The sequence below is a fragment of the Clarias gariepinus genome, chromosome 9 (genome assembly GCF_024256425.1).
Source record: "Clarias gariepinus isolate MV-2021 ecotype Netherlands chromosome 9, CGAR_prim_01v2, whole genome shotgun sequence".
Taxonomy (NCBI): Eukaryota; Metazoa; Chordata; class Actinopteri; order Siluriformes; family Clariidae; genus Clarias; species Clarias gariepinus.
Genome location: NC_071108.1, coordinates 34,494,883 through 34,566,669, shown reverse-complemented (window position 1 = coordinate 34,566,669; position 71,787 = coordinate 34,494,883). Strand labels below are relative to the sequence as shown.

Below are 71,787 nucleotides of genomic sequence, written 5' to 3'. Positions count from 1 at the left end.
AAGAAATCAGGATATCATGTTGGAGTCGAGACTAATGCTATCAATCGATCTGCTGGATTTTGGAACTATTGGCTAGCATATTTTATCTGGCGTGCTCCTATTTTATCAGTTATGAACCTTGTGAACTGAAAGCTAATGACGTCTCTGTCTCTGTCTTGCTCAGCTAAATTAATAAGCCCTGGAGTTTAAACATCCTTTACATAATGAATACTTCATTCTAGGACCAGAACAAAGGCACATGTTTTAGCAGTACAGTAGGTGTCACTAATGAACCGTGTGTTAAATGTGGCTTTGTAATGTACCTTTACCCAAATCAATCAAAAAGAGTTTCAACACTTGACTTCTTTCCACAATTTGATGAAATCATAAGATATAAAGACTGCACTTCATGACTGTGAGAAGGTCTTATATGTTATATAAGTTAATCTATAATTTGATATTTAATTTTAAACCACATGCTACATTATTTAAACAAACATATTTATTTTTTCTGTGTTTCACCCATAGAACACAGTAGTTCCAAGCTGAAATTATTTAATGTCAAATTTACTATTTTGGGTTATTAAGGTTTTAGATTTGACGACCAAAGCAGACTAATAACTCTTAGAATTTTATAGTAGCGCAGTATTTAAACAGAGTTTGAGGAGAGGTTTAGAATCTATACACACTCTGTATAGTTCAATAGCGTTTAAAAAGGTTGCACAATGTAACATGCAAAATGTAAACTAAATACATTTTAATACGTTTTAATGTTAGTGGTTTTATATTGATATATATTTAGCAATTTTTTCTTTGGGATTAATAAAGTTCTTTGAATCTTCAATCTTAAAATACAGTATAAGTAAGTTCTTGTGTTGATTTAAATGTTTTTACTGTAAGTTTCTAACTTTCACAACATGTAGATACAAACACCCATTTGGTTTAAATAGTTTAATGTGATAATACAGTATAATGGTAATGCATGTTTATTAAATTTACCCGTTTTTCATTTTATATTTATGCAAGAAAGCAGACTAATAATTTTTCTTCTTTAGAGGGTGATAATATCACTAGTAAATGTAACTCTTTGTAGTGATTTATGTACAGTACGACCCTTAAGTCTTGTTCACACTCATATTTGACTTTCTACCTGGATACTGCAGTGTCACAGAAATAACTGATCTGATTGGATGATTTTACACAGAGGCACTGAACACTGACACTGAAGCATCTGTCACATCTATTACTTTCCTGAGGTAGTGTTCAGGCGACTGTAGTGTATTACTGGTGGTTAACTCGTGCTCTCTCCTGTTGCTTTAAAGATGAAGCTACTTTTAATATTTTTCACACTATCATGCATTAAGGACGCCGGCGCTCAGAGTGAGTTTTGTTGAATTCTTCTGTTGGTTATAAATTTGACAAAAAATGTATAACATATTTATAAAACATTTGGTGATCTGTGACTGTAACTAGAATACAGATTCTGTATTATGGAATACCGTACATGTTAAAACTAGCAGATACCACGTAATAATGAAAACAAGGTTTTCATTTGCATCTTATAGCTTTTTTCCAAATCACTACTATAGTTGTAATAATGTTTATTTAATTTTGGGTATTATTATCTTTATTATAACTGTGATATTTTAAGTAGATATTCTTAAAATTTATACTTTTGTATTTTTTATTTGCCTAATTTTATTTGTAAATTTGCATTATGTTGCACTTCATAAAATGTGATTTCGTAACATTTATTTAGTTTTTGTTGTTATTGTTGTTGTATGATATGATGCTTAATGCTCAATTTATTACACTGACAGCTTGTTGCTGCTGAGTTTTAGAAACAAAAAAAACTCCATGTTTTTTTTTTTGTTTGTTTGTTTTTCCCCACAGTTAAGCTTGTAGACTTAGGTATGGCTGGATGCAGTGACTCAGATGAAGAGTTTGTGGTGGAACATGATGATGAGGAAGTATTACACACCGATTTTAAAAAACAAGGTCTGGTGATGAAGTTACCTACATTTTTAGACCCTATAAAATGGCCTGCTGCTTATGACCTCAGTGTCTCACTGGAAGAGCTCTGCAAACACGACATTGATCAAGCAGTGAAAGCCTACAAAAGTCCTCCTGAAGCTCTGGGTGAGTAAATAGAGGAGCATCAGTGTTCTTCTCCAAACACACCTGCATTTATTTATCAGCTCAAAATATACTGATTATTTACTTAATGTATCTACCTTTGTTTTATATTGCCTAAGTCAAGTGCAGATGTATTTTCTCTATTTATATTATTTTCTCAAATAGAACATAAATATGAAGTCTAATTTGCATTTTGGGTTTATGTTGTAGAATATAATAAATCCTTTCCTAAAATGTGTCTGCAGGTAGTGTACACTCACAAGCTGCTAAGCTAATATATTCTTCTTTTGTTATTATTATTATTATTATTATTATTATTATTATTATTGTTGTTGTTGTTGTTGTACACAGATATTCCACAAAACTCCATCTATCCCAGAGATAATGTGAGAGTTGGTAGAAAAAGCACACTCATCTGTTATTCAGCACGTTTCTTCCCTCCTCCTGTCCGCATCACCTGGACCAGAAACGGTGTAAATGTGACAGATAAATCCTCACTCAGTCAGTACTACCCGAATGAAGACAACACCTACAACCAGTTCTCCCACCTGCCCTTCACTCCACAGGAGGGAGACGTTTACACCTGCACGGTGGAGCACAAGTCCCTGGAGACACCCGACACCAAGACATGGGGTGAGACCACATAAAAACCTGCCAGAGACAATACATCAAATGTTTAACCCCGTAACAAATAATAAGCAATTTAATGTTACTCACTCACTCATTGTCGTTACTGCTTTATCCTGTATTCACGCTCGCAGAATTTAATGTTACTAAATGCTATTAAATACACATTTTGTTAAACGTACAAGTGACTGATCTAACACTGCCATGTGTGCATGTGTGTGTAGAGGTGGATGTTGAGATTCCCAGTGTGGGTCCGGCTGTGTTCTGTGTAGTGGGTCTGGCTGTAGGACTGCTCGGAGTCGCTACTGGAACTTTCTTCCTCGTCAAAGGAAATTAAAGCTCACATTACTGCTCTGAAGATCTACAATCTCAATAAATCCATAAAGTTCCTTAACTGTATCTAATACATTGCTAAAATGAATGTTGGTGAAAAAGTAACAAACAGAAATAATATTACAAAATGTGTAATAATTGTAATACATTTGCATTTTAAACTGCATTAGCAGGTATTATAGGAGTCATACAGGCCCCTTTATGCATATCAATTTTGTGGCTTTTTTTTTTTATCATACACATGCCATTCACAATGAGATATTCAGTTCATAGGATATAGATGCAAAGTTCACAAGCCAGCCTAAGAGACATAAACTCACCTCTGAATATAATATTTCCCATAATTATGCCCCAGCTAGGACTTGCACACAAGCAGCAAACAACAGACACGTGTTCGTGTGTATTTTGTTTGTCTCAGAGATCATAAATTTATGCTATTACCAAACACCTTAAATAAGGAATCAACATGTGGTTTTGCCCTATTACTGTAGCTTGTACAGTATAAACACCGCACATGCCAGACTTATTAATAAGTGTCATGGTTAAATCTCTCCATACTGAGTGTATCGCGCAAGTTTACCAGCTGTATTGTTAAACCACTTTAATGCTTTCTGCTCACTCTGATACAGTGAGTGTCATGTTTATTTAATTCTTCTGTATCACGTTATTGCTGATATGTTTATAAAGTTTTAGAAATTATATTATTATAGTTTTTGATATTTTATTATTTCCACAGTTAAGCGAGTAGGTAAAGATGTGGGTGGATGCTCTGAATCATTGAGTAGTATTGTAAGATCATGAAGAAGATGAATGTTTCCCCCTGATAGAAAAAAATAAATAAATAATGATAGTGAAGGAGTTGCCTGATTTTGCTGACCCTATAAAATGAGCTGGTCTCTATAAGCTCAGATTGAAAGTTTCTGAAGCTCTGGATAAGTAATAAAATGAGCATCAATATGCAGATCCCCAACGTCCTACCACCTTCTCACATTATTCTGCACATTGTTTTCCCCATAACTGGACATGGTTCTACATTTTACCTTAACCCTTCTGTATTTTATTATAATTTTTATATTCCTATTTTATTCTATTATTTTATTTTTATTACTTTATTATTTGTATATAATGTTTTTTCTTTCCATATTTGTCTATATTTCTAATTTGTAATATATATATAAATATATAAATTTTTATAATAAAACTTAGTCTGTGTATTGACAAATATGTGCCATTTGTTTCCTAATATATTTAAATATATTTACCTTCTTTTGTTTCTCCGTTGTTCTGCCTTAGTGAATCATACACTCCCGTTCAAAAGTTTTAGAACACTTTCTAACTCCATGATGGTTCCTGATTTTTATTTCTTTCTACATTGTAAAGGAATGCTGAAGGCGTCCAAAAAATGCATTAATCTCCTTTGAACAGTTAATGGTGAGATGTTTCTGCTACTTCTGCTCTGTAAAGACTTGATAACGCCTCTAATCTGAGGATTTTTCAGGCTGATAACTCTAAATGAACTTCTCGTCTGTGGCAGAGGTAGGTTTTGGTCTCGCCCTCCTGGGACGGTCTTCATGCATTTTAGGAAGAACGGTCAAAAATTCCCATAAACATTTCCCTAACCTTGTGGAAAGTCTTTACAGAAGAGGTGAAGCGGTTACAGCTGGAAAGGGCCAACATTATATTAAACCCTATAGATTAAGACTTGAATTTTACTCAAGTTCATATGCATGTAAAGGCAGGCGAGCGAATACTTTTTGCTACATAGTGCATTTTGTACAAAGAAAACAGAAATCAACCAGTAATACAATATAAAAAGATATAGCAAAAATGTAAAGAGTGTATTACATTCAGGTTGTACTCTATGGAATAAGATCACTGTCAAAAATATTTTTGCGTAAAAAAAAAAAAGATTTGTGTGTAATTCTGTCTTTTGTCTGAGTTGGATTCCAAAATCCACGGCCATGACAGCTTACAGATACGAGATTTCGTGTGTTTGTTACAATACAACTCTGAAATATATGAATCTGACCGTTTAAAGACACAAATCTCGTTTTTACAACCCCTCTGTTTCATGGACGAATTGCGAAATTACGCCCACGAATTGTGTGTTAAACCACTGTCAAAAATACGTCATCAAGGCCACATGCACAGGCATTACTATCCGAGGGAAGAGGAATCGATTTGTAAAAACAAGTTTTGTGTCTGTAAACGGTCAGAGTCGTATATTTCAAAGTTGTATTGTAACAAACACACAAATTCTCGTATCTGTAAGCTGTCGTGGCCGTAGATTTTGGAATCCAACTCTGACAAAAGACAGAATTACACACAAATCTTTTTTTCTACGCACAAATATTTTTGACAGTGATTTTATTCCATAGTACTCACTATAACACATTACGTCCGCAATGTGGCATTTTTTGTTTGTTTGTTTATTTGCCATGTTGACTATTGTGCTAACACGCTACTGTTTGCACTAAGATCCAGCACCCACTTCAAACACATTCTATTGTATATACAGTATTCATATATTTATTATGTTTTAGTGCAATTATCTTTTATTACGTAAAATTACGTGTTTATTATTACGTTTCCTATTGCTGCTGGTCTCTGAGAGCTACCAAACAAATCCCACTGTATCACTACAATGACAATATAGTCTATTTATCTCAATATCTTTATCTCTATCTGATCTTTTTTATGCTGATGCTGATAATAAATAACATGCAATACAAACTTATCCACATGCAATGCTTAAAGAAATATACAATATTACAAATTGTTAATACTTTCTTTGAACATCACATTTTAAAATGTAAAATTTTCCAGTTTATCAGTTAGAAATTGTACTTTAGCTCAAAGACCCGTACTGGAGCAAGGTTTCCACTCCACATTTAACTAGAAATATTGGTAGACTATATTGAACCTTGGTTAAATGTGAAATGTAAGGTGGTGACTGATGATGCAGTGTCTCTGCAGCGTGTGATTGGTCAGTTTAATAACACTGAGTGAGTGAGTGAGTGAGTGAGTACACAGCACACTGAATTCTCTCAGTCTTTCACAATCAGAGAAGATGGTAAAGCTGTGGATCTGTCTCCTGGTGCAGTTATCCACGCTGGATACAATAGGTATGTTTATTTATTGTTTTAATTCTAAAGTATTTTTGCAATATTATTTGAGAAATATAATAAAATGAATTGTGTGGAATAAACTGGGTTTATTGGGGGAGTGTAAATAAAGACTAATGACTAAGTAGCTCTAATGTGTCTGTATTAATGATGTTTATTTATTTATATGGTATCATTTATAGGTGGATATTACTATGAGCTGAGATCGGAGTGCATTCACAGCTCCAGAGATTTAAGTGATATGGTTTTTTTGCATATTCGAATTTTCAACAAGATTAGGTACGTATGGTTTAACAGTACAGTCGGCAAGTTTCAGGGCTACACTCAGTATGGCATTTATAATGCAGAGAGCTTTAACAATGACACAGCCACCTTGGAAACAGTGCGAGCTGTTTTGAATGACATCTGTAAGTACAATGTACGGAACTTCTACCCAACTACAGATGATCCGTCAGGTAAGCCATAATTTTATTTTTTAAATGACTAATTATAATTATAATTAAAGTTACATGATCTGGAACATTAAATGATATGTATTGACATAGAAAAACATGTAATGTCTGTGGTGCTGTGGTTCTTTCTGCAGTTGAGCCGGAGGTTGAAGTGAAGTCAGTGAAGCAGTCAGATGGATCACATCCTGCTATGTTGATGTGCAGCGCTTACAGCTTTTTTCCAAAGTTCATTAAAGTGACCTGGCTAAGAAATGGGAGAGAAGTTCAGGGAGGTGTGACGTCCACAGAGGAGATGGCTGATGGAGACTGGTACTATCAGGTCCACTCATATCTGGAGTACATGCCTGAATCTGGAGAGGAGATCTCCTGTGTGGTGGAACACGCCAGCTTCAAAAAGCCCATGAGCTTCAAGTGGGGTGAGTCTGATCACATTAAGCTAAACTAAAATAAGAGACATATTTGTGAAACAGGACACAACTGATTCCTTCTATAAATGTTGCTACACCACAGACCCCTCTCCTCCTGCGTCTGATAAGAGTAAGATCGCTATCGGAGCTTCAGGTCTGGTGTTGGGGATCGTGCTCTCAGCTGCTGGGTTCATCTACTACAAGAAGAAATCATCAGGACCTTACTGGGGTGAAGATCTTCCATCAAGATCTTCCAAAAATGTATTATTCAACCATAAAGACATCTAACTTAAGACATGAACTAGTGAGAAACAGGTGCAAATGATGATAGATGATCAGGCCGGTGATTAATATACAGGTAGTCCCCGACTTACGGACAAGTTCTGTTCTGGGAGCATGTTTGTAAGTTGGATTTGTTCTTAAGTCCAACAAAGTGAGTCTTTGACATGAATATACAATGTAAAGCATACCAATCCACTTGAGTAAATCTCTGTGCCCCTCCCCACACTGCCATCTGGTGGCCAAAACCCATAAATGCGTCTAAAGACATTAATCTCCACGTGAAATGTAACAGTGTTCCGCATTTTTAAATCGCAAGGAGAATACCGGGCACCAGTCTTTCACTGCATTGGATTTTGAACTCTGTTATGTTGATAATTTTCTGAAATTTCGATTATTCATCCTCAGGACACCTATTTTCTATCATCATGCTCCCAGACTTATTTTTTTAAACTAGTGTCTTGTAGCCTTCACATGCATATGAATTTGAGTAACATCCAATCCTTATGCTAAAGAATTTTTATATGATGTTAGCCCCACCCCCTTTTCAGCTGTATAACAGCTTCAACTTTAAAAAAGTCTTTCCACAAGATTCATTTTAAATTTGGGAATTTTTGACCATTCTTTCAGAAGCGCATTTGTGAGGTTAAACAATAATGTTGGACGAGAAGGACTGGCCCGCAGTCTCCGAGCCCAACTCCTGAAAAACAACCACACACTAATTCCAACATGACTGCGCACCGGTGCACAAAGCAAGACCCATAAAGACATGGATGAGCAAGTTGAGTGTGGAAGAACATGACTGACTTGCACAGCGTCCTGACCTCAACTCGACAGAACACTATTGAAATGAATAAGGGCAGAGACTGCAAATGTTTGTACAGTAAGTCTGGGGACTACCTGTACTGCTGATGCTGATTCCTGAGTGATTGGAACAGACAAGAGGGAAAATGAGGTTCGGCACTTTGCAGCCTGTTGCAGTAAAAAAAAAAAGTCCCATTTCTTTGATTTAATTTACATCATTTAATTTTATTTCATATGAAGAAATATAGAGAGGGGATTAAGATTTTTTTGCACAGTTTTGTATTTTTAATGCAATTGCGGTTCTGTGTAAATGTCCTTCTTTTTTAACCAGAAAAAAATAAACAAGTTCATTCATAGTCATCAAACTCAAATGCTTTTTTTATTATTATTTCACACTCCGCTAGAATGGGGATACATCAAGATATTTAAATCTTAAACCTAATATTCATTGCATTTTAATTTAACAAACCTGTGATCATTTGAATCTGAAATTTTGCAAGAACTGTGATAAATGCACTATGTACATTATTTGTGTGTGTCTTTATGCGATGCTACCCTGATTAGGGTATAAACATCTTATTAGACACTTCTCTGTCTTGAAACCCAGCTATAAGAAAAGAGTCAGATGAGCACAGTGGCATGGTTTTACATAACGTCACGCTGAAGTGGCTCATTCTTTTTTACTTTTAGACATTTGCCTGGCTGAATGGACACCTTTTTACCATTTTAATTATGATTACACAGCATTTATATATTTGTCTTTCATTTTCATTAAAAGTAATATTTTATTTATTTATTTATTAATTTTAAGTGTATGTCTTTTCTGCAAGCATAAATTGTTTTCTTCTGCTCAATTCTACTGTAGATTACATACAGATTGGATTGTAATAAAGAAATGCATTGCCCGCACTGGACTACACTTTTTAAGTGCTATTTTATGCACTACTGAGACTGAAAGTCATATTGTTAACATAAAATGAATTTGCTTTGATTCATGCTGCGGAGTGTGTGTTATGTGTGTGCGTGCGCGCGCGTAATTTGACACCGCACACACATAATACACACACGCTGCAGCGCAAGAGATAGAAAAACACACACACACAGTGCCTGTGCACATAAACGGAAACATTTATCTGTCATGATTCATTTTTACTTTTTTTAAGGTGAAGTACGGGTTAATTTGTTTTATTTTTACTTTATATTTTGTGTTAATTATTTTTATGTATTTATTTTTTGGGGCTGTGGAACGAATAATTTCAATTTCCTTTATTTATTATGGGAAGATCCGCTTTGGTTTACAAGGGTTTTGGAATATGAGCCTGCTTCCAGAACGAAATATGCTCATAATCCAATGTTCCACTGTATTCATGTAGAATTTAAACACATATCCATTATATAGCAGAGCTTAAAATTGCAAGATGCTGTATACCAAGATGCGGTATAAACGAAACATGTAAATAATATAGTACATGGTACCAATATACAGTAGCACATACAGTAAAATGACACTATACTTACATTATAATAATGCTAACATTCTTATGTAAAATATGCATCACAAAATATAGGTCAACATCTACTGTATATAAAGATGCCATTTTTAAAACAGAGTTAGCTAGTGTGTCGTCTACTCAGTTTAACAAAAAAAAGCGAATTTAAAACAGCAGTGAGTCCATCTCCTTTCACTGTTAGCCACATCAGAAGTCCAGAAGAAACTAGAGAAGGCTTCTAATATTTTTTATTAATTTTACACACAGTATTGAGGAACCTATTGTTCCCAGGCTGTGATAATTATTTTAGCTTTCCTCCCTACAGAAGGGGGAGGAGTTATAAAGTTTGATGGTCTATTACAAAAACAGCCTTTTTCCAACTTAGAAATATTACCAAGTTTAGGAACATTCTATCCGTATCTGATGCAGAAAAGCCTTCATGCATTCATGACTTCCAGACTGGACTATTGTAATGCATTACTAGGTGGTTGTCCTGCATCCTCAATAAACAAGCTTCAGTTAGTCCAAAATGCAGCCGTCAGGGTTCTCACTAGATCCAAAAAATATGATCATATAACCCCAATATTATCATCCCTGCACTGGCTACCTGTTCAGTTTAGAATTAATTTCAAACTAGCATTACTTCCATACAAGGTTCTAAATGGTTTAGCTCCCATATATCTAGCCAGTTTACTGACACATTACAATCCAGCACGCTCCTTAAGATCGCAAAACTCCGGACTTCTGGTAGTTCCCAGAATATCAAAATCTACAAAAAGGGGTAGAGCGTTCTTATATTTAGCTTCTAAGCTAAATACAGTATCTAGGCTAATTCTTTTCTTTCCCCCCTTGTTTTCTTTTTTTTTTAACCAACCCGAGGCATCTGGAGATTGTGCCAGCTCCAGTAGGCAGAGGCCAACCCTGCGAAGATCTTGAGGCATCCAGAGAAGGACCAGATCCAGCTAGATTCTGCTTCATGATGGCTTGGATCTACACATGCTGCTCCTGAGCTCTCAGTGACCCAGACCCCCTCTGTTCTCTGCACCTGCTGACTCATCCCTGTGCTGAACTGGACTCCATGATAACTTGGACAACTTTTGTTATACTGAACTACACTTACAGCAGCCTAACACATGATGTTATATAATTTCTGTTATCCGTTATCACCTAAATGAAGATGGGTTCCCTGTTGAGTCTGATTTCTCTCAAGGTTTCTTCTTATTGCCATCTCATAGAGTTTTTCCTTGCCACCATCACCCTTGGCTTGATCATCAGGGACAAACTCACAATCTTATTATTATCTAAACACATTTTTTTTCTCACTCATACACACTTCCATAAATTTCCGTTACATTTTGTGAAGCTGCTTTGAGACAATGACCACTGTTAAAAGCTCTATATAATTGAACTGAATTGAATGGTTTTTGAAGGAAAGACCACCAGTGGTTTTCTGTGGCGCTACTTGGTGGCCTCAATCAATGGCTGTACATGGTCTAGTAGGACTCCAGTGTGGCATGCAGCAAATGGAACATATTGTTCTCAGAGATTTCTTCAGCATTCTCCTCTCAGACACCTCTATCAAATACTCCAGCTCCACTCCAATGACATAGCCACCTTTCTAATAAGTTAGTATGTTGCCATTAGGTGTCTTTACTCTGCTAACCCAATACACTATGGCACTGAAAATGGAACTGCTAACCGTTGAGTCATAAAACATCTGCAGAATGGTTCTACAGACATTGAAAGACCTGTCTCTTGTAAAAGTATAGGCGGCTCTGACTCTTCCTATACAGAGCATATGTGTTTTTAATCCAGTTTAGTTTATTGTCTATGTGGACACCTAGATACTTATACCCACAATCTCCACCTCAGTACCCATGATGTTGTTTGGATTATTGGGTGTTTTCTGCTTCCCAAAATCCAACACCAGTTCTTTTGTCTTAGTAACATTGAGTTGCAGGTGGTTTTGTCCACACCACTCAACGAAGTTGTCCACCACACAGCCCACAATGGCAGAGTCATTGGACAACATTCTGCAGGGGACAGACGGTGAGATGTGTGTTTGTGTGTGTGGTGTTTGTTCAGCATGTATGAACATGTAGGTTACAAAAAATCTTGTGCCATGAAAATGGAAGAGAAAGAAGATCTAAACATTACCCAGGTGATAACCACAGAGAAAAACTGCTATTTTAAAATCTCTTTTTACAAGCAGCCAAAAATGAAATTTGCACTTGTTTTGGGGTGCACATGTTCAGAAGTTATTGGTGATATGTCACATGATAAGCAGCATGATAAATGAAATAATGTTTCATGTCAGATTTTACTTACTCCAGGTATTGATCATGTAATGATATTCCTCAACCGTGATTACCTCATGGGTAAGTTTGATTAATCAGCATAGACTTTTAAGTCTGGTGTGGTGATTATGGTTTCATTTACTTGTTGCCAGAGTTTCAAAACTAAAGCATTTGTTTGGCGTCATGTTTGGTGTGTACGCTTGGAACATTAGCTACTCACAATGACCCCAAATGTTTGCACAATTACTTTACTTATGCTTAGGATCAGAATGTGTCAAATATATCTTACAGAAGTGCTTTGCTGCAATGCACTACGAAAATAAGAATAATCTACATTTTGTTAATACAAGAAGAGTATCTAGTTATCAGAATCGTGTTGTAAAATCTTTCAATTATGTAATGACATGATACTTGTCTAGAAACAATGCATTTAGCACTTTTGTTGAAATAACAAAACAGTCCCACAACTAACAGATCTATCAGGGATAGTTTTTGGTTAATATGGCTTGATCCACAGTAAATAATAATAATAATAATAATAATAATAATAATAAAAGGGATTTAACTTTAACTTTCTGTGATCTTTGGTATGTAAATTATCTCAGTCAACCTCCATCTAGAGTTGAGAAAGGTTCCATGAAGAGCAGAGCCCTCTGCTCCTGTATCTCCAACATGCACTGCCTGCTGTGTTGGCACATAGCTCTGTGAATGTTCAGCAGAATAGTGAGCTGCGATTCTTAAGGTTGATTGCCATGCAGCTGTCATCATGTGGTGCAGTTCTTGGCAAAAGTTGTCCTTCCAGAACACCAACGTTTAACATCTGGCTATTGCATGTAATATTTCAGAAACTGTTCACATCCAACAGTCTTTGGGGTTAACATGTACTGTAACGATGCAGAGAAAACACATCTAGCAAGCAGTCTTTTTGGAGATGGAAGTGCTTTGTTTATGAGAGAGGACAGAGGAGAATGGCCAGACTGATCCAAATTGACAGGGAGGCCATGGTAACTCAAATCTAACTCAAGCTCGAAAGATAAGAAGACAAAAATATGAAGAAGTATGTGCAGGTGTCCTATTAATGTTTTACAAACACATAGGTGGAGGAAAAATTGGTGTCTCAGTGTGTTATGGCACTGATTTACTGATCAGAACTTCAGCCTAACTTTATCTTTTGACTCAATCAATTTAATTTTGTTTTATTTGTATAGCACTTTTTACAACTGTGATTGTCACAAAGCAGCTTTACACAATCAAAAGGAAATTATGGAAGTTTGTATAATATGTGAATGTGTATAAATTAAAATTTCTAGATCGTCCCTGATTGTCCTTAATGAGCAAGCCGAGGGCTACGGCGACAGTGGCAAGGAAAAAATACCTGAGATGGTAATAGGAAGAAACCTTGAGAGGAACCAGACTTAACAGGGAATCCATCCTCATTTGGATAGCAGGGATTAGTCTGCAGTAATACTGTGTGTTAGGCAGCTGGAAGTTCAGTATAACAGTTGATGTCTAAGTTAAAATGGACTCAGTTAGCTATTGGAGGTAGACTGTAGGAAATTCCAGTCCTGAACTATTAAGTGACTGCAGAACCAAGTCCTCAGAGAAATAGCAGTCTGCATCAGCCGAGACCATGACCATCTTCATGGTAAAGTGGAACCGTCTCCAGTCTACATACGCATTCCAAACAGACCACATGGCATCCATGTGATGAGATCTCCAATTAGAAGCAGGATACCAGGACAAGTCCGACAGGTCCAAAGGAATGAATCTCAGGAATGACATGTGTAGCTAGACAGAGAGAGAGAGGGGTGTGGGGGGGTGGAGGGAGAGAAAGAAAAGAAAGGAGAGAGAGAAGAGGAGAGAGCAGAAGAGAAAAAGAGATAACAGTTAGGTATGGTCACAGTGACAAAATGTATAAGGTTAATGTATATTTAGTGTAGAGTGGAAGCAGGGACTTTGACAGGACTAACTATGGCAGCATAACAAACCATTATAAAAGGGAGAACCAGAAGGAAACACAGACATGGGGGTTCCCTAAAATGTAAAGCAACCAATCACTTCACCGTCAACAAATCTGAGTTGGGGGTATGGCGCTGTTGAGCTCGTAATGAAGTAGGACGTGTTTTGGGAGGCCCTGTAGGATTATTGTTAAAATTGTTATTAAATTGAGCTTTCCTTCTTTAATTTTTACTGTTATTCTTTCTCGTTAACAGTTTTATTTGTATATTCTTCTCTAAAGGTGGTTACAATATCATTGAGGAACGAAATCATGGATATTTTTAAGGTGGAGCTGTGTGCTGTATTGGGGAATGACTTGTCCACAATTAAATCGGAATTACGGGCTTTAAAGACTCAACTGGCTAATTATAAGGTATTGCCTGACTGATTATCTAAACTGGGTCATACATCGGAGTGTATGTATGACCAATCTAATTTACACAAATTCGTTTGAGCTGAAGGATGCAGGGGTGTGTGTTTGTGTGTAGGGTTTAGGGTATGTTTGGGGTGGGTGGGGAGTTTTTCATTTTTCTTTTTATTTGTTCCATATTAGTAATAATAATAAATTTAATTCATTGTTTTTGATGTGTTTATGTATGATAATTGTTCAATAAAAAGACTTTGGAAAAAACAAACAAACCTGAGTGATCAAAGAGAGTGAGGAAGACAGCATCTAAACATACCAGTTCACCATAATACTCTACGTCCATGAGTCCCCCAGATCTGCTCCTTTACCTTAGGCAGCTTTATTTACAAAAAAGGCATTACAATAGTCCAACCTAGGGATGATAAAAGCATTAACTATTTCTTTTGCATCGTTTAGTGAAAATATATTTTTTATCTTGGCAATATTTCTGAGGTGAAAGAATGCTATCCTGGTAATATTATCTACATGAGCTTCAAATGAAAGGCTGGAATCTATAATCACACCGAGGTCTTTTACTGTTGCACTTGATCTAACAGAAAGGCCATCTAATGTTACAGTGTGATCAACAAGCTTGCTTCTAGCTGCATGTGATTTTATGACTAGAACTTCTGTCTTATCAGGATTAAGCAGAAGGAAGTTAATAACATCCATTCTTTTATCTTCTTTACACATCGCTCAACTTAATTTATTTATCTCATCTGGTTTTGCTGAGACGTATAACTTTGTGTCATCAGCATAACAATGAAAACTAATACCATGCGAATTATGTTGCCCAGAGGGATCATGTAAAGAGAAAAAAGCAGTGAGCCTAGAACCGAACCCTGTGAGCATAGCTGCTCCGCTACTATCTTTTCCAGAATCTTAGAGATTAAGGGGAGGTTTGATATCGGCCTGTGATTGGATTGCTGACAGGGGTCAACATCAGGTTTTTTAATTAGTGGTTTAATAACTGCTAATTTAAAAGATTTTGGAACATGGATCTAACGGATCTAATACACAGGTTGATGATTTTGCAGAAGAGATGAGTGAAATTAGTTCATTCTCTTCAAGGGGAGTAAAGTATTCTAGGTTCTGATGTGGTCTGATTAGTTTATCATCTTCATTAATTACATTGTCCGGTTTCAAAGCCTGAATTTTTGCCTAATATTTACAATTTTGTTATTGAAAAAGTTCTCACTACTGTATGTTGTTGTTGTGGAGATTTCTGTAGTGGTATTTTTTCTCGTTAATTGTGCTACAGTATTAAATAAAAATCTAGGGGTATTTTTGTTAGCTTCTGTAAGAGTGGAGAGATACATCGATCTAGCAGCACTAAGAGCTTTTTTATAGTTCAAGACACTGTCCTTCCCCGCTAATTGAAATACTAACAATTTAGTTTGACGTCATTTATGTTCTAATTTTCAATCGGCCTGTTTTGAAGTGTGTGATCATTATACCAGGGAGCGAGTTTTTCCATCTCTAATTATTTTCCTGTTAACTGGAGCTACATTATCTAAGGTATAACATAATGTCGACTCTAAATATTCAGTCGCAGGATCGAGTTCTGTGGGGTCAGACAGAGATCTGATCAAAGTTGATAAGTCCAGGAGATTACTGATAAAACTTTGTGTGGTAGTTGATGTAAATATATGCTTAATGTGGTACGCGGTGTTGTGCATATATTATTACTCTGACACACTTTAATTGAGACAAGATAGTGACCTGAGATAACTCCAGACTGTTGAATTGTGATTATATTTCTTACATGTAATCTAAAGGATAATATTAAATCTAAAGTGTTACCTGCTTTAGGAGTAGGTCCTAATACACACTGATTTACTTTTACTGAGTCCAGTATGGACATAAATGCTGTTCTCAGGGGGTCTTCTAGATTCTAAAAATGAATATGTATGAATGTGAATAGCAGATGTAAGTTTTGTTCTTGCTCTCCTGGGAAGGTCTTTATTAGTTTCATTATGCTGCTTGATGGGGTTTGCAAATGCACTTGACAATTCTGTTTTTGCAAAAACTGTTCCAGAAAAGCTGACCTTCTCTTAAAATATCAACGGACTGTTAGTGTTGTTGTTACTTTATTATCTTGTGTTATTTCATAGTTTTGAAATCTCCAATATTGTTCTAGATTCTAGAAAAAAACACAGGATTAGAAGGTGTGTCCAAGCGTTTGACAGATAACATTTTATTTATTTATTTATTTATTTATTAATTATTTTTACAAAAAAAGAAAAAATTGCAATAAAGCTTGTGTTTTTTTGTTTGTTTGTTTTTTTGTTTTGCTTTTTTTTTTTTTTTTTTACTTCTATCACAAACCAGCAGAGTGCGAGATGGAAAAGGACAGGGCAGGAGTAGGTAACAGGACCATGTAAGCTAATATAAAGTATTTATTAGTATATTAGGACATTGTGCTTACATTATAAAAACTGTAAAAAAGAATTTAACAAAAAAAAAATTACACATGGGGTATGTGACAGGGCGTTTTAGTTCTTATTAATGTGAGACTGTACAGACAGTGTCACACAATGTATTTGGGGAAAAGGAGACCATAAATGTAAAAACAAAGTAGCTTCTCAGATTTTTCTTTCAAGCAACCATATTTTTTAAAACAAGCTAAAAAAAACCTGTTGCACGACCGGTAATATTTTCTAGCGACTTTGTGTCAGAAATCATTGTGTCAACTATGATTTCTATTATTCTAGCTTCAGTCCTTTTAAAGAATCTATGTGTAAAAGCTGAAATTAAGTTGTCAAATTTAATTAACTAATACAGTACATTAAATTGGCAGCTCGGTGGTGTAGTGGTTAGCACTGTCGCCTTGCCCCTCCAGGGTCCGTGTTCGATTCCCAGCCAGGCTCGATTCCCATCTCTGTGTGCATAAAGTTTGCATGTTCTCTCGGTGGTGGGTTAGCTCCGGATACTTCGGTTTCGTCTCACCGTCCAAAGATATGCAGGTTAGGCTAATTTGCGTTCCCAAATAGCCCGTAGTGTGTTAATTCATGCGAGAGTGTGTGCATATGTGTGCCCTGCAATGAATTGGCACCCTGTCCAGAGTGTACCCTGCCTCGTGCCCTAAGCCCTTTTGGGATTTTTGGGACCCTAAATACAGGATAAAGTGGTATAGAAGATGAGTAAATGAGTAAGTAAGAACTTTAAATCGCAATTAGAACTGTACATTTCAGGTTTTTCAGGGGCATTATCTTTGTCCTAGTATAGTTAATATTTTTGCTTTCATTTTGAAGTTTGTGTCCCATTCATGTCACACAACCAGACAATTTGTTGCAGTCACAAAGAAACTATATTGCCTGGCACAATAAGTATTCCATATTATTATTTTAGGCTTTTTATTACAGTTACACAGTTGACATTTAGTTTTTTGAGAAATGCAACTAGAAAAGTGGTTTTATATTCAGCAAGTGTCACCAATAGTTCAGCTTCTCATACTAGACCACAGAGAGAACTGGATTACGGTCAAAATATATTGTGTTTACAATATATAAAAGTATTTGCTTTAATTGAATAAACACACTAATATATTCACTTGCTAAATATATAAAATTAATTATACAGATCTCTGAGTGGGGGAAGCAACGTTGACCTGTTTTATTTATTTCTTTACTCAATTAGTTTATCATGCTTTAGCTGTAATACCTCTGTAACAACCACTTAGAGCTTAAATTCATAGGTGTAAAAGTAAAAAGTTGAGTAATACAGTATGCGGGCCCCAGAACATTGGCAACAGATCCAATGTGTTGGAGGGTGGGGTCTCTATGGATTGTTTTGTCTAGCGCATTCCATAGGTGCTTCGTCAGCTTAGGATCTGGGAAGTTTGGAGCCTGGGTCGGCCTTGTGCTCTTTGCCTGCTGGGCCCAGTGCACAGGCGGCTGTGGTGCACTGGGTGTTCGGGAGGGCAGGGGTTCAGTGGTTAAGGTGGACTATGGTATGGAAGGTCCCAGATTCAAACCCCATCACTACCAATTTGCCAATGTAGGGCCCTTGAACAAGGCCCTTAACCTTTACCTGCTCAGAAGTGTAATGCAATGTTACAGTAGTCACTCCAGATCAGTGGTTCTCAAACTGGGGCCTCAAACTTGGAATAATTTTAAGGGGTCGCGAGAGGAATGAAAAAATTATGTCTTTTTTGTGATTATAATACACACTTTTTAGTATTACAAGTAAATGCTATAAATAAATATTTTCTGATTTCTGATCACAGCAGCGACTGACTCACTAGTTATTGCTACAGCGCACAACTGCACGTGAAAACCGCAACTGCCGAGATGGATAAATTTGTTATTCGCAAATCTAAAAATGTTGAGGAAATTGTGGACAGTTTGTCTGAGTCATCGGAACCATGTATATCGACCAAACATAAGAGCAAGACCCCGTCAGACCAAAGTAGGAAACGTCAGAAATATTAGGAGGAATTCATAAAGTATGTATACTGTCGACAACTTAGATTTTCCTCAATGTGTAATCTGTTCAGAAGTGCTTGCTGATGAAAGTATGAAGCATGAAATGCGAAGGCATTTGAACACGAAACATTGTTTGACGAAATGTTTATTGAAAAGTCTACAGACTTTTTCAACCAAAAAAGGGAAGGAATTACCGGGTCAAAAACAAATGATTGCTCAACAAGCAGAAATTTCTTCTAATGCTCTGAAGGCATCTTATGAGGTGGCATACATGATTCCGCAGAACAAAAAACCACACACAATTGGGGAAACCCTGATAAAGCCTGCTACAGTGGCTATGTGTTGGGCCATTCATGGTGAGAAAATAGCAAATAAACTTATGACTGTCTCGTTGTCGAACGACACAGTCGCTCGCCATGTACATGATATTGCAAATGACATTAAGAGTCAATTGATTGAGAGGATAAATAAAAAAAAAAGAGCACTGCAAGTCTACGGATGTGTCTAATACTGCTCAGTTGCTGGCGTTCAACAAATACAATTTTGACAGAAAACTGCATGAGGATATGCTCTTCTGCTCAGCATTCGAGGGGACTTGTACAGGTAGTGACATTTTCACGAAACTCGACACCAAAATAAAAGAGATGGGACTTTCATGGGAAAATTGTGTTGGTGTACAGTATGTACTGATGGTGCTGGTGCAATGGTCGGTAAAAACAAGGGACTCAAGGCAAAGGTTTTAGAAGTGGCTCCTCACTTGAAGTTCACACACTGCATCATACACCGCGAGTCTCTTGCTAGCAAAGCACTTGATTCTAAACAGTGCTTTGAAATGTGCAATCAAAATCGTAAATCACATTAAATGTCGTCCAGTAAACAGCAGACTATTAACCACACTTTGCAACGAGATGGGTTCACAGCACGAAGCATTGCTGTTTCACACCAAAGTCCGGTGGTTATCACGGGTGAACGCACTCGGACGTCTTTATGAACTGCGTGAAGAAGTGTACTCGTTCTTGAAAGACTTACAATTTGAATTCGCCGCTTGCCTAAAAGATCCAGCTTGGTTGTCAAAACTTGCTTATTTGGCATGTATATTCGAAAAGCTTAACATGGTTAATCTGTCATTACAAGGGCCAAACACAAACATTCTGACAATGAATGACAAAGTCAATGCTTTTATCAAAAAGCTGGAAAAATGGGCTGAGCGAGTTGAACCAGGAAATGTGGTACATACATAAAAAATAAATACCGATCACGTCTTGAAGGTTGAAGATGATATGCGGGTAGCTGTATCCACCATTAGGCCACGAATGAAGCTTTTGTGCTGCCAAAAACAAGTACACCCTTCCCTTTGAAAGGTAAGCCAAAATCATTTTAATGTATAGTAAATGTAGTCAAAATACTGTGAACAGCTTGTTATTGTTTGAGAACCACTGATTTAGATAAGGGTGTCTGCCAAATGCTGTAATGTAAATGGTACATACTGTACATACATACATATACTGTATACTGTATTTGTTAAGCAAAAACAAATTTTATGGCAATCCTACATTTGGCAGAATCACCACTCATCACCCTGAAAAAGTAATTTTAACTGAAGCAATAAACTTGCGGCTTCTCCTAGGTACAGATAATAGAGTAATATTTACATTTACAACAGAGACCATAAAGTTTGGTTCTGTTAGCATTTTAAAACTAGAGCCAATGTTTGGCTTCATGATCATTATGGTTGCCTGGCCTACAAGTTTAGTCATGCTTATCAAGCTCAAACGGTTATGTAAAATTCCTTATTTTTGTTGATAAAGTGGCACCGTTATCAGATATGTTCAAGTGCAGCAGAACAGGAACAGTCTGACGCACAAGTTTACCTTTGAATCACCAAAATAGGGAAAATGTACTCTTTGAAGTGGCTTAGTTTATATTACTTAGTTTATTATCACATGAGTCATATAAGCATTGTACTGTATATCCCCATTTTCTTTAATAAATTAAATGATTATTTCTAAATTGTCTATTGTGTTGCCATACAGTCCCTCACATTGTAATACATGTTATATGAGGAAGTAAAACCATTTAAGGTGGAAATATTTAAAAATAGAGAGAAAAAATAGGAAGTGCCTTAGGAGGCGATATGATAACAATCATCACATATTCCTCAAAAAATTCTCTCCTAAAATACATGTTATTGTAGTTGTCATTAGAATATATTCATCAATTTCCTTTTAAACCATACCCCAAATGTCAAATGCCAGGATAACACCGCAGAGAGATTTACCCATGATGCAGACTTCATGAAAAGAGAACGAGGGCTACTGTGGAAGAATACTTACTGTACAGTCACACCCACAGTTCCAGGAACTGTTACTCACTCTGGAAAAGGTTAAAGTTTCCTTTACCCCGCAAAAGTTAATTATTTTGTTATTCCAGTATTTACACAAAAGTATCCATGTTGTCACAGGTTTACGTCAAATATCTACATTTTGCCATCTAGTGGCCAAATAATATGTAAAACAGTTTAAAAGGAAACAACATACTGCACATACCGTGCTTAGGCTTTCTACAATTTAAAGTTAAAGTTTAATTTTTATGTAAATAAATGTGTTTTCTCTGATATTGAAAATGTTGATAATTTGTTTTCTCTTTTGTGAATCTATTGTGAACTCTTACTGGAGTAATATGCAGAGCTGGCTATAGATAAAAGGTGTTGTTGTTCCATCCATCATAGTGTAACCTAATAAATTTGCTGTATTTAAACATTCTTACTCACTGGGAGAGTTAAAACAAGTCACTGGAATATATTAATAACAAAAAAGCATTTGAACTGTTTTAGTTATTTTACTTACTTACTACTTTTTTTCCTTATTATTTATATTTCTTTACCTTAGCTATATTATTTAACTTTATTTAACTAAAATTTTGTGTTGTGTTTACTTTGTTGCACACATTTCTTTTTAAATCCATAATTTCACACTCCAGTCTTGTGGTGGGAATTTACTGTATTTGGGCTTGCCAAACGGCGTAAAAACGTGATAAGGAGAAGAAGTTGAAGAAGTCTGAAGTAACATGCAAAAGAGAAGTGATGATGTTGTTGTAGAAATGGAGAAGTGAAAAAGTTGTTCATTTACTTTACATATATTAAACCCCAAATTTGTTTCTGTTCTTTTTTGCACATTTGGACACAGTTCAATGGCTTAGTCACTGAGTAAGGAAGGAATATATGCTAGAAATGGCACTAAAACTTCACTGATCATGATTTGCAAAAAAAAAAAAAATATATATATATATATATATATATATATATATATATATAATCACATGATTGTTTTCCAAGTTTCCCATCACTGCTAAATTCCCCTAAAATAAACATAAGTACCCCGTACTGGTAAATATCACAAACGTGAAAGCATATACCTCTTACCTGCTAAACATCATGCACCAGAATTACATTATAAACAACTTACATTATAAACAACTTACATTATAAACAAACAAACAATTGCTTAAAGTTACAACAGATGAAAATATTACCATGGTAAAGCACTTACTGAAGTAAATACATTTTACAATTTTTATAATAATAATAATAATAATAATGAAATGGTAATCAATATTGCAACTAGATAAAGTCATTTATACTACAATTTTGCTGAATTCTAAATTCTAGTTGGTCAGAAGGTGTTTTTGTATAACTGTAACTCTGATAGTACAGTAGCGACAGAATGTGCTGGTTTCAATAACTTACTCACTGTCACTATAATGAGCTCATTCAAATTCAACCTCAAATATTTTATTAAAATTTTGATTACGCAACCATACACAATGAGACATGCAGTGAAATGCTTACACGACTGTTTGTGACCTTGAAGCAATAAAGTAAGGAGGCAAACTGCTAATAGGAAAGAATAAAAAATGTCAAATATAAAATTTACAATTTAGTTACAATAAAATAAAATAAAGTAGAAAGTAGAAATATGTAAAGTATATAAAACGTAAATGTAAAAAAGTAAGAACTGTATAAATAAACTGTATTAAGTATGTGGGATGTGCAGGCAGCAGCAGTAGGGTGTGGTTATGGAGTGTGGAATGGAATGATGAGCAGCAGTGATATTGTCCATCTTAATAGAGTAATAGTAGTCCTTAACAGTGCTCAAGGTACGTTTTGTAGCAGTTTAAACATTGGTGATAAATCTGATAAGAAATGTATAACTCATATGAGATTTTCATATATGGAACTTAAGCTGTATCTGTAAGTTATGAATACAATTTTTTTTATGTATTAGAAGATTAATTTTACCATAGGATTTATATAAACAGTTTGAGAGCAAAATAAAAGATCTACATTTTTTAGCATAAGTTTTGAGCATTACTGTATTTATATTACTGTATGTCACACCTGTGCCACCACGGCCCCGGGGAATAAGATCTGGTTCTCCGCATTACTGAGCAGCCGCTTTGTCTCCCCCTAGTGTGTCTGCGTTGCTATGTCTCCCAGTAATGTCAATGTTTGTCAGTGACGTACCTTTGTTCACTGGTTTTCTTCTGAGGACTGAGCGATGTCTGCAGGGACCGGGTCGGTGCACTTAGATAAGGCGCGTCAATTTCAAGGCTGAGCAGTTTCTCTGTTTTTTGCCACTAGAATTCCCGCCTGCAGACCCGGCCTGAGGAAGTGTCTATTTTTGTTGTTGAGCTTCTTTTGTTTACATCCTTTCACATAAATAAACAAGATTGATAAATTACCCTGTAGTTTGCGTCCGTCTTCTACCTTCAGGGACATGACATATTATAAAATTTTGAGAATTGTTTCTTTGAGTCAGAAAGGTGAAAAAAGCATAGATGCCAAAATATGACATCAGATTGTTTTTTGATATCATTTAATATTCGATGATTATGCAAAATGCTACCTGCCACATTTTTGTGACAATGTTTAAATCTGCAAAATGAGAAAAAAAAAGCCGGCAGTTGCATTCGTACCCATTAAATATGTCATTAAGTGTTAATAATAATGTTGTTTGAGTTATTGTGTTGTGGGTTAATTTCAAAAATAGCAAACTCATGACTTGATTGTGTTTTTGTAAGGTCATGGGAGAAACATGGGGAAAAAAAAGAAGGGGAATCACATCTCTGGTTTCAGTTCTGCTTTCAATCCACTGGTTGGGTAATCTCTGTGTGAATCTTCCTTCGTGCACAAAATGTCAAAATTATTATCTGGAAAATTAGTGCTACATAAAATTGTAGGAATAAAAAAAACACAGCCTCACTTGCTCTCTCAGTTTTTTCTAAGCAGATGTCCGTTACTTATTATATAAAAATCAGTTATGTTATATACAACATTTTTGGGGAGTTGAACAATTTATTGCATTTTGATTGGATGAGAAGCATTTTATGAGTGTGTGTGTGTGTGTGGGGGGGGGGGGTATCCTTAATGAATTTGACAGATGCGTCACTTAAAACACATACTTTCCTTGAATAACTGCAGAAAGATAAAAACAAACTGTACAAATGGAAATCTCTGCAAAAAAGTAAAAGATAGGTTTTCACATGATACCTAATTAATGTCTATATATGATAAAAAATAAGTTGTTTTATTTTAAATAATATATATTTTTTATTATTGTGCATGTTTCTTTGAAAACAAAAACAATTTTAATTGATGATTTAGCACCATTTTTATAAAGAAAGTGGTAGTTTATTTTTATGCACCTTCAAGAACCTGCAACAGTGCAAAAAACACTGTCTGCTGGGCAACTGGACTGCACTATGGCAGTAGCTAGAACGAGCAAGTGCAGGATGGCGCTCATTGTGCTAAACAAATTAAATGCATTTTTTAAATAGCATTTTATTTTACAGTTGAATGTAATAATTATTTTACTTATTTATTATGACATTAAAAATTTAATTCTTTATAAATTATTTATTTAATTAATAATTAAATTTATTATTCTTATTAGTAGTAGTAATAGTAGTAGGGGAAGTAAATATTTTTATTAAAAGTAGTATAAATATTATTATTATTATTATTATTATTATAATAATTATTATTATTATTATTATTTCTTCTTTATGTGAAGATTTTTAAAGGTCTTTTTATTAGAAGTTTAACTTATTATCTTATGACTGCTAGCTTCAGCAATAGCAGCCTTGACCACTCTGATTCAATGCCCCCAGCTTCCACAGGGATGCTGGAAAAGCTTTGCTGGAGGTCAGAGTTAAGGGCCTCATGGACAGTTGCCTCCTCTAGATGTTCCCAAATCACCCACACTACTCATTTGAGCTTACCAGGTCTGTCCAGGGGCTTCTCCTGCCATCTGACCGGATAAGCTTCGCCCGTCTTTTTACCCAAGTGTCCAAGACATACGGCCTCACATCAGATGATACGATTACAAAGTCAATTAATTACCTTCGGCCTAGGGTGCTAAGGGTAAGTACACTTATGAGCATCCATGCTCCATGACTAGCAGAGAAATCCAGTAACAAAACTTGGGTTTAAACCAGGGAGGCTGTTACTCCCAATCACATCCCTCCGAGTATCCGAGTATTGCCCACATGTGCATTGAAGTCATCTAGCAGGACTATGAAATCCCCTACTGGGGCCTGATGCTGGACTTCATTCAGAGTCTCTAAGAAGTCTGAATCATCCACCTTGACCATCAGGCATAGAGAGGTGACCCTCTCGTTCACTGGGGAAAACTCTGGGGAAAACGTGAGTATCCCCACACCCACCTGGCACTCTGTGACACTCTGGGAACTCTACAGATGTTCAGCCTTCTTTAAAACATTTGCACTGTTCAAACATTTTAATGTGGGTAAGAGTCTCATCACTGTACTCTGCTTGAAGTCTTCTGTAAATGTCAATTACTAAAATGTAAATAAACAATAAAGACTAAATTACAGGGCACAAGCACTGTCTGTTACAATAATGTGTATTTATTTTACTGTTTTAGATGGATACTACCATGAGAGGCGATCTTAGTACTTATACAGCTCCAGAGATTTAAAATGTCTGCTCGGTTTATATAGACGCATGAGAGGAATTCCGTTCAGCAAATAAGGATGAGGATGCTGATGATGCTGATGATGATGTTTTAAACAAACAAACAAAGGAATAAATAAATAAACCAAAATAAAAATAAGAAAAACCTTGATTAGGGCAGATGATTAAAATTAAGTTAGTAATACACAATCTCTGATATTTCTTTCCTATAAAACTGCTATTGCAACAATTTGTATCGTAAAAAAGTGCTGTATAAATACACTTGAATTAAATATTTGCACTTAGTGTAAATATAATTCATTTGCACTTGGAATCAATGATATGCTATCATAACTTATAAAATAAGTTCAAAATGAATATTTATGGGCAGCCCCGTTCAATAAAATGTTATTAATAAACAATATAATTTGCATATTATTGTGTTCTTGGGGCAACATGTTATGAAAAATGAAGTGTTATAATGGGAGTAACAATTTACAATTTACAATGTTTTTAAAATAATGTGTAATATTTCATAAAAATGTTGATATATATTTCTTTTCCCTATTGTGTCCTCTCAAACTGCTTGTTATGAACATGATCTACTTCCAGCATAAACTGCTAAGACTATAGTCTTACTAATTAGTTATCAATTTTTTTTCTTAGTATGTTCATAACTGTTTTCAGTCAGCTACAGAAATCCAGAGATTTGTTCCATTTGATACTATAAGGTTAAAGTAATTGCCTTTTGTTTAACCAGTAGTTGGTTATCCTATCACTTAAGACACAGTCGGATCATAACGGATTTGTGTATCTAACTGCCCCCTGATGTCATATTTACATATTTAAGTCATATTTTTTTATATTTCTCCAAACGTTCATTTTATTTTTAAATGAATTCAGTTATTCTTCAAATATTTTAAGGGGTTTTGTCATGGTAAAACCTTCAAACATGTGGTATCTTTGAAAAAACCCAAACCCATCATTTTGCCTGAACAAATGATGCATGGATTTAATATGTTTACTCTAGATCATTGTACTTTAAAACTGTTAAACAGGAGACAACACATGTACTGAACTATTAGATAGCAGGAACTTTAAGTTATTTAATTTTGTTTGTACTGTATCCACAGAAAAGGACAAAATTGTTATACAAGAAATTTCTTTATACATCTCAAATTTCCCTAACACCTACTTACAGAAGAGTAGTTCACAAAAAAGGTAAATAATTTTGAAAAACAGTATGTTATGTATAGTAAAAGAAATTATTACGATAAACAAAATGAACCACACGTTTGGGTTCAGATGGGCCTTGCACAGCTTCAGTGCCCCAGACTGTGTTCGTTGGCTGTTTATTTATTGACATTTACATTTCATTACATTCAGCCGGCATTTACATACTGCAGTTTTGTTTAGCATTTATTTTTTTAAGCTGCACTTACCTTTTGTGTACATTTGTTCAGATTCCTCTCACAAGTCCAAGTGAAGAGAAGAACGAACTTAAAAGCACAAAAAAGTGAACAAAAGAAGAGACAGATAGATGATGTAAATGCAAGTGGGAAAGGAGAGGAAGATGATGGAGATGGACAAGAGGACAGAAAAGAAAATAATGGAATTGGACAAAAGGTATACACAGAAGGTGATGAAGTTTGAGTGTCAGGTTTCAGAAATTTTGTGTAAAGTAAAGATTTTGTGTGTAAGCAGTCGAACAAAACTGTATTGTGATCTGCCTTCTCTTTTTTCATAGAAACAACAGGTCCAGTATACCCTGATGCTCCTCTCACAAAGGGACAGAGTCTGCTCTTACTCATGCCATATGTACTGCACCACAATTTGACAGAAGTAGCTCTTCAGGATCTTCTTACTATGTTCAATGAACATTTCCCTGGCTTGGTGCCAGCAACTTCATATCTTTTCCTTAAAGCATATGGACAATTTGGTCAGTATGTGCCACATTTTTATTGTATCAACTGTGAAAGTTACTTGGGACCTACTGAGACGGCACAATAAAACTGTACTTCTTGTGAAGCTGAATTTGATGCAGAGAAAAACCTAAGGGCTGGATCTTACTTCCTAGTACTTAGTTTATCAAACCAAATAATTGAAATTTTGGAAAAAACAGACGTTTGATTTAATAAAGCGGAATCAATTCCAGGCATTTTTTCTGATATTTTCAATGTGGAGCAGAATATCAAAAGATCAAGCACAGTGGACAAATTGGGCCTGTCAATCTTGTGGAAATGTGATGGAATTCCTGTTTTTAAAAGTAATAATGTTCAGACATGGCCAATCCAGTGTCAAATTATTGGGCTGTGACCAAGTGATCGTCAAAGGAACATATGCATACTATGCTTATGGGTTGGAAACAGCAAGCCAAATATAATAACATTTTTAACTGCTTTTGTGGCACAACTCAAGAAACTACAACATATTGGACTTAACTATGTTGAGGGACTCTGAAAACGTAGAACATACAAGCAAGGTTCATTCACTCCTCTGCTCTTCTGATTCAATTGCCCGGCCCCTCCTGAGAAACACGAAGCAGTTTAATGGAAAATATGGATGTGACTTTTGCCTCCATTATGGTGGTGGCCCATATATTTGGAAAACAACAGAACCACCTTTAAGGACAGAGACAGATAATTTTCGCCATGCTATGCTGACAACACCTGCTCAATCAGTAATGGGTTTAAAAGGACCATCACCTCTGATGAAACTTTAAAACTTTAACATGATCACAGGATTTGTTCCAGAGTACCAGCATAGTGTCTGCCTTGGTGTAACTAAACAGATGACATCTTTGTGGCTGGACAGTAAACACCATGAGGAAGACTGGTATTAGGGCTTAAAGATCAATGACATAGACCAGGGACTCATGGCCATTAACCCACCTTTGGAAGTCACAAGGGCCCAAAGATCAGTGGAAGACCGAAAATTCTGAAAAACATCTGAATGGAGGTCTTTTTTGCTGTTTTACTCTTTGTCTGTCTTGAGTGGTATTTTGACAAAGAAGTACTAAAATCATCTTTTTTTATTAGTGTTTTCAGTGCACACTCTTCTTCATGATGCCCTCAAAGAAAATGTGAATATGGCAGACCGAGCTCTTTGAAAGTTTGTGCGTAACTTTAAGAAACTTTATGGTGCTGCTAATGTTCCTTTCGATGTGCATTTATTAATGCACTTAGCAGCAAGTGTGCGCAACTGGGGACCATGTGGGGGGCAACATGTGGGGGGCAACATCCACATTTCCATTCGAATCATTTAATGGAACATTGCTTAAGTTTTTCAATCGAACAACGCATGTGCTAGATCAAGTAGTTAAGAGATTCCTGAGGTAAAGGGCTCTCTCAGCAAGAGCAGTGAGTACAACGGCCAATGCTGATGAAAACATACAAACATTTTTTGACAAGCTCCAAAGTAGATCTGGCTTAACACAAAAGTCAAAGAAGTTTCAAGATAAAGTAAGAAGCTTTGGCTGCCTGAAGGAAGGTACCACATCTGTGCTGCAGAGATTGGCTATTGAAGACTTTACTGGTGACAAAGTCAATTCAGGTTTCTTTTATGACCGTTTCACTTGTAGCGGAGTTCTTTATCATTCCTGCAAGAACACAACTCTTAAAAAGAGAAACAATTAAGTTCTACAGTTAAATGACGGAACATTATGTCAAATTGTGACCCTGGTGGATTTTGCATGTGAGGATGGGCCATCTTCTGCATCCGGCAACAACAGATTTTGTGCTTTAGTTAAAAAGCTTGCCAAGAGTAAAGAAAAGTTGTGTAGAGATAATCAACTACAAATATCCTCAACATTTATATATGAAGTGTCTCACACCAATAATGTGTTTGCTGTTCCTCCTCAGTCACTCAAATGTAAATGTGTAATAATTAAGTCTAAGGACAAACTGTATGTTATTCCACTTCCAAACAGCATTGAAAGTGACTAAAACTGACTCCTAGGGGAACTACTTCTGTTGCTTTACAGATATCAATGTGAATTGCTGTATTTCACCTGTCTTTCTCACTAAAATTAATAATATGTTAACAGTTTTTGAACAATTATTATGATATTATGTGTTAAAGAGTGTGAGTGAAATTCATTTTTTGGCCATGCAATATAGACAGTGTTTACTTTGCTGTATACTTACGACATTGCAATCCAGTAGCTGAACTTCCTGTCCAGTAGAACATATTTTCCTGTGTTCGTATGGTGTGCTGTTGATATAAAAGTAGTCATGGATTGATATTTATACATTGGACTGACATTGTGTAAATTTCTGCACACATAAATAATACTAAAATATACATAAAGTGCAAATAAACACACTTTTAAAAAAATAAACAAAACTTTTTTGTAAAATATATTTTTAAGGAAATATACCAAAGTACAATTATTTTAAAGTGTTAAAAGTTGTATTGTAATAGAAAATAGGGAAAAGCATTGTGGTAATATACTTTTTATATATTAAAAATTAGTAAACTTTTTGTTAGTAATGCAACCACGGGGGGGCGCAATCCAGTGTCTTCTTGTGCCAGTCCCAAGTCTGGATAAATGCAGAGGGTTGTGTCAGGAAGGGCATCCGACGTAAAACATTTGCCAAATCAATGATGCGAATCAAGAATATAATTCCCATACCGGATCGGTCGTGGCCCGGGTTAACAACGACCGCCACTGGTGCTGTTGACCTACAGGGTGCTGGTGGAAATTGGGCTACTGTTGGTCGAAGAAGAAGAGGAGGAAGGCGTGTTCGTAAGCAGAGAGAGAAGAGGAAAGGCAAGAGTTTAGGAGTGATAGTGGGGACTTTGAATGTTGGGACCATGACAGGGAAGGGAAGAGAGTTAGTTGATACGATGCAGAGAAGAAAGGTGGATATACTGTGTGTACAGGAGACCAGGTGGAAAGGTAGCAAGGCTAGAAGCTTAGGATCAGGGTTCAAATTGTTTTACCATGGTGTGGATAGGAAAAGAAATGGAGTAGGAGTTATACTAAAAGAGGAGTTTGTAAGGAATGTCCTAGAGGTGAAGAGAGTATCAGATAGGGTGATGAGTCTGAAGCTGGAAATTGAAGGGATAATGTTCAATGTTGTTAGTGGTTATGCCCCACAGGTAGGATGTGAGTTAAAAGAGAAGGAGAAATTCTGGAGTATGTTAGATGAAGTGATGCAGAGCATCCCCAGAGGGGAGAGAGTAGTGATTGGTGCAGACTTCAATGGACATGTTGGGGAAGGGAACAGAGATGATGAAAATGTGATGGGCAGGTTTGGTTTTCAGGACAGGAATGTAGAAGGACAGATGGTGGTGGACTTTGCAAAGAGGATGGAAATGGCAGTGGTAAATACTTTCTTCCAGAAGAGTCAGGAACATAGGGTGACATATAAGAGTGGAGGCAGAAGCACTCAGGTCGACTACATCTTGTGTCGACATTGTAACCTGAAAGAGATCAGTGACTGCAAAGTGTTGGTAGGGGAGAGTGTAGCCAGACAACACAGAATGGTGGTGTGCAAAATAACCCTGGTGGTGAGGAAGGCGAAGAGAACAAAGGCAGAGCAGAGGACAAAGTGGTGGAAGCTGAGAAAGGAAGAATGTTGTGAAGTCTTTAGGGAGGAGTTGAAACAGGCTATGGGTGGTCAGGAGGTGCTTTCAGTTGACTGGACAACTACAGCCAATGTGATCAGGGAGACAGGTAGGAGGGTACTTGGTGTATCATCAGGTAAGGGGAAAGTGGACAAGGAGACTTGGTGGTGGAATGAGGAAGTCCAGGAGTGTATACAGGGAAAGAGGCTAGCTAAGAAGAAGTGGGACACTGAGAGGACTGAAGAGAGTAGACAGGAGTACAGGGAGATGCAGAGTAAGGTGAAGGTAGAGGTGGCAAAGGCCAAACAAAGAGCATATGAGGACTTGTATGCTAGGCTAGACAGTAAGGAGGGAGAGGGGGATCTGTACAGGTTGGCAAGGCAGAGAGATAGAGATGGGAAGGATGTGCAGCAGGTTAGAGTGATTAAAGATAGAGATGGAAATGTACTGACAGATGCCAGGAGGGTGATGGGAAGATGGAAGGAGTACTTTAAGGAGTTGATGAATGAGGAAAACGAAAGAGAACAAAGAGTAGAAGAGGTGACTGTTGTGAAACAGGAAGTAGCAAATATTGGTAGAAGTGAGGTGAGAAGGGCGTTGAAGAGGATGAAGAGTGGAAAGGCTGTTGGTCCTGATGACATACCTGTGGAGGTATGGAAGTGCTTAGGAGAGGTGGCAGTAGAGTTTTTGACAAGTTTGTTTAACAAGATCTTGGAGAGTGAGAGGATTCCAGAGGAATGGAGGAGAAGTGTATTGGTGCCAATTTTTAAGAACAAGGGAGATGTGCAAAGCTGTGGCAATTATAGAGGTATAAAGCTAATGAGCCAGACAATGAAGCTGTGGGAAAGAGTAGTGGAAGCTAGGTTAAGGGCAGAGGTGAGCATTTGTGAGCAGCAATATGGTTTTATGCCTAGAAAAAGTACATCAGATGCAGTATTTGCTTTGAGGATGCTGGCGGAGAAGTACAGAGAAGGTAACAGGGAGTTGCATTGTGTCTTTTTAGATTTAGAGAAAGCGTATGACAGGGTGCCAAGAGAGGAGCTGTGGTATTGTATGAGGAAGTCTGGAGTGGCAGAGAAGTATGTTAGAGTGGTGCAGGACATGTATGAGAGCTGTAAGACAGTGGTAAGATGTGCTGTAGGTGTGACAGAAGAGTTTAAGGTGGAGGTGGGTCTGCATCAAGGATCAGCTCTAAGCCCCTTTTTGTTTGCTCTGGTGATGGACAGGATGACAGATGAGGTAAGACAGGAGTCCCCATGGACTATGATGTTTGCAGATGACATTGTGCTCTGTAGCGAGAGCAGGGAACAGGTGGAGGAACATTTGGAGAGGTGGAGGTATGCTCTGGAAAGCAGAGGAATGAAGGTTAGCCGCAGCAAGACGGAATACATGTGTGTAAATGAGAGTGACCCAGGAGGATCGGTGAGGCTACAGGGAGCAGAGGTAAAGAAGGTGCAGGATTTTAAGTACTTGGGGTCAACGGTCCAGAGCAACGGGGAGTGTGGAAAGGAGGTGAAGAGGCGAGTACAGGCAGGTTGGAATGGGTGGAGAAAAGTGTCAGGTGTGTTGTGCGATAAAAGAGTATCAGCGAGAATGAAAGGAAAGGTGTACAGGACAGTGGTGAGACCAGCGATGCTCTACGGCTTAGAGACAGTGGCGCTGAAGAAAAGACAGGAGGCAGAGTTGGAGGTAGCAGAGCTAAAGATGTTGAGGTTCTCTTTGGGAGTGACAAGGATGGATAGGATTAAGAATGAGTTTATCAGAGGGACAACCCACGTTAGATGTTTTGGAGATAAAGTCAGAGAGGCCAGATTGAGGTGGTTTGGGCATGTTCAGAGGAGAGATTGTGAATATATCGGTAGAAGGATGCTGAGGTTGGAACTGCCAGGCAGGAGGTCTAGAGGAAGACCAAAGAGGAGATTTATGGATGCAGTGAGAGAGGACATGAAGTTAGTTGGTGTGAGAGAAGAGGATGCAGAGGATAGGGTTAGATGGAGGCAGATGATTCGCTGTGGCGACCCCTGAAAGGGAACAGCCGAAAGACAAAGAAGAAGAAGAAGTAAACTTTTTGTTAGTATATTTGCCATGTACTGTTGCACCAGGAAATACAATATACTTGAACGGGCAAAAAACGATTTTCAGCGCACAAAAACGAGTTTGAGAGCGCACGCGAGAGATTCAGTGTGCAAAACCGAGTCTAAAGCGCGGGCGCGCGAGATAGTAGTGCACTAAATATAAATACATTTAAATTTAACTGATAAATTTTAACTGATTCTGTACATTTGTACACTGATTATTTAGAGCATATATATATATATATATATATATATATATATATATATATTTTTTTTTTTTTTTTTTTTTTTTTTTTAAATATACCAAAAATACATTGAAAAACAAAGTTTAAATAAGTATACTTTGGAAATTAGACCAACCTTTCACTTAAAGTATATTTTCCACTGTATATATTTTTGGAAAGTGTACTATAACACAATTATTTTGAAGTAAATTTAAAGTTTAATTCCAAAATTTGGTAAAAGCATGATGTTATTATACTTTTTATATATTAATTGATTAATATATCAATTTTTTGTTAGTATACAGTATTTGCAGTGTACTATCAACGATTTTCAATATATTTTTAATACACTACTTTTTTTTTCACAATGGGTGTGCACTACCTGACCAGGTGGCTCACCTCACTCTTGTAGTTTAGTCTCCAACTCTAGGGGTGGACAGACTTCATATGCTGCATGACTAGCCATTCAAAGCACCTCATAATGATTGAAGTAAGTGCAACTAGGTGGAAATCATTAAAACAGGAGGGAGATGTTTTCTTTGGTACTGAGATTCTGGGGACTTTGAAGCATGTGGGGATAGCACATGTGATGTTAAAAATGTCCATAAAGACATCAGTGAATTCCCCTGCACACTCTCTCAGTATGTGGCCAGAAATGTTGTCAGGACCCAGGGCTTTGCAGGTGTTCTCACGCTGTCTGGGGAGAGCATCATCACCTGGTCGCCGGGAGGAAGTGGGCACTTCTGTGCTGTGGTGCTGTTATGCTTTTCAAGGCGAGCAAAGAATGCATTCATCTCATTCAGCTGAGAGATAGAGCTGTCACATGTCTGCGGTGGTGGCTTGTAATCATTGTTGGTCTGTATCCTGTGCCACAGGCTCCGAGTGTCACTGCTGTCGCTGAAGCGATGGACTATCCTCTTAGAGTACTGTCTTTCTGCTTGGTTAATGCTGCGGGTCGGGTTGGGCCTAGCTGCTTTCAGGGCCACCGCGTCTCCAGTTTTAAAGGCAGGATTCTGTACCTTCAGTAGTCTGTAGACCTCGCCTTCCAGGGTTTCTGGTTGGCCCAGACAGTGATTGTCTTTGTAACCATTACATCATCAATGCACTTGTCAATGTAGGCAGTGACAGTTTCTGTATACTCCTGAAGGTTAAAGCAATCCTGGAGTGCCTCAGAAGACCCTTCCGGCCACACTTGTATCTGGTTGTGGACTGGTTTGGCTTATAATATCTATAAATATTTTAAGCATGCATTAGTACGTTATTACCACCAATAAATGAAAGCAAACCTCAGATGAGTTTCTACCTGGATACTGCAGTGTCACAGAAATGACTGATGTGATGATTTTACACATAGAGGCACTGACTCTGATTTATCATTTACATTTTTGAGGTGGTGTGAAGTAGACTGTAGTGGGTTACAGTTAAGCAGTGCTATCTCTTTGAAGGATGAAACTACTTTTAATATTTTTCACACTATCAAGCATTAAGAACATCAGTGCTCAGAGTAAGTTTTATATGTTTTGTGTTAGTTATAAATCTGGCAAGAAATTTACAAAACATACTGTAGGTACATTCACCTTTTATAATACATAAATAAAGTGTAAAGTAAGTGGTAATGTAAGTGAGATGATTATTTTATAACATGTATTGGTGTATATGTATGTATCAAGGCAGACATCGTAACTATAAGAAATAACATAAATCAGATCCACTTTTATTTAATTTAAATAATTAAATGCTAAAATTATATTTTATGCCAAGTGGAACATCTTCAAACTTCATGTTCATTTATTTATTTAAAAATAAATAACAAAAAATAGAAAAAAATAAGTTTTTTTCTTTTGCATCATACAAGCAAATATAAAATATTTTGTAAACTATACACTGTAAAAAAAAATCCACCTAGATAAATGATGAATGAATTAATATTGTATTGTTGGCTCAACTTCTTTTAGTTGTATTTGTTGAGAAAACAGGTAACATTGTGTTCTTGAAACCATTGGAGACACAGACTGAATAAACTAAAAAAATCGAGTTGAGCCAGCAATTTACCTTCCTTGAGATGCAATCACATGATTTTAAAGGACCCCCGCTCCCTCCTCCCGCCAGACTGCCGCTATCAAACTGCACTAAAGAGGTGAAGATGGCCATTTTGTGGACTCTTTATTCTGGGTAAGGTTTTTTCTTTTTTTTTTTTTAATACATTTTGTTTCATATAGTTTAGGTATTTTTGGCAGTTAATGTTATACAGTATACATGTGGCCGGTACATTTCCGTTAATCGTTATACTGAGGCACCCTGACATTACTAAGCTGAGCTTAGCTAATATTAGGCTTCATGATACCGCACTGTACAGGAATTTAGCAAGCTAAACTTTCATAACGGTATCTATCTTTTCCCCACTTTGGCCTGACTTTTGCCCCAGCGGCACTTTTGCAGCAGCATCCTGCTCCACCTCAGCACACATGGCAGCATAACTAAAGTTTGAGAAGTGTTGTTTTAGTACTTTCTGGAGTACTGTTTCAGGAGTAGTGGTGCTTCAGTACTTACATTTAGGCATTTGGCAGATACCCTTATCCAGAGCAACTTACATTTTATATTTTATTATACATCTGAGCAATTGAGGGCCTTGCTCAAGGGCCCACCAGGGACAACTTGGCCGGTTGCAGGATTTAAACCAGGGACCTTCCGAACCGTAACCCATTTCTAGAATTCCAGAAACCATATTTTACACTCTCTGGTGGTATATTGCCTTATTAGAATATTTATTTTTAATTGTAACAAGATATTTTGTAAAATCTATCATTCTTGTCTTTACAAGACTCCCTCTAGATTCTTTAACCAGAGCTCTGCTGTGGAGAATTGGGTCGAGGGGTGACAGCTGGCCTTTTGGAGCTACTGGAGAAGCCTGAACAAGCTGTTGAAGTTGCTGTGGTTGGAGGTGATTGTAGTCCTAGAAGGCGTCGGTAACTATGCAGCAGCTTGAGGAGTGATGTTTGGTCAGGTCTGTGCTCTGAACAATAAATTTAAAAAGGACTGGACATGCACCTATGAAGTCGTCCAAACCATTATTATTGGACTTGGAGAGACAAGTGTTGAGAAGCAAACTCCTGTCGCCAAAGACTCTCTTTTGTGTCCGACACATTGGGGGGAAAGTCTTCAAAAGTCTTCAAATCTTTTAGTAGCTAGTTTTTAAAAATGGTTATGATACTGTAATGTAAAAGAATCAGTAAGAGACTGATAAGCATTTGGAATTATCCAAGTATTTTATTAACCATTAAGCAAAATAAACCCTGTTTTGTCCTGTTTTATGCAGATCACTGTTTTAACTTTGACTAGTTTGGAAGGAATAAAGTTTTTTAAGTAATGTTTGTGCGTTTTAATTTTTAGAGTATTTTTTAGGCCAACTTGTTTTTACAGAAAAAAATCACTTGAATCAAATACAGTACACCAATGGGAGACAACTTACTTTTTTGAAGAGATGAAAAGTCGGGCTAAATCAACGCTAATCTAATGATGGGTTAAAGCTGCATATTGCTTCATATTTAAAAGGTTTTTATACTTCTATGGGTTTTACTTTTTCATTCTCAGGAGTAACTAAATTTTTGGAGTGATGATTTAAATCAAATGGTTATTTACTCAATTCAGTTTTCATACAAAAAAGTTTACTTGTAGATGAGCATTAGCGACTCTGGCAGTTTTTATATGCTTAAACTTATCGAGTACTGAAATGCCACTACTCCTTAACTGTTAAACTGGGGTTTTCCCAAACTTTCGTTAGCTGAGTGCTCATGCGGCCCTGTGTTCTGGGGTGGAACAGGATGCTGCTGCTGGGCTAAACTCAAACCAAAGTGGAAAAAAATATATATAGATATGGTTATGAGTGTTTAGCTCGCTAACACCTGTAGAGTTCAGTAACATGAAGCTTAACATTAGCTAAGCTCACCTCAGGGGTGCCCCAGTATAATGATAAGCGGAAACACACAGGCCTCACATACTGTATATAACGCTGTCTAAAAAAAACCTGTAAGCTAACTGAAACATATTTTATTTAAATAAAGTGCAGTTTGATAGCGTCAGTCCGGCGGGGAGAGGGGGCAGGGGTGTTATAAATCCTGTGATTGCATTTTAGGGAAGATAAATTGCTGCCTCAACTTTTTTCGTTTATTCAATCTGTGTCTTCAATGTTTCAAACACAATGTTTATCTGTTGTCTCAAAAAATACCACTGTAAGACATTGGACCAACAATACAGTATTAATACATATAATATTTATCTATTTGGAGTTTGTACAGTGTGTATTGGCAAGTTTAATACACTGATTATGATTGTAATATTTGTTTAACACTTTTTTGCATGTTATTGGTATAAAGTTTTCGTTTGTTTGTTTTTTTCTGTTACTTTTACAGAAAGCTCTTTTTCATCTTGTTTATTTCCTATTATTTCCACAGTCCAGCATGTAGATTTAAGTTTAAGTGGATGCTCAAGTGGATCAGCTAAAGAGTATGTGGCCGAACTTGATGGAGAAGAAATATTGCACACAGATTTTAAAAGGCAAATTCTGGTGAATAAATTGCCTGATTTTGCAGAACCTTTTGAGAGAACTTGTGCTTATAAACATAGCGTTTTAGAGCAAAAGATCTGCAAACTCAACCTTGATCTAGCAGTGAAAGTCTACAAAAACCCTTCAGAAGCTCTGGGTGAGTAAAAAAAAAACAAAAAAAACAGCACTTATCCAAACACACCTATTTTTATTTATTAAATAAATGCATTTTCAGGAAATTGTGTAATTTGATAAATGATTTATTTTTGTAAGATTTTATTTATTAAATTTATTCAACTTCTGCTTTTGCTTTATTCCGCATTAGTGAATGTGCAAGTGTTTTGTTTTTCCATTCACCTTTATTTTAAAGACATACAGTGCAGTAAAAAAAAAATTTGCCCCTTCCTCATTCTTTGTAATTTTTTGCATAGTTGTCACACTTAAATGATTCAGATCATCAAACTAATTTTAATATTACACAAAGATAACAAGATTGAGAGTCATTAAAATCCTTAAATAGCCGATTCATGCTCGAAAACCCTCCAGTGTCGCTGAAATCAATTGAAAAAATCAGTACCTTTTGAAGTGGGTCAAAATTCCTCCACAGCGATGTGAAAGACTCATTGCCAGTTATTACAAACACCAAATCCACCAAGAATTAGGTTTAGATCGCGATTTTCCCCTCAATAAATGAAATCATCATTTAAAAACTGCATTTTGTATTTACTTAAAATGTGACTATCTGAATCATTTAAGTGTGAAAAAATGCACAAAAAAAAAAAATCAGGAAGGGGCAAATACTTTTTCATAGCACTGTAAACATCAAGTCTATTAAGTTGTTATACAGTTACATTAATTTGGACATGTCAGACTGTGAGGTAAAGTCGAAATCGTGTACTTTATCTCAGCAGGCTAAAGATAATAATGTGCATATGCTGTATATTGTATTTCTCCGCAGACATCCCCCAAAACTCAATCTATTCCAAAAGCAATGTGGAGCTTGGAACACAGAACACACTCGTCTGTCATTCAGGAAGTTTTTTCCCTCCTCCTGTTCGCATCACCTGGACCAGAAATGGTGTAAATGTGACAGATGAATCCACACTCAGTCAGTTCTATCCGAATAAAGACAACACCTACAACCAGTTCTCCCACCTGCACTTCACTCCAAAGGAAGGAGACGTTTACACCTGCACGGTGGAGCACAAGGCCCTGGAGACACCCGACACCAAGACATGGGGTGAGGCAGCAAAAACAAAAATCATTAACTTGGATAGAGATAATTCTACCATAAGTGTAAATAACTACAACATAAACATAATGTTACTAATAATTCTTAAATATGACAAATTTCAGTACGGACATACAACAGCTCTCTCTCTCTCTCTCTCTCTCTCTCTCTCGTGTGTGTGTGTGTGTGTGTGTGTGTGAGTGTGTAGAGGTGGATGTTGAGCTTCCCAGTGTGGGTCCGGCTGTGTTTTGTGGAGTGGGTCTGGCTGTAGGACTGCTCGGCGTCGTGACTGGAACTTTCTTCCTCATTAAAGGAAACAGATGCAACTGACATTAAAACTCAAAATACAAAAAATACACTCTCACAGTATCAAATCACAAATATATCTGACGGATAACATTTAAAATTAATTAGTGATATGATTCATTTATTTGCTTAAGTGATTGCCCCTTATTCTTTAAGTTATTATGAATTATGTTCGTTTTATTTTTGGTCCTTTCTTAAATGAAGACACAGAATATCTTAATCTTTGTGCCGAACTGTGGGAGGCACTTTATTATTTCTAGTATTGCTTAAAATATAACAAACACTCAGCGCTCTATTTTTATTCTCCGTTCACGCTGTGTAACACTAACCACAGTCCTAGTTGCAACAAACACCTTAACAATAGTTCCTATTGTTACAATGTAGTGTAGGCAGTGAAACAATAAAAAGGTATTGATTTCCAATTACATACGTTGACTAGTATTTTACTGCAGACCACTTTATTAAACTCTTAGTTTGTTTATCATGCTGCATAAATCAACAAATGCATTTATAATCTTTAAATAAAATATTGGTTTATTTCTCACAAAGTTATTAAAACACAATCAAACAAATCAAAACCAAGATTTTTGGTTACCAAGGAAAACCCAAATTTACAACTTTATCTGAAGACTTATAAATAATAAATGCCTCCTCAAAATATTAAATGTTAAATACTGTAAATGGGTCTGTGTACTTTTTGGTATTTGAAGTTTCTTTTTTTATATGTTTTTATTTTAAAATCCATAAACAAAACAGTAAGTAATAAATCTTTTTTAATTATGTGATGAAAATATCAGAAACCTTTTTGAAATTGGAGCTGATTTTCAGTTCTATAGAAAAAAACCAGCAGCATTTTCGTTGTATAAAACAAAAAAAAGTATCTCTTCTTCTGTCGTTTGTGGCAATGTGCAGTCTTCTTGGCGCTGCTACATTCACCTGGATGAAGCAAAACATTGAGCACTACATAGTTTTCAGAAATAATAAAAGAGTGTCACTCAGGGGTGAGGATATTAATGTCAGTTACAGCCAACAAAATGCTAACATTAATATATTTAAATTAAAAATAACAAAAAAAATATATATATTTTGCAGCTAATAAAAAGTTGGTTTTAGCTGGCTGGAAAACCTGTTAGCTTTGTTCGGTGATTATCAGTAGTCTTGCAAATATATTTAGCTTTATGTAACCTTAATTACAGAAAGTCCCCAACTCACGAATATTCAGGTTACAAGTTTCCGCAGATACAAATGGAGCGCGGATCTATTTCCAGTTAAATCATGGGAGTAGCTCAAGTGTATTGTACAAAAAATAAACATTGCAGTGCACCAGATACCAATATTTACATACCAATTATATACAATATTTTTAGTGTGTAAGTGAATGTATAAAATGTCTAAAGTCCGGTATATTGTATGTGTGTGTGTGTGTGTGTGTGTGTGTGTGTGTGTTGGGGGTGCAGTAGTCGGTCTCACTGGTTTCATTGAATCAGTCTGAGAGCATGATGATAGAATATGGCTGTCCTGTAAAGCTGTCCTGATGGAGAATAATTTCGGAAAATTCACAGTTCACAGTCCGAAACAGCGGAAAACAGCTCTGAGACAAAATGGCGCATGCAGTAAACACCATGTTGTATTGTCCCTCCCTCCGGGGATTGAATTTAAATGAGGTCAGCTGATCCCGCTGTATCACAAGGATTTCCTCAAGATTTAATAGTGCAGTCTTGTATACCGTGGAACCAAAAGATAACACTGTTACATTTCACATGTGTGAGATTATGTACTCATTAGACATGTTTAAAAAGGCTTACATGCAGTTACAGTGTGGGAAAATGGGACAGATGCACCGTTCAGATTTAGCCAAGTGGATTGGTATACTTTACATTGTATATTGATGTCAAAGGTGTATAAGACTCACTTTGTCAGACTTAAGAACAATTCCCACCTACAAACATGCTCCTGGAACAGAACTCGTTTGTAAGACGGGGACTACCTCTTTAACTTCATAGTGGGCTTATCCAAGTCCATCCACAGCCACCAAAACATTTCAGAGGTAGGGGTATTGTTGTTCTTTTTAATGTTTTCATACAGTAATTAAGATAATAGATAAATAAATGATTTATGAATGACCATGAATAACCTTTATTTAGGACAATGCATAAATAGCTAATGTAAATAGTTATACAGAATAATAAAACTACTATTGCAATAATTGTGAAATCATGTTCTGTCTTTCAGTTTAGTTTACCTTGCTGAGGTGGTTGGTGGAAGGTTGATTCCCAATAGAATGGTGGTACACTTTCTGGAGTGTAAAACTTCCCTGCAGGGAATAGTAGGAAAAGTGCAAGATGTCAATGGCAAGTACACCCCTATAATTTTTAGACAGCTGCACAGAGCAATGCCATTCTTGAGTCAGACGAAGGTACAACAGGTGAGTCACAGAAACATTTATTCAAATAAATTAATATTACATGGGTTGTTTATAGGATGGATTTAACACCTGTCATATAAAGTCATTTGTAAAATGTAGCCTTTTTTGGCATTTGCTTGTGAACAGTTTACCCTTTTTAAATCTCAGTACATACATTTTTTATCTTTAGGGTCACAGTACTGGAAACAAAATGGTCGAAAAATTCTTACTGTATCAGAACAAGATTTTAATAGAATTCAGGGCACAAAGAGGAAAAGATTGAGGTATGCATTCAAACTTTGCAGTGCAACACATTGCAAAAATGTATATGCTTTAAGGTTACAGTCTTAAGAAAAACAGTTATGTAGGATTTGTCTTACAATAGTAATATATAGTAATTTATGTGTCAGTCACCGGCCAAAGGCAGTGGATTTTTACCTTATTGCTCATGTTTTGTGCTTGTACCAGCCAAAAAAATGATGACACGGCTGACTTAAGTCAGTGACAAAATAGAAGAGTTGGTGATGGCATCTCAAAATCTACCAGCTGGTACAGCAGTAATTAAAGAGCTCACTGACCCCAAGTTGCAGACCATGAAGGAAGGATTTAGCTGTGTAAGAACACCAATTAACCTAACCTACATGTCTTTGGACTGTGGGAGGAAACCGGAGTACCCGGAGGAAACCCAGCAAGCATGGGGAGAGCATGCAAACTCCACACACACAGAGATGGGAATCAGGTCTGGCCAGTGTTACGACTGGTCTTTTTTAAAAAAAGCCTGCAAGGCAACAGTGCTAACCTCTACACCACCGTGCCACCTTACAAATTTACCATCTTTATTTCAAAAAGAATTGTGGCATAGCTGTCAACTTTTCAGAAAAGCTTGGAGCGAGATTTTGAAAATAAGGGCATTGGTTTTTCGCATACACACACAATGCATCACTATTCATATTCACTGCAACATTCAGGGGATAACACACTTGATTAAAAGAGAACTTACACACGCAATATTATGTGTAACATATAAAAGCTCCTGCATACACTCATACTGGTGAAGCTTATAATCAAGTCACAAAATACAAACTAAAATGAATAGATAAAAAATATACTGTACTGTATATACAAGCATTTAACTGTAGAGTTAAACATAAAGTGACACTAGGGATGGAAACTAATAAAGGAAAAAAGCAAAAAGCCAAAGTAATAATAATAATAATAATAATAATGAATGGTGAAGCACAATCAAAGGAGAATCATTATTGTTATAAAAAAAACGAGAGAAGAAAAGAAAACAAAAAAGTTCCTGAATATAAAGTGGGATTTTGCTGCATTTTTATGTACTGTATGATTGTGATTCTCTCTTTCTCTCTCTCTCTCTCTCTTATGCATCTGGCCTGCAATTTTTTAAATCATGTTTATTAGCTTCTGAGTGTCTTATGAATATTAAAAGTGCCACATGATTAAACTGAATGAAAATATGTTAATGTTACTGTAAATACTGACACGTATTACCCTCTTTTAATAATACTGTATTACTCCTCACTCTGTTCCCCAGTGGAAAAAAATACACTTTAGTGTATCACAAATATATTGAAATCTTTGGTAGTACATTGCAAATATACTGACAAAAAGTTGTACCATCAGTTAATATGCGTATGTATAAAAAATAAACTAGCATCATGCTTTTACCAAATTTTGTAATTAAACTTTAAACATACTTCGAAATAATTGTATTACAGTACATTTGCCAAAAATATATTATAGGAAAATATACTTTAAGTGAAAGGTTGGTCTAATTTCCAAAGCACACTTATTTAAACATTGCTTTTCAATGTATTTTTAATATATTAAAAAAGTGCTCCAAATAATTGTTTTAATAATGTAAAGAAAGTATACATTATAATACAAGTATTAACATACAGTAGTCTAAGTATATTTTCAGTCGAATTTAAATGTACAGTGGATTACGAGCATAATTCATTCCGGAAGTGGGCTCGTATTCCAAAACACTTGTAAGCCAAAGCAAATTTTCCCATAAGAAATAATTGAAACTCAAAGTATTCGTTCTACAGGTCAAAAAATAAATACATAAAAACAATTAATACAATAGGGGCACAGTGTCAAATTACGCGCACACACACACACACACACACACATAACAACGAACACTAAGACCCAGCAGGGGAGACGATTACCCACAATTCTGCAAAGCATGAGAGAGAAAAACCGTTGGCTCAGTTGTGATCTCGTGACGCTCGGCATCAAAACAAGAAGCGCATGCGTGATACATGATACTCTGTACTCGTAAACCAAGACTTGCTCGTTTTTCAAGTCAAAATTAATAAAAAAGTCTTGCGGAGCACTCACAAACAGTGTTACTCACAATCCGAGGTTCCACTGTATTTGTGTTTGAACTCTCTCTCTCTCTTCTGTGTGCTCACAATCATAAAGCTACAATAGCACAAACTGCAGCAGCGTTATAACTTTGCAACTATTGCAGCCAAACAAGACTAGAATTAGCGCAACACCAGCCAATCAGAAACTGGAGGCGGGCAGATTCGGACTGTCTGTTTTCTGATTGGCTCCCAAGTTCTCCGCTTCTAGTTTGAATTCACGGCTTTAAGCTGCATCACTTTGTGTGTTAGTTCGCCATAAGGTAAATTTCATGATTAAATTAAAGTAGTTTAAAATTAAGTACATAGTTTCAACTATAGAATGTATTGATTAATGTGTTATTGCTAAATCTTATTTACTTTGCTTGTGGTATAATGGCTCCGTAGCTCTCGGCCTGTTTTCAGTCTCTGTGTAACAGCTAGAATCAACACACCAGGTTTAAACTAATACTGTACCTGTATACTCTAATACTAATGTCTGTCTGTGTTCACACAACAGTTTAAATTTTAGTTTGTGTGTTTATGAGATAATCTGACGTTTTTGTAACCTTGTGCAAATTCATGAATCAAATCTGCCTCATAATTACTGATGTAATGTGTTTCAAAAACATGTTATAATGTAGAAAATGCATTCAGCATTTGTAAATTATCCTAAACACCATTAGTGTTCTGGTAACACATTTGCAATACTGTAGTATAAAAGGTTGTGTGTACTGTATGATACAATAAAGTATATTTGTATTAACCACACAGTGTACTTTTTTAGTATTTCTAATTGTCCAGAAGTATAACACCATGCTACTGCTGCAATAAGAATATACTCATAGTATATTAATTATATATTTGTAACACATAAAAAATTGCTGTAATGTACTTATAATACATTAAATACACACACTCACACAAACACACACACAGACACACACAGAAAGCTCTTCAAGCTTTATTATTCAAATAATAATCATCATGCTTTCTTTTTTTTGCTGTTTGTGTCCAGCATTGAATGATTATTTGATCACGATTAACTGGAATGTGGTAGTGAATTCATGACTGAAATAAAGCTTCTACATCGTGCGCTCTTTCACTTTGTTAAAAGAAAAAAAAAAAAATACATGCAAGCCATGTAAAGAGCCTACAGTCAAGGCATATCCATTCTTATTAAGTACAAATTTGAAAAATTTTTTGTCTTTCAAATTTAAATTCAAATTTTATTTGTCACGTACACAGTCATACACAGTACGATATGCAGTTGTATCTGTATATGTAGTCATATCGTAGTCTTTCTGTATTTATACTCTTTGGAGTTGCTGTAAAAAAGTATTTGCCTCCCTCCTGATATACAGAGTCAACCAAAAAATGTATACACACTTCAGGAAAAGAAAAACTTGTATAAATTTTGTAATATTAAATTTATTGTTATACTGTATATATATATATATATATATATATATATATATATATATATATATATATATATATGCACAAAGGGATAAATCAAAAGTATTCTTATTTTTTGCACAAATATTTTCCAAGCATAAACTGGCTGTACCTGTGTATTTTCTACCCAACTTGTTATTAATCTATATTTCTAATTCAATTATCTAAAGCAAATATGCATTATCTTAAAGATGTAAACGTAACAACCAACTGTCAGGGATAACCCCTGGGGGGTCATGAGGGTCAGGGGTAACTCCTCAACACCATGGACTCTATATCATGTTATTCTGAACTGCACTTCCCAAAGGACATCACACCATAGTCTTGTCTTTATATTCACCTAGACTAGACCTAGTCTAAAATCTAGTTTCTGTTGATTAGTTTGGTTATAAATATTCTTGTCCTGGGTTTATTTGGTCTCTCACATCTGTTGTGTTAGTTCTGCTTTTGTACGCTGTGCTTTGATAAGCTTTTCTGGAGCCAGGAGAGACTCAGTCAAACACACACACACACACACGTTTTCTGTAAGAAAGGTCTCTGTAAGTTACAGTAGGTGTCAGTCAAGAGATGAATCAGGAGGTGTTGGCTCGAGTTGGGGAGAGAGAGGGAAAAAGAGAGATAAAGAGAGACATAAACATTGAATGAGAAGGTAAGCGTACAGTAGGAGCGTTCACACCTTCAAGAACAGATGCAAGAGGAGACAGGAAGATAGCGGCGGGAAAGATTTAACACATTAATATGGTTACAGATTTATGCGAAAGAGAGCAATAAAAATAACTAATTTTTATCTAAAATAATTATCTTACAATGTCTTAACAACTGCTACTATGCCGTGTCCGCATCCAATGTTTCCTTAGACCAATCCAATCACATAAAACATCAGAAAGAAAAGATCAATACAAATGAAAAATGATAGCTACAGTATATTTGGATGGCTGTTTGTAATAATATAAGAATATGGTGCCAGGCTCCGCCCCCTAGTTTTAGCTGCATAAAAGGTTTGGACATTTTAAGAAATCAGGATATCATGTTGGAGTCGAGAATAATGCTATCAATCCATCTGCTGGATTTTCGACCTATTGGCTAGCATATTTTATCTGGCGTGCTCCTATTTTATCAGTTATGAACCTTGTGAACTGAAAGCTAATGACGTCTCTGTCTCTGTCTTGCTCAGCTAAATTAATAAGCCCTGGAGTTCAAACATCCTTTACATCATGAATACTTCATTCTAGGACCATAACAAAGGCACATGTTTTAACAGTAGGTGTCACTAGTGAACTGTGTGTTAAATGTGGCTTTGTAATGTACCTTTACCCAAATCAATCAAAAAGAGTTTCAACACTTGACTTCTTTCCACAATTTGATGAAATCATAAGATATAAAGACTGCACTACATGACTGTGAGAATGTCTTATATGTTATATAAGTTAATCTATAATTTGATATTTAATTTTAAACCAAATGTTTTTCAATCTCAACACAACTATTTAAATGCTACATTATTTAAACAAACATATTTTTTTTTTTCTGTGTTTCACCCATAGAACACAGTAGTTCCAAGCTGAAATTATTTAATGTCAAATTTACTATTTTGGGTTATTAAGGTTTTAGATTTGACTACCAAAGCAGACTAATAACTTTAAGAATTTTATAGTAGCGCAGTATTTAAACAGAGTTTGAGGAGAGGTTTAGAATCTATACACACTCTGTATAATTCAATAGCGTTTAAAAAGGTTGCACAATGTAACATGCACAATGTAAACTAAATACATTTTAATACGTTTTAATGTTAGTGGTTTTATATTGATATATATTTAGCAATTTTTTGCTAAGTTCTTTGAATCTTGAATCTTAAAATACAGTATAAGTAAGTTCTTGTGTTGATTTTAAATGTTTTTACTGTAAGTTTCTAACTTTCACACCATGTAGACACAAACATCTCTTTGGTTTAAATAGTTTAATGTGATAATATACAGTATAATGGTAATGCATGTTTATTAAATTTACACATTTTTCATTTTATATTTATGCAAGAAAGCAGACTAATAATTTTTCTTCTTCAGAGGGTGATAACATCACTAGTAAATGTAACTCTTTGTAGTGATTTATGTACAGTACGACCCTTAAGTCTTGTTCACACTCATATGATTTTCTCCCTGGATACTGCAGTGTTACAGAAATAACTGATCTGATTGGATGATTTTACACAGAGGCACTGAACACTGACACTGAAGCATCTGTCACATCTCTTACTTTCCTGAGGTAGTGTACAGGCGACTGTAGTGTATTACTGGTGGTTAACTCGTGCTCTCTCCTGTTAGACCCTATAAAATGGCCTGCTGCTTATGACCTCAGTGTCTCACTGGAAGAGCTCTGCAAACACGACATTGATCTAGCAGTGAAAAGCTACAAAAGTCCTCCTGAAGCTCTGGGTGAGTAAATAGAGGAGCATCAGTGTTCTTCTCCAAACACACCTGCATTTATTTATCAGCTCAAAATATATTGATTATTTACTTAATGTATCTACCTTTGTTTTATATTGCCTAAGTGAAGTGCAGATGTATTTTCTCTATTTATATTATTCTCTCAAATAGAACATAAATATGAAGTCTAAAATATATGTCATTTGCATTTTGGGTTTATGTTGTAGAATATAATAAATCCTTTCCCAAAATGGGTGTGCAGGTAGTGTACACTCACAAGCTGCTAAGCTAATATATTCTTCTTCTTTATTATTATTATTATTATTATTATTGTTGTTGTTGTTGTTGTTGTTGTCCACAGACGTTCCGCAAAACTCCATTTATCCCAGAGATAATGTGAGAGTTGGTAGAAAAAGCACACTCATCTGTCATTCAGCACGTTTCTTCCCTCCTCCTGTCCGCATCACCTGGACCAGAAATGGTGTAAATGTGACTGATGAATCCTCACTCAGTCAGTACTACCCGAATCAAGACGACACCTACAATCAATTCTCCCACCTGCCCTTCATTCCACAGGAAGGAGATGTTTACACCTGCATGGTGGAGCACAAGTCCCTGGAGACACCCGACACCAAGACATGGGGTGAGACCACATAAAAACCTGCCAGAGACAATACATCAAATGTTTAACCCCGTAACAAATAATAAGCAATTTAATGTTACTCACTCACTCATTGTCGTTACTGCTTTATCCTGTATTCACGCTCGCAGAATTTAATGTTACTATAGCTATTAAATACACATTTAATTAAACGTACAAGTGACTGATCTAACACAGCCATGTGTGCATGTGTGTGTAGAGGTGGATGTTGAGATTCCCAGTGTGGGTCCGGCTGTGTTCTGTGTAGTGGGTCTGGCTGTAGGACTGCTCGGAGTCGCTACTGGAACTTTCTTCCTCGTCAAAGGAAATTAAAGCTCACATTACTGCTCTGAAGATCTACAATCTCAATAAATCCATAAAGTTCCTTAACTGTATCTAATACATTGATAAAATGAATGTTGGTGAAAAAGTAACAAACAGAAATAATATTACAAAATGTGTAATAATTGTAATACATTTGCATTTTAAACTGCATTAGCAGGTATTATAGGAGTCATACAGGCCCCTTTATGCATATCAATTTTGTGGCTTTTTTTTTTTTTATCATACACATGCCATTCACAATGAGATATTCAGTTCATAGGATATAGATGCAAAGTTCACAAGCCAGCCTAAGAGACATAAACTCACCTCTGAATATAATATTTCCCATAATTATGCCCCGGCTAGGACTTGCACACAAGCAGCAAACAACAGACACGTGTTCGTGTGTATTTTGTTTGTCTCAGAGATCATAAATTTATGCTATTACCAAACACCTTAAATAAGGAATCAACATGTGTTTTTGGCCTATTACTGTAGCTTGTACAGTATAAACACCGCACATGCCAGACTTATTAATAAGTGTCATGGTTAAATCTCTCCATACTGAGTGTATCGCGCAAGTTTACCAGCTGTATTGTTAAACCACTTTAATGCTTTCTGCTCACTCTGATACAGTGAGTGTCATGTTTATTTAATTCTTCTGTATCACGTTATTGCTGATATGTTTATAAAGTTTTAGAAATTATATTATTATAGTTTTTGATATTTTATTATTTCCACAGTTAAGCGAGTAGGTAAAGATTTTAGTCCAGGCCTTCTCGTCCAACATCAGTGTGTCTGACCTGACAAATGCATTTCAGGAAGAACGGTCAAAAATTCCCATAAACATCCTCCCTAACCTTGTGGAAAGCCTTTACAGAAGAGGTGAAGCGGTTACAGCTGGAAAGGGCCAACATCATATTAAACCCTATAGATTAAGACTTGAATTTTACTCAAGTTCATATGCATGTGAAGGCAGGCGAGCGAATACTTTTTGCTACATAGTGCATTTTGTACAAAGAAAACGTCTCGGGTTACTTTGCTGTAACCCTGTTCCCTGAAAAGGCGGGAACGAGATGCTGCGTGAAAACGCTATGGGAACATCTTGTCATGTTGCCGGTTGTGAAGCATGTGTGTACCACACACCCCAAATTTTTGCCCTTTATAACCTCCGTCAGGTGACGTCATCTGATAGGACGCACCTGCAGGTTATAAATAGGAGTGAACCGAAAACATCCCTCAGATTGATTTGTCTGAACGGACGTCTGGTCACATAGGCAGTGCGGCATTGGGACGCAGCATCTCGTTCCCGCCTTTTCAGGGACCAGGGTTACAGCAAAGTAACCCGACACGTTCCCTTTCAAAGGCTACACTCGACGCTGCGTGAAAACGCTATGGGAACGAGAGTACCAACGCCGCCGCACTGCAAGTGTCTGGATTTCAAGGTTGTGTAGCGTGTGCGCACAAGGCCGAGAAGGTCTCAGAACTATGTCTGGGTAGCTGACTCGAGGACCCGTGGGCCCGGAGTAGCATGAACATCCAAACTATAAATGTAATAAATGTGTGCGGAGAGGACAACCCTCCGTGTCACATACTTGCTGCAGGGGAATACCTCTTGCTAGTGCAATAGATGAGGCGATCCCCCTGGTTGAATGAGCCCTGATTCCTAGAGGCGAAGTGAGCCCACGCGCCTCATAGGAGAGGGTAATAGCTCAGTGTAGTGGGGGCCACCCCCCGTTGCGGCCCCAGACCATGTAAAAGCTGCTCTGACTTACGCCACTGGCTGATGCGGTGGACGTAAATCTGAAGAGCACGTACTGGACACAGTAAGTGAAGTCTCTCCTGCTCCGAAGCTGTAAAGGCGGAGGACAGAAGGCTTCAAAACAATAGGATGCATATTGGCAAATGTGTGCGGAGAGGACCAACCCTTCGCATCACAGACTTGCTGCAAAGGAATACCTCTTGCTAGTGCAATTAATGAGGCGATTCCCCTGGTTGAATGAACCCTGATTCCTAGAGGCGAAGTGAACCCACGCGCCTTATAGGAGAGGGCAATAGCATCTCTCACGCAGCTTGCGGCTTCAAAACATGTAAAAGCTGCTCTGACTTACGCCACTGGCTAATGCGGTGGACGTAAATCTGAAGAGCATGTAGTGGACACAGTAAGTGAAGTCTCTCCTGCTCCGAGGCTGTAAAGGCGGAGAACAGAAGGCTTCAAAACAGTAGGATGCATATTGGCAAATGTGTGCGGAGAGGACCAACCCTCCGCATCACAGAATTGCTGCAAAGGAATATCTCTTGCTAGTGCAATTGATGAGGCGATTCCCCTGGTTGAATGAACCCTGATTCCTAGAGGCGAAGTGAGCCCACGCGCCTCATAGGAGCGGGCAATAGCTGTCCGATCCTCTTAGAGAGGTAACACCATTTAGAAAAACCATGTTAAGGGTCAGAAACCTGAGGCGCTGACTCTGGTGGTTCAACAAGGGGCGCAAGCCAGAGGACAAATTATTTCTGCAGAAACTCCAGCACTGAAACAATTCGGCAGTGGACTGTGTCTACCTGCTTCGCCATGCACCAACTTTCAAATACATTCTATTTGAGGGGAGGCAGTCCTAGTACTTAGAATAGTCTTAATTACGCTGGCTGGAAGACCAGCTTGACTTAGAGTCAAAGAGTGGTAAAGGAGACATTTGCTGATCTTGCGAGGCAAAGAGGTCCACCTACGCTACATGAAATTTTCCCGGAATGTAAATCGCCCTGAGGGACAGGAATCAGGTGCGCTAGCTATTTAGCGGCGCGAGCACAGTCCGCCCTGGCGATTAATATATGAAACTGCCATAGTGTTGTCCACCCGCACTAGGACATGGTAGTCTCAACTGCTGGAGGAAGTGCTTTAGGGCCTGAAATAGAGCCATGATTTTGAGGCAATTGATGTGCCGCGCAAAAAGATGGCCTCTCCAGCTCCCTTTGGCTGGACGGTCATTTAAGACCGCACCCCAGCCCATGAGGGAAGCGTCTGTCGTTAGCATCTGCGACGACAAGACGAACTTAGAGTGGGACCCAGAGTCAGAAACCGGAGTCTGAACCACATAGGAAGGGTACGAAGCACCTGGCGCGTAACCCTTATTGGGGATTGGCCCTGGAGTAAAATCCCCTGGTTCTTAGCCACAACTGAAATGCTCTCATGTGCAGAAGGTCCAAAGGTGTCACCGTGGATACAGCTGCCATGAGAGCTAAGATCTCTGAAAGTGATGGTCACTTTCTGGTCTAGCTTGATTTCCTTGACGGTGTTGAGAATGGATTCGACACGAGTGGGAGACAGCTGTGCCCGCTTACGCTCAAATTCCATGTGACACCCAAAAATGTTGTCCTCTAAACAGGAAAGAGCATGCTTTCATGGCATTGGATCTCAATCCTAGGAAACAAAGATTAGCTAGAACGACACGCTAATGTCGAAGCGCTAGCTACTGAGACTGGGCCAGCCAGTCATGTAATTCAATACGGATGCTCTGGAGTCGTAAGAGCCAGAACTACATCCATGTATTTTGTGTATGTGCGGGTGAAAAAGCTAGACCAAATGGAAGGACCCGATACTGGTAAGCTTCGCCCCCGAAAGCGAACCTCAGGAACCTCCTGTGTTGTGGCAATATTTCCATTGATTTATTTTTAGATAGCGGTAAAGCCCGCAAAATCTAAAAAATTGGACGCAGCCCCCCGTTTCTCTTGCACTTTCCGGTTTCATGGAAGTGGAGACCACGCCATTGAAACGCGGAGGGTGATGTGAGAACTAAATCCTGTAGTTTCTCTGTACAGTGCTTAGTACCCAAGGAGATATACTTGGCAGTAGCTTCCACGCTGCCAGTTTCTCAGAAAGGGGCAAAGCTCAGTGGCCTGGTTAAACGGGGGGGATGTTAGATGTTCGGCATCCTGAAACACGGCAGGAAAAACCTGAAGAACTAACATTTTATTGGAGACTGGAGTTGCCCGAAACACCAGTGGTGGCGGAGCAAGAACACCAACCTCCTGGGGGTGCCAGGGAGAACACTTCATTCTTTAAAAGGAATTCTGCGTGCCTCTCCCCATTGGGGGGCAACCCCCCACGGTCCTGGGTACATTGACCTCAGGGCTTCTTTGTGAAGACAATATGCCAGTCTGACCTCTTTTGAGGCGGATTGCGTGACGCACCCCAATCTTGCGAGGGGGTGCCTAGCTCAAAAACACTCTCCTAGTGTGTTTCATGCCTCGCAACAGTCAGACTCGGTCGAGACTGGGTGGCCGACAGTCCCGACTCTTGAGCAAGGCGGGGAAGGAATTTCCCGAAGGCTTGTTATATAACTTTGCCTCATGAACCTAGTGGCGACCGAGTTAATGACATCGCCAAGTAGGCCGGGAGGCGAGATGGGGCATCGAGTGATTGCGAGGCGCGCGCGTAGCACTTAATCGAGCAGTAAAGTGTAGAGATCGCCCTCCGATATGGATTATACACACGGAGGGACATCTCGTTTAAACTCTGCCATTATTGGTGAGTTAAACACTTATTTTTGCTGGTTAGACACACACGCTCACAACTAGGTGAAGACAAGAATCTGAGGAATGTTTCCGATTCACTCCTATTTATAACCTGCAGGTGCGTCCTATCAGATGACGTCACCTGACCGAGGTTATAAAGGCCAAAGATTTGGCGTGTTTGGTACACACATGCTTCACAACCGGCAACATGACAAGATGTTCCCATAGCGTTTTCACGCAGCATCGAGTGTAGCCTTTAAAAGGGAACAGAAATCAACCAATAATACAATATAAAAAGAAAAAGCAAAAATGTAAAGAGTGTATTACATTCAGGTTGAATGCAACCACGGGGGGGGGGCGCAATCCAGTGTCTTCTTGTGCCAGTCCCAAGTCTGGATAAATGCAGAGGGTTGTGTCAGGAAGGGCATCCGACGTAAAACATTTGCCAAATCAATGATGCGAATCAAGAATATAATTCCCATACCGGATCGGTCGTGGCCCGGGTTAACAACGACCGCCACTGGTGCTGTTGACCTACAGGGTGCTGGTGGAAATTGGGCTACTGTTGGTCGAAGAAGGAGAGGAGGAAGGCGTGTACGTAAGCAGAGAGAGAAGAGGAAAGGCAAGAGTTTAGGAGTGATAGTAGGGACTTTGAATGTTGGGACCATGACAGGGAAGGGAAGAGAGTTAGTTGATATGATGCAGAGAAGAAAGGTGGATATACTGTGTGTACAGGAGACCAGGTGGAAAGGTAGCAAGGCTAGAAGCTTAGGATCAGGGTTCAAATTGTTTTACCATGGTGTGGATAGGAAAAGAAATGGAGTAGGAGTTATTCTAAAAGAGGAGTTTGTAAGGAATGTTCTAGAGGTGAAGAGAGTATCAGATAGGGTGATGAGTCTGAAGCTGGAAATTGAAGGCGTGATGTTAAATGTTGTTAGTGGTTATGCCCCACAGGTAGGAGGTGAGAAGGAGAAATTCTGGAGTGAGTTAGATGAAGTGATGCAGAGCATCCCCAGAGGTGAAAGAGTGGTGATTGGTGCAGACTTCAATGGACATGTTGGGGAAGGGAACAGAGGTGATGAAAATGTGATGGGCAGGTTTGGCCTTCAGGACAGGAATGTAGAAGTACAGATGGTGGTGGACTTTGCAAAGAGGATGGAAATGGCAGTAGTAAATACTTTCTTCCAGAAGAGGCAGGAACATAGGGTGACATATAAGAGTGGAGGCAGAAGCACTCAGGTCGACTACATCTTGTGTCGACGTTGTAACCTGAAAGAGATCAGTGACTGCAAAGTGTTGGTAGGGGAGAGTGTAGCCAGACAACACAGAATGGTGGTGTGTAAAATAACCCTGGTGGTGAGGAAGGCGAAGAGGACAAAGACAGAGCAGAGGACAAAGTGGTGGAAGCTGAGAAAGGAAGAATGTTGTGAAGTCTTTAGGGAGGAGTTGAGACAGGCTATGGGTGGTCAGGAAGTGCTTTCAGTTGACTGGACAACTACAGCCAATGTGATCAGGGAGACAGGTAGGAGGGTACTTGGTGTATCATCAGGTAAGGGGAAAGTGGACAAGGAGACTTGGTGGTGGAATGAGGAAGTCCAGGAGTGTATACAGGGAAAGAGGCTAGCTAAGAAGAAGTGGGACACTGAGAGGACTGAAGAGAGTAGACAGGAGTACAGGGAGATGCAGAGTAAGGTGAAGGTAGAGGTGGCAAAGGCCAAACAAAGAGCATATGAGGACTTGTATGCTAGGCTAGACAGTAAGGAGGGAGAGGGGGATCTGTACAGGTTGGCAAGGCAGAGAGATAGAGATGGGAAGGATGTGCAGCAGGTTAGAGTGATTAAAGATAGAGATGGAAATGTACTGACAGATGCCAGAAGGGTGATGGGAAGATGGAAGGAGTACTTTAAGGAGTTGATGAATGAGGAAAACGAAAGAGAACAAAGAGTAGAAGAGGTGACTGTTGTGGAACAGGAAGTAGCAAATATTGGTAGAAGTGAGGTGAGAAGGGCGTTGAAGAGGATGAAGAGTGGAAAGGCTGTTGGTCCTGATGACATACCTGTGGAGGTATGGAAGTGCTTAGGAGAGGTGGCAGTAGAGTTTTTGACAAGTTTGTTTAACAAGATCTTGGAGAGTGAGAGAATTCCAGAGGAATGGAGGAGAAGTGTATTGGTGCCAATTTTTAAGAACAAGGGAGATGTGCAAAGCTGTGGCAATTATAGAGGTATAAAGCTAATGAGCCAGACAATGAAGCTGTGGGAAAGAGTAGTGGAAGCTAGGTTAAGGGTAGAAGTGAGCATTTGTGAGCAGCAATATGGTTTTATGCCTAGAAAGAGTACATCAGATGCAGTATTTGCTTTGAGGATGCTGGCAGAGAAGTACAGAGAAGGTAACAGGGAGTTGCATTGTGTCTTTTTAGATTTAGAGAAAGCGTATGACAGGGTGCCAAGAGAGGAGCTGTGGTATTGTATGAGGAAGTCTGGAGTGGCAGAGAAGTATGTTAGAGTGGTGCAGGACATGTATGAGAGCTGTAAGACAGTGGTAAGATGTGCTGAAAGGTGTGACAGAAGAGTTTAAGGTGGAGGTGGGTCTGCATCAAGGATCGGCTCTAAGCCCCTTTTTGTTTGCTCTGGTGATGGACAGGATGACAGATGAGGTAAGACAGGAGTCCCCATGGACTATGATGTTTGCAGATGACATTGTGCTCTGTAGCGAGAGCAGGGAACAGGTGGAGGAAAATTTGGAGAGGTGGAGGTATGCTCTGGAAAGCAGAGGAATGAAGGTTAGTCGCAGCAAGACGGAATACATGTGTGTGAATGAGAGGGACCCAGGAGGATCGGTGAGGCTACAGGGAGCAGAGGTAAAGAAGGTGCAGGATTTTAAGTACTTGGGGTCAACGGTCCAGAGCAACGGAGAGTGTGGAAAGGAGGTGAAGAGGCGGGTACAGGCAGGTTGGAATGGGTGGAGAAAAGTGTCAGGTGTGTTGTGCGATAAAAGAGTATCAGCGAGAATGAAAGGAAAGGTGTACAGGACAGTGGTGAGACCAGCGATGCTCTACGGCTTAGAGACAGTGGCGCTGAAGAAAAGACAGGAGGCAGAGTTGGAGGTAGCAGAGCTGAAGATGTTAAGGTTCTCTTTGGGAGTGACAAGGATGGATAGGATTAAGAATGAGTTTATCAGAGGGACAACCCACGTTAGATGTTTTGGAGATAAAGTCAGAGAGGCCAGATTGAGGTGGTTTGGGCATGTTCAGAGGAGAGATGGTGAATATATCGGTAGAAGGATGCTGAGGTTGGAACTGCCAGGCAGGAGGTCTAGAGGAAGACCAAAGAGGAGATTTATGGATGCAGTGAGAGAGGACATGAAGTTAGTTGGTGTGAGAGAAGAGGATGCAGATGATAGGGTTAGATGGAGGCAGATGATTCGCTGTGGCGACCCCTGAAAGGGAACAGCCGAAAGACAAAGAAGAAGTATTACATTCAGGTTGTACTCTATGGAATAAGATCACTGTCAAAAATATTTTTGCGAAAAAAAAAGATTTGTGTGTAATTCTGTCTTTTGTCTGAGTTGGATTCCAAAATCTACGACCATGACAGCTTACAGATACAATATTTTGTGTGTTTGTTACAATAAAACTCTGAAATATATGACTCTGACCGTTTAAAGACACAAATCTCGTTTTTACAACTCATGGACGAATTGCGAAATTACGCCCACGAATTCTGTGTGTTAAACCACTGTCAAAAATACGTCATCAAGGCCACATGCACAGGCATTACTATCCGTGGGAAGAGGAATCGATTCGGCACATGCACTCCTTAAATCTTACCTACTGTAGTTAAAACATGTCTGTAATTTTACTTCTCTTAAACATGTCCGAATATGTGAAGAAAAAAAAACGTACCTGAGACGATGAGAGAGCGCTCGGCTGCGGATCTGGCATTTTGACGCCAGTGGTTTAAAACAGTGGCGGGGAGCATGTGCCGAATCGATTTATCTTTCCTCAGATAGTAATGCCTGTGCATGTGGCCTTGATGACGTATTTTTGACAGTGGTTTAACACACAGAATTCGTGGGCGTAATTTCGCAATTCGTCCGTGAAACAGAGGAGTTGTAAAAACAAGTTTTGTGTCTGTAAACGGTCAGAGTCGTATGTTTCAGAGTTGTGTTGTAACAAACACACAAATTCTCGTATCTGTAAGCTGTCATGTCCGTAGATTTTGGAATCCAACTCAGACAAAAGACTACACACAAATCTTTTTTTTTTTTTTTCTATGCACAAATATTTTTGACAGTGATTTTATTCCATAGTACTCACTATAACACATTACGTCCGCAATGTGGCATTTTTTGTTTGTTTGTTTATTTGCCATGTTGACTATTGTGCTAACACGCTACTGTTTGCACTAAGATCCAGCACCCACTTCAAACACATTCTATTGTATATACAGTATTCATATATTTATTATGTTTTAGTGCAATTATCTTTTATTACGTAAAATTACGTGTTTATTATTACGTTTCCTATTGCTGCTGGTCTCTGAGAGCTACCAAACAAATCCCACTGTATCACTACAATGACAATATAGTCTATTTATCTTAATATCTTTATCTCTATCTGATCTTTTTTATGCTGATGCTGATAATAAATAACATGCAATACAAACTTATCCACATGCAATGCTTAATGAAATATACAATATTACAAATTGTTAATACTTTCTTTGAACATCACATTTTAAAATGTAAAATTTTCCAGTTTATCAGTTAGAAATTGTACTTTAGCTCAAAGACCCGTACTGGAGCAAGGTTTCCACTCCACATTTAAATAGAAATATTGGTAGACTATATTGAACCTTGGTTAAATTTGAAATGTAAGGTGGTGACTGATGATGCAGTGTCTCTGCAGCGTGTGATTGGTCAGTTTAATAACACTGAGTGAGTGAGTGAGTGAGTGCACAGCACACTGACTTCTCTCAGTCTTTCACAATCAGAGATGATGGTAAAGCTGTGGATCTGTCTCCTGGTGCAGTTATCCACGCTGGATACAATAGGTATGTTTATTTATTGTTTTAATTCTAAAGTATTTTTGCAATATTATTCGAGAAATATAATAAAAAAATGAATTGTGTGGAATAAACTGGGTTTATTGGGGGAATGTAAATAAAGAGTAATGACTAAGTAGCTCTAATGTGTCTGTAATAATGATTTTTATTTATTTATTTTACTCTCATAGGTGGATATTACTATGAGCTGAGAACGCAGTGCATTCACAGCTCCAGAGATTTAAGTGATATGGTTTTTTTGCATATTCGAATTTTCAACAAGATTAGGTACTGGTGGTTTAACAGTACAGTCGGCAAGTTTCAGGGCTACACTCAGTATGGCATGTATAATGCAGAGAGCTTTAACAATGACACAGCCACCTTAGAAATGGCGCGAGCTGCTTTGAATGACATCTGTAAGTACAATATACGGAACTTCTACCCAACTACAGATTGTCCGTCAGGTAAGCCATGATTTTATTTTTTAAGTGACTAATTACAATTATAATTAAAGTTACATGATCTGAAACATTAAATGATATGTATTAACATAGAAAAACATGTAATATATGTGGTGCTGTGGTTCTTTCTGCAGTTGAGCCGGAGGTTGAAGTGAAGTCAGTGAAGCAGTCAGACGGCTCATATCCTGCTATGTTGATGTGCAGCGCTTACAGCTTTTATCCTCCACACATTAAAGTGACCTGGCTGAGAAACGGACAAGTAATTAAGGGAGGTGTGACGTCCACAGAGGAGATGGCTGATGGAGACTGGTACTATCAGGTCCACTCATATCTGGAGTACATGCCTGAGTCTGGAGAGGAGATCTCCTGTGTGGTGGAACACGCCAGCTTCAAAAAGCCCATGAGCTATAAGTGGGGTGAGTCTGATCACATTAAGCTAAACTAAAGTAAAAGACATATTTGTGAAACAGAACACAACTGATTCCTTCTATAAATGTTGCTACCCCACAGACCCCTCTCCTCCTGCGTCTGATAAGAGTAAGATCGCTATCGGGGCTTCAGGTCTGGTGTTGGGGATCGTGCTCTCAGCTGCTGGGTTTATCTACTACAAGAAGAAATCATCAGGACCTTACTGAGGTGAAGATCTTCCATCAAGAGTTTAATGTGTGAAAATCAAAACCAGTAAATAGTACAGTAGTAACAGCACTTATTTTTTAAATTCATCAAATCAAATAATGGCTTACAAGTCATGTTCTTTCATTAATTTTTGTCATAATTAAACTTGACCAAACAATCACCTACACTTTGTTTCTTCATTAGTACAATAGAAGTTATGTATTTCCTGGGTTTCTGGGTCTATAACTCACATGCAACTTTATAGATAGGTAATTTTTTTAATTTTTTTTATATACAGTAGCACTTTTAACATTGGTCATTGTCTCAAAGCATTTTTACAAAATTAAAAGAAAATTATGAAAATGTGTATGAGATGTGAGAAAAATGTGTATAAATCATAGCTACATAAATCTGAATCATTTCATTCTTTTAACATTTATTAAATTCTACACAGGACAACAGTCAAAACATAATACCTTTGGCAGTTGATTAGGTACACGGCAGTATAATTAAACTGACACTTGTGGTATGTTGCAAAAATGTCTACAATCAGGTACTTAAGTGCATTAGAAGTTTATAAAGAAGAGTGTATAAGTCAAAGGAAACACACCACTAGCACACACACACACACACACTCAGTACATTTACAGTACATTGCAAAAGTCTTGACCCCTCTCATTGCTTCATGATTTGCTTTTTTTGTATTTTTAATGAAACCTTGAGGAATAGTTCTCTAAGCTTACTCAAGGATTTTTTTGGGGTATCATTTTTGCAAGATTTTGCCTCTCAACTCCAGTCACTGTACCTTGAAAGTTTCAGAGGAACGTTTTAATTGGTTAGCCACACAGTGTCCTATGTATTATCCTATGATAAAGACATCTAACTTAAGACATGAACTATTGAGAAACAGGTGCAGATGATGACAGAGGATCAGGCCGGTGATTAGTATACAGGTAGTCCCCGACTTACGGACAAGTTCCGTTCTGGGAGCATGTTTGTAAGTTGGATTTGTTCTTAAGTCCAACAAAGTGAGTCTTTGACATGAATATACAATGTAAAGCATACCAATCCACTTGAGTAAGTCTCTGTGCCCCTCCCCACACTGCCATCTGGTGGCCAAAACCCATAAATGCGTCTAAAGACATTAATCTCCACGAGAAATGTAACAGTGTTCCACATTTTTAAATCGCAAGGGGAATCCCGGGCACCCGGGTCTTTCACTGCATGGATTTTGAACTCTTTTATGTTGATAATTTTCTGAAATTTGGATTATTCATCCTCAGGACACCTATTTTCTATCATCGTGCTCCCGGACTGATTTTTTGAAACTAGTGCGGTGACTTGTGGCCTTCACATGCATATGAATTTGAGTAACATCCAATTCTTATGCTATAGAATTTTCATATGATGTTAGCCCCACCCCCAGAAGTCACAAGATTTATTTTAAATATAGGAATTTTTTACCATTTTCCCAGAAACGCATTTGTGAGGTTAGACACTAATGTTGGACGAGAAGGACTGGCTCGCAGTCTTCGAGCCCAACTCCTGAAAAACAACCACACACTAATTCCAACATGACTGCGCACCTATGCACAAAACAAGAACCATAAAGACATGGATGAGCAAGTTGAGTGTGGAAGAACATGACTGACTTGCACAGAGTCGTGACCTCAACTCGACAGAACACCATTGGGATGAATAAGGGCAGAGACTACAAATGTTTGTAAGTCTGGGGACTACCTGTACTGCTAATGCTGACTCCTGAGTGATTGGAACAGACAAGAGGGGAAATGAGGTTACTGCTGAGGTTGTCACATAAACAACTGATTTTTACATTGTATCTTTCGGCACTTTGCAGCCTGTTGCATTAAAAAAAAAAACATTCTTTTGATTTAATTTACATCATTTAATTTTATTTTATATGAAAAAATGTAGAGAGGGGATCAAGATTTTTTTTTTTTGCACAGGTTTGTATTTTTAATGCAATTGCGGTTCTGTGTAAATGTCCTTCTTTTTTAACCAGAAAAAATAAACAGGTTCATTCATCAAACTCAAATGCTTTTTTTATTATTATTTCACAGTCCGCTAGAATGGGGATACATTAAGCTGTTTAAATCTTAAACTTAATATTCATTGCATTTTGATTAAACAGACCTGTGATCATTTAAATCTGAAATTTTGCAAGAACTGTGATAAATGCACTATGTACATTATTTGTGTGTGTCTTCATGCGATGCTACCCTGATTAGGGTATAAACATCTTATTAGACACTTCTTTGTCTTGAAATCCAGCTATGAGAAAAGAGTCAAATGAGCACAGTGGCATGGTTTTACATAACTTCACGCTGAAGTGTCTCATTCTTTTTTACTTTTAGACATTCGCCTGGGTGAATGGACACCTTTTTACCATTTTTAAATTGATTATGATTACACAGCATTTATATATTTGTCTTTCATTTTCATTAAAAGTAATATTTATTTATTTATTTATTTTAAGTGTATGTCTTTTCTGCAAGCATAAATCGTTTTCTTCTGCTCAATTCTACTGTAGATTACATACAGATTGGATTGAAATAAAGAAATGTGTTATTAAAATAAATAATTATAAATTCATTATTTATTATTACAGTGAATCAAACTGTTTCACTTGTCTTAATCTTCAACAAGTTAAGTGTTGTTTCATTCACAATTATCACAGAGTTAAAGAGGAAAAAAAATACACAGTTTTGTTTAACAGTTTGTGTTAAAAGCAAAGAATTTGAAAATAAGTTTAAGTGCTATTTTATGCATTACTGAGACTGAAAGTCATGTTGTTAACATAAAGCGAATTTTCTGTGATTCATGTAAAATTTGATAAACCTTTGCAAGGAAACCTTTTTTAACCTTGTTTATTTGCAAATTGGGTGGTAGCTGGAGCCTCACAGCTCCACATCTGCAAACATACAGGTTAGATGTTAGAGTGCCCATGTGTGTGAAAAAAAAAAAAAACACTGGAACAATGTACATATTAGCCTTTCTGATTTCTCTTACTGTAATCTGCACTAAAATGTATATACAGCAAAACCTCGGTTTCCGAGTAACGCGGTTCACGAGTGTTCCGCAAGACGAGCAAAGATTTTTAATAAATTCTGATTTGGAAAATGAGCATCATCTTGGTTTACGAGTACCGAGTATCATGTATCAGGCATGTGCTTCTTGATTTGGCACCGAGAGTCACGTGATCACAACTGAGCCAACGGTTTTTCTTTCTCACCGCGCCGGTTCACACACACTCTCTCTCTCTCTCGCCTTTAATTTGTTTGTGTGTGTGTGTCTGTGTGTGTGAAACAGAGAGGGGGTGCTTCACTTACACACAACTGGCACGGTGTCAAATTATGTGCTTGCACACACATAATACACACACGCCGCAGCGCAAGAGAGAGAAACGCACACACACACACACACACACACACACACACACAGTGCCTGTGCGCATAAATGGAAACATCTGTCTGGATTTATTTTTATTTTTTTAAAGGTAAAGTGCAGGTTAATTTGTTTTATATCTACTTTATATTTTGTGTTAATTATTTATAATGTATAAATGTTTTTTTTTTTTTTGGGCTGTGGAACGAATAATTTTAATTTCCCTAATTTATTATGGGAAAATCTGCTTTGGTTTACGAGGGTTTTGGAATACGAGCCGCTTTCCAGAACAAAATATGCTCGTAATCCCATGTTCCATTGTGATCATGTAGAATTCAAACACATATCTATTATATAGCAGAGCTTAAAATTGCAAGATGCTGTATATGAAACCAAACATGTAAATAATACAGTACATGGAAACAATATACAGTAGCACATACAGTAAAATGACACCATACTTGCATTATAATCATGCTAAGATTCGCAAGTAAAATATACATCACAAAATATAGGTGGACATCTACTGTATATAAAGATGCCATTTTTAAAACAGAGGTAGCTAGTGTATTGTCTACTCAGTTTAACAAAAAAATAAGTGAATTTAAAACAGCAGTGAGCCCATCTCCTTTCACTGTTACTGTAGCCACATCAGAAGTCCAAAAGAAACTAGAGGAAACTTCTAATATTTCAAATTAATTTTACACACAGTATTGAGGAACCTATTGTTCCCAGGCTGTGATCATTATTTTAGCTCTCCTTTCTACAGAAGGGGGAGGAGTTATAAAGTTTGATGGTCTATTACAAAAACAGCCTTTTTCCAACTTAGAAATATTACCAAGTTTAGGAACATTCTATCCGTATCTGATGCAGAAAAGCTAGTTCATGCATTCATGACCTCCAGACTGGACTATTGTAATGCATTACTAGGTGGTTGTCCTGCATCCTCAATAAACAAGCTACAGTTAGTCCAAAATGCAGCCGCCAGGGTTCTCTCTAGATCCATAAAATATGATTATATAACCCCAATATTATCATCCCTGCACAGTTTAGAATTAATTACAAACTAGCATTACTTCCATACAAGGATCTAAATGGTTTAGCTTCCATATATCTAGCCAGTCTTCTGACACATTACAATCCAGCACGCTCCTTAAGATTGCAAAACTCCGGACTTCTGGTAGTTCCCAGAATATCAAAATTTACAAAAAGGGGTAGAGCATTCTCATATTAAGCTTCTAAGCTGAATACAGTATCTACGCTAATTCTTTTCTTTTCCACCTGTTTTTCCTTTTTTCCGACCCATCCCGAGGCATCTGGAGATTGTGCCAGCTCCAGTAGGCAGAGGCCAACCCTGCAAAGATCTTGAGGCATCCAGAGAAGGACCAGCTCCAGCTAGATTCTGCTTCATGATGGCTTGGATCTACACATGCTGCTCCTGAGCTCTCAGTGATCCAGACCCCCTCTGTTCTCTGCACCTGCTGACTCATCCCTGTGCTGAACTGGACTCCATGATAACTTGGACAACATTTGTTATACTGAACTATACTTACAGCAGCCTAACACGTGATGTTATATAATTTCTGTTATCCGTTATCACCCAAATGAGGATGGATCCATCAATTTTCTTTTCATTTTGTGAAGCTGCTTTAAGACAATGACCATTGTTAAAAGCTCTATATAATTGAATTGAATTGAATTGAATGGTTTTTGAAGGAAAGACCACCTGTGGTTTTCTGTGGCGCTACTTGGTGACCTTAATCAATGGCTGTGCATGGTCACCAGTGTGGCATGCAGCAAATGGAACATATTGTTCTGAGAGGTTTCTTCAGCATTCTCCTCTCAGACACCTCCATCAAATACTCCAGCTCCACTCCAATGACATAGCCACCTTTCTAATAAGTTAGTATGTTGGCATCTGGTGTCTTTACTCTGCTAACCCAATACACTATGGAACTGAAGATGGAACTGCCCACACAACTCAACGAAGTTGTCCACCACACTCCTGCACTCACCCTCCTGACTATTCCTGATATAGCCCACAATGGCAGAGTCATCGGACAACATTCTGCAGGGGACAGACAGTGAGATGTGTGTGTTTGTGTGTGTGGTGTTTGTTCAGCATGTATGAACATGTTGGTTACAAAAAATCTTATGCCATGAAAATGGAAAAGAAAGAAGATCTAAACATTACCCAGGTGATAACCACAGAGAAAAACTGCTATTTTAAATATTTTCTTTTACAAGCAGCCGAAAATGAAATTTGCACTTGTTTTGGGGTGCACATGTTCAGGATTTAAGTTATTGGTGATATGTCACATGATAAGCAGTATGATCATCGAAATAATGTTTCATGCCAGATTTTACTTTCTCCAGGTATTGATCATGTAATGATATTCCTCAATCGTGATTAGCTCATGGGTAAGTTTGATTAAACAGCATAGACTTTTAGGTCTGATGTGGTGATTATGGTTTCATTTACTTGTTGCCAGAGTTTCAAAACTAAAGGATTTGTTTGGCGTCATGTTTGGTGTGTACGCTTGGAACATTAGTCACTCACAATGACCCCAAATGTTTGCACAATTATTTTACTTATGCTTAGGATCAGAATGTGTCAAATATATCTTACAGAAGTGCTTTGCTGCAAAGCATTACAAAAATAAGTTAATAAATAAATGAATAAAAATCAACATTTTGTTAATACAAGAAGAGTATCTAGTTATTAGCATTGTGTTGTAAAATCTTTCAATTATGTAACGACATGATACTTGTTTAGAAACAATGCAATTAGCACTTTTGTTGAAATAACAAAACAGTCCCACAACTAACAGATCTATCAGGGATAGTTTTTGGTTAACATGGCTTGATCCACGGTAAATAATAATAATAATAATAATAATAATAATAATAATAATAATAAAAGGGATTTAACTTTAACTTTCTGTAATCTTTGGTATATAAACTATCTCAGTCAACCTCCATCTAGAGTTGAGAAAGGTTCCATGAAGAGCAGAGCCCTCTGCTTCTGTATCTCCAACATGCACTGCATGCTGTGTTGGGCACATAGCTCTGTGAAGGTCCAGCAGAATAGTGAGCTGCGATTCTTAAAGGTGATTGCCATGCAACTGCCATCATGTGGTGCAGTTCTTAGCAAAGGTTGTCCACCCAGAACACCAACTACCCCATACATTAAACATCTGGAAGGGAATTGTGAAATCAGTGACTTTGGTTGTTTGTCACTGATTTCACAATTTATTTCCAGATGTTTAATATACATTTAACATCTGGCTATTGCATGTAATATTTCAGAAACTGTTCACATCCAAAAGTCTTTAGGGTTAACATGTACTGTAATGATGCAGAGAAAACACATCCAGCAAGCAGTCTTTTTGGAGATGGAAGTGCTTTGTTTATGAGAGAGGTCGGAGGAGAATGGCCAGACTGATCTAAATTGACAGGGAGGCCATGGTAACTCAAATCTAACTCAAGCTCAAAAGATAAGGACTCAAAAATATGAAGAAGTATGTGCAGGTGTCCTATTAATGTTTTACACACACACAGGTGGAGGAAAAATTGGTGTCTCAGTGTGTTATGGCACTGATTTATTGATCAGAACTTCAGCTTAACTTTATCTTTTGACTTAAAAAAAAATCAATTTAATTTTGTTTTATTTGTATAGCACTTTTTACAACTGTGATTGTCGCAAAGCAGCTTTACACAATCAAAAGGAAATTATGGAAGTTTGTATAATATGTGAATGTGTATAAATCAAAAATGAGCAAGCCGAGGGCTACGGCGACAGTGGCAAGGAAAAAAAAATTCCTGAGATGGTAATAGGAAGAAACCTTGAGAGGAACCAGACTCAACAGTGAACCCATCCTCATTTGGATAGCAGGGATTAGTCTGCAGTAATACTATGTGTTAAGCAGCTGGAAGTTCAGTATAACAATTGATGTCTTTAAGTTAAAATGGACTCAGTTAGCTATTGGAGGTAGACTGTAGGAAATTCCAGTCCTAAACTATCGAGCGACTGCAGACCCAAGTCCTCAGAGAAATAGCAGTCTGCATCAGCCATGACCATGACCATCTTCATGGTGAAATGAAACCGTCTCCAGTCTACATACGCATCCCAGACAGACCACATGGCATCCATGTGACGAGATCTCCAATTAGAAGCAGGATACCAGGACGAGTCCGACAGGTTCAAAGGAATGAATCTCAGGAATGACATGTGTAGCTAGACAGAGAGTTAGAGAGGGGGGTGGGGGGAGAGAAAAGAAAGGAAAGAGAGAATAGGAGAGAGCAGAAGAGAAAAAGAGATAACAGTTAGGTATGGTCACAGTGACAAAATGTATAAGGTTAATGTATAATTAGTGTAGAGTGAAAGCAGGGACTTTGACAGGACTAACTATGGCAGCATAACAAACCATAATAAAAGGGAGAACCAGAAGGAAACACAGACATGGGGGTTCCCTAAAATGTAAAGCAACCAATCACTTCACCGTCAACAAATCTGAATTGGGGGTATGGCGCTGTTGAGCTTGTAATGAAGTAGGACGTGTTTTGGGAGGCCCTGTAGGATTATTGTTATAATTGTTATTAAATTGAGCTTTCCTTCTTTAATTTTTACTGTTATTCTTTCTCGTTAACAGTTTTATTTGTATATTCTTCTCTAAAGGTGGTTACAATATCATTGAGGAACGAAATCGTGAATATTTTTAAGGTGGAGCTGTGTGCTGTATTGGGGGATGATTTGTCGGAATTATAGGATTTAAAAACTCAACTGGCTAATTATAAGGTATTGCCTGAATGATTATCTAAACTGGGTCATACATCGGAGTGTATGTATGACCAATCTAATTTACACAGATTCGTTTGAGCTGAAGTATGCAGGGGTGTGTGTTTGTGTGTAGGGTTTAGGGTATGTTTGGGGTGGATGGGGAGTTTTTTTATTTTTCTTTTCATTTGTTCCATATTAGTAATAATAATAAATTTAATTCATTGTTTTTTATATGTTTATGTATGATAATTGTTCAATAAAAAAGATTTTGGAAAAAACAAACAAACCTGAGTGATCAATGAGAGTGGGGAGGACAGCATCTAAACATACCAGTTCACCATAATACTCTACGTCCATGAGTCCCCCAGATCTGCTCCTTTACCTAAGGCAGCTTTATTTACAAAAAAGGCATTGCAGTAGTCCAACCTAGAGATGATAAAAGCATTAACTATTTTTTCGCATCGTTAATGACAATATATTTTTTACCTTGGCAATATTTCTGAGGTGAAAGAATGCTATCCTGGTAATATTATCTACATGAGCTTCAAATGAAAGGCTGGAATCTATAATCACACAGAGGTCTTTTACTGTTGCACTTGATGGAACAGAAAGGCCATCTAATGTTACAGTGTGATCAAAAAGCTTGCTTCTAGCTGCATGTGATTCTAGAAGTCCTGTCTTAACAGGATTAAGCAGAAGGAAGTTAATTAACATCCAGTCTCTTATCTCCTTCACACATCGCTCAACTTAATTTATTTATCTCATCAGGTTTTGCTGAGATGTAAAACTTTGTGTCATCAGCATAACAATGAAAACTAATACCATGCGAATTATGTTGCCCAGAGGGATTATGTAAAAAGAAAAAAGCAGTGAGCCTAAAACCGAACCCTGTGAGCATAGCGGCTCCGCTACTATCTTTTCCAGAATCTTAGAGATTAAGGGGAGGTTTGATATCGGCCTGTGATTGGATTGCTGACAGGGGTCAACATCAGGTTTTTTAATTAGTGGTTTAATAACTGCTAATTTAAAAGATTTTGGAACATGGATCTAACGGATCTAATACACAGGTTGATGATTTTGCAGAAGAGATGAGTGAAATTAGTTCATTCTCTTCAAGGGGAGTAAAGTATTCTAGGTTCTGATGTGGTTTGATTAGTTTATCATCTTCATTAATTACATTGTCCGGTTTCAAAGCCTGAATTTTTGCCTAATATTTACAATTTTGTTATTGAAAAAGTTCTCACTACTGTATGTTGTTGTTGTGGAGATTTCTGTAGTGGTCTTTTTTCTCGTTAATTGTGCTACAGTATTAAATAAAAATCTAGGGGTATTTTTGTTAGCTTCTGTAAGAGTGGAGAGATACATCGATCTAGCAGCACTAAGAGCTTTTTTATAGTTCAAGACACTGTCCTTCCACGCTAATTGAAATACTAACAATTTAGTTTGACATCATTTATGTTCTAATTTTCAATCGGCCTGTTTTAAAGTGTGTGATCATTATAATGTACCAGGGAGCGAGTTTTTCCATCTCTAATTATTTTCCTGTTAACTGGAGCTACATTATCTAAGGTATAACGGAATGTCGACTCTAAATATTCAGTCGCAGGATCGAGTTCTGTGGGGTCAGACAGAGATCTGATCAAAGTTGATAACTCCGGGAGATTACTGATAAAACTCTGTGTGGTAGTTGATGTAAATATATGCTTAATGTGGTACGCGGTGTTGTGCGTATATTATTACTCTGACACACTTTAATTGAGACAAGATAGTGATCTGAGATAACTCCAGACTGTGGAATTGTGATTATATTTCTTACATGTAATTTAAAGGAGAATATTAAATCTAAAGTGTTACCTGCTTTAGGAGTAGGTCCTAATACACACTGATTTACTTTTACTGAGTCCAGTATGGACATAAATGCTGTTCTCAGGGGGTCTTCTGGATTCTAAAAATGAATATGTATGAATGTGAATAGCAGATGTAAGTTTTGTTCTTGCTCTCCTGGGAAGGTCTTTATTAGTTTCATTACTGTATGCTGCTTGATGGGGTTTGCAAATGCACTTGACAATTCTGTTTTTGCAAAAACTGTTCCAGAACAGCTGACCTTCTCTTAAAATATCAACTGACTGTTAGTGTTGTTGTTACTTAATTATCTTGTTCTAGATTGTAGAAAAAACACAGGATTAGAAGGTGTGTCCAAACCTTTGACGGATAACATTTCATTTATTTATTTATTTATTATTTTTACAAAAAAAGAAAAAATTGCAATAAAGCTTGTGTTTTTTTGTTTGTTTTTTTTTTTTTGTTTTGCTTTTTTTTTTTTTTTTTACTTCTATCACAAACCAGCAGAGTGCGAGATGGAAAAGAACTGGGCAGGAGTAGGTAACAGGACCATGTAAGCTAATATGAAGTATATATTAGTATATTAGGACATTGTGCTTACATTATAAAAACTAAAAAAAACAATTTAACAAAAAAAACATTACACATGGGGTATGTGACAGGGCGTTTTAGTTCTTATTAATGTGAGACTGTACAGACAGTGTCACACAATGTATTTGGGGAAAAGGAGACCATAAATGTAAAAACAAAGTAGCTTCTCAGATTTTTCTATCAAGCAACCATATTTTTTAAAACAAGCTAAAAAAAACCTGTTGCACGACCGGTAATATTTTCTAGCGACTTTTAAGAAAAAGAAGCTTAAAGTCACGTATTATAAATAGAAATGTCAACTATGATTTCTATTATTCTAGCTTTTGTCCTTTTAAAGAATCTATGTGTAAAAGCTGAAATTAAGTTGTCAAATTTAATTAACTAATACAGTACATTAAATTGGCAGCTCGGTGGTGTAGTGGTTAGCACTGTCGCCTTGCACCTCCAGGGTCCGTGTTCGATTCCCAGCCAGGCTCGATTCCTATCTCTGTGTGCGCAAAGTTTGCATGTTCTCTCGGTGGTGGGTTAGCTCCGGATACTTCGGTTTCGTCTCACCGTCCAAAGATATGCAGGTTAGGCTAATTGGCGTTCCCAAATAGCCCGTAGTGTGTGCATATGTGTGCCCTGCAATGAATTGGCACCCTGTCCAGAGTGTACCCTGCCTCGTGCCCTAAGCCCTTTTGGGATAGTCTTCAAGTCCCCGAGACCCTAAATACAGGATAAAGTGGTATAGAAGATGAGTAAGTGAGTAAGTAAGAACTTTAAATCGCAATTAGAACTGTACATTTCAGGTTTTTCAGGGGCATTATCTTTGTCCTAGTATAGTTAATATTTTTGCTTTCATTTTGAAGTTTGTGTCCCATTCATGTCACACAACCAGACAATTTGTTGCAGTCACAAAGAAACTATATTGCCTGGCACAATAAGTATTCCATATTATTATTTTAGGCTTTTTATTACAGTTACACAGTTGACATTTAGTTTTTTGAGAAATGCAACTAGAAAAGTGGTTTTATATTCAGCAAGTTTCACCAATAGTTCAGCCTCTCATACTAGAGAGAACTGGATTACGGTCAAAAGATATTGTGTTTACAATATATAAAAGTATTTGCTTTAATTGAATAAACATACTAATATATTCACTTGCTAAATATATAAAACTAATTCTACAGATCTCTGAGTGGGGGAAGCTAGGTTGACCTGTTTTATTTATTTCTTTACTCAATTAGTTTATCATG

At 37.4% G+C, this 71,787-nt stretch overlaps 5 protein-coding genes across 5 annotated transcripts; all 5 read left to right on the top strand.

Annotated features, from left to right (window-relative positions):
* The first annotated feature begins 1,224 nt into the window (after positions 1–1,224).
* On the top strand, positions 1,225–4,196 carry LOC128530033 (H-2 class II histocompatibility antigen, A-U alpha chain-like). Its single transcript, XM_053503723.1, has 4 exons — positions 1,225–1,359; positions 1,873–2,118; positions 2,467–2,748; positions 2,967–4,196. Exons 1-4 carry the CDS (start codon positions 1,302–1,304, stop codon positions 3,077–3,079), a joined length of 699 nt encoding a protein of 232 aa, XP_053359698.1. The 5' UTR covers positions 1,225–1,301; the 3' UTR covers positions 3,080–4,196.
* Positions 4,197–6,109: 1,913 nt separating this feature from the next.
* LOC128530024 (rano class II histocompatibility antigen, A beta chain-like) lies at positions 6,110–8,507 on the top strand. Its single transcript, XM_053503715.1, has 4 exons — positions 6,110–6,200; positions 6,383–6,655; positions 6,787–7,068; positions 7,163–8,507. The coding sequence occupies exons 1-4, from the start codon at positions 6,146–6,148 to the stop codon at positions 7,345–7,347; spliced, it is 795 nt and encodes a 264-aa protein (XP_053359690.1). The 5' UTR covers positions 6,110–6,145; the 3' UTR covers positions 7,348–8,507.
* Positions 8,508–35,012: 26,505 nt separating this feature from the next.
* LOC128530031 (H-2 class II histocompatibility antigen, A-U alpha chain-like) lies at positions 35,013–40,247 on the top strand. The gene is made up of 5 exons (XM_053503721.1): positions 35,013–35,107; positions 38,055–38,303; positions 39,105–39,386; positions 39,586–39,756; positions 39,798–40,247. Exons 1-4 carry the CDS (start codon positions 35,050–35,052, stop codon positions 39,705–39,707), a joined length of 711 nt encoding a protein of 236 aa, XP_053359696.1. The 5' UTR covers positions 35,013–35,049; the 3' UTR covers positions 39,708–39,756; positions 39,798–40,247.
* Positions 40,248–41,964: 1,717 nt separating this feature from the next.
* LOC128530624 (H-2 class II histocompatibility antigen, A-U alpha chain-like) lies at positions 41,965–50,030 on the top strand. The gene is made up of 4 exons (XM_053504672.1): positions 41,965–42,108; positions 48,184–48,349; positions 48,702–48,983; positions 49,201–50,030. The coding sequence occupies exons 1-4, from the start codon at positions 41,965–41,967 to the stop codon at positions 49,311–49,313; spliced, it is 705 nt and encodes a 234-aa protein (XP_053360647.1). The 3' UTR covers positions 49,314–50,030.
* An 8,715-nt stretch (positions 50,031–58,745) lies between these two features.
* On the top strand, positions 58,746–62,263 carry LOC128530027 (class II histocompatibility antigen, B-L beta chain-like). Its single transcript, XM_053503718.1, has 4 exons — positions 58,746–58,864; positions 59,047–59,319; positions 59,451–59,732; positions 59,827–62,263. Exons 1-4 carry the CDS (start codon positions 58,807–58,809, stop codon positions 59,949–59,951), a joined length of 738 nt encoding a protein of 245 aa, XP_053359693.1. The 5' UTR covers positions 58,746–58,806; the 3' UTR covers positions 59,952–62,263.
* Positions 62,264–71,787: the final 9,524 nt, after the last annotated feature.

What these genes read in the sequence shown, in the direction of transcription:
- LOC128530027 (XM_053503718.1), top strand. Translation starts at nt 58,807, where the DNA reads ATGATGGTAAAGCTGTGGATCTGTCTCCTGGTGCAGTTATCCACGCTG. An exon ending in AACTACAGATTGTCCGTCAG is followed by an intron (nt 59,320 to 59,450) that starts GTAAGCCATGAT and finishes TTCTTTCTGCAG; the next exon opens with TTGAGCCGGAGGTTGAAGTG. An exon ending in GCCCATGAGCTATAAGTGGG is followed by an intron (nt 59,733 to 59,826) that starts GTGAGTCTGATC and finishes GCTACCCCACAG; the next exon opens with ACCCCTCTCCTCCTGCGTCT.
- LOC128530033 (XM_053503723.1), top strand. Translation starts at nt 1,302, where the DNA reads ATGAAGCTACTTTTAATATTTTTCACACTATCATGCATTAAGGACGCC. An exon ending in TAAGGACGCCGGCGCTCAGA is followed by an intron (nt 1,360 to 1,872) that starts GTGAGTTTTGTT and finishes TTTTCCCCACAG; the next exon opens with TTAAGCTTGTAGACTTAGGT. An exon ending in AAGTCCTCCTGAAGCTCTGG is followed by an intron (nt 2,119 to 2,466) that starts GTGAGTAAATAG and finishes TGTTGTACACAG; the next exon opens with ATATTCCACAAAACTCCATC.
- LOC128530624 (XM_053504672.1), top strand. Translation starts at nt 41,965, where the DNA reads ATGGTGGTACACTTTCTGGAGTGTAAAACTTCCCTGCAGGGAATAGTA. An exon ending in AAGTCCTCCTGAAGCTCTGG is followed by an intron (nt 48,350 to 48,701) that starts GTGAGTAAATAG and finishes TGTTGTCCACAG; the next exon opens with ACGTTCCGCAAAACTCCATT. An exon ending in ACCCGACACCAAGACATGGG is followed by an intron (nt 48,984 to 49,200) that starts GTGAGACCACAT and finishes ATGTGTGTGTAG; the next exon opens with AGGTGGATGTTGAGATTCCC.
- LOC128530031 (XM_053503721.1), top strand. Translation starts at nt 35,050, where the DNA reads ATGAAACTACTTTTAATATTTTTCACACTATCAAGCATTAAGAACATC. An exon ending in TAAGAACATCAGTGCTCAGA is followed by an intron (nt 35,108 to 38,054) that starts GTAAGTTTTATA and finishes TTATTTCCACAG; the next exon opens with TCCAGCATGTAGATTTAAGT. An exon ending in AAACCCTTCAGAAGCTCTGG is followed by an intron (nt 38,304 to 39,104) that starts GTGAGTAAAAAA and finishes ATTTCTCCGCAG; the next exon opens with ACATCCCCCAAAACTCAATC.
- LOC128530024 (XM_053503715.1), top strand. Translation starts at nt 6,146, where the DNA reads ATGGTAAAGCTGTGGATCTGTCTCCTGGTGCAGTTATCCACGCTGGAT. An exon ending in ATCCACGCTGGATACAATAG is followed by an intron (nt 6,201 to 6,382) that starts GTATGTTTATTT and finishes TATCATTTATAG; the next exon opens with GTGGATATTACTATGAGCTG. An exon ending in GCCCATGAGCTTCAAGTGGG is followed by an intron (nt 7,069 to 7,162) that starts GTGAGTCTGATC and finishes GCTACACCACAG; the next exon opens with ACCCCTCTCCTCCTGCGTCT.